This window comes from Panthera onca, chromosome D1, assembly GCF_046562875.1.
Source record: "Panthera onca isolate mPanOnc1 chromosome D1, mPanOnc1 haplotype 2, whole genome shotgun sequence".
NCBI classification, from domain to species: domain Eukaryota; kingdom Metazoa; phylum Chordata; class Mammalia; order Carnivora; family Felidae; genus Panthera; species Panthera onca.
In genome coordinates this window covers 57,949,199-58,019,439 of record NC_138348.1, presented here as the reverse complement: position 1 = coordinate 58,019,439, position 70,241 = coordinate 57,949,199, and the positions used below count along the sequence as shown (strand labels likewise).

The following is a 70,241-nucleotide window of genomic DNA, read 5'->3' as shown; positions in this document are numbered from 1 at the left end:
CTTCCGATTCTGTCTACCTCTCTCTCTGCCCCTTCTCCACTCAGGTTCTGTCTCTCTCTGTCTCTCAAAACTAAAAAAGAAAAGAAAAGAAAAAATCCAAACTCCCTAATATGCCTTAGAAGACTCTCCATGGCCTGACTTCCTTTGACCTCTTCAGCCTTCAATCTTAATACTCCGAGATTCTTTGACTCTCACTTCAGCCACACTGAACTACTTTCTTAACCTATCCAGTCCTTTACATTGCTTTTATCTCTGTATGAAACATTATTCCCATCCTCCACTTGGCTTACCAATTTAGACATCACTTTATTCATTCATTCTTTGTTGATTCATTCATCAAATGTTTATGGGAGACCCATCATGTAGCAGGTACTGGGATACAGCAGTGAACAAGGTGTATACATCTCTGTCCTCATTGAATTTACCCTGTAGCTTTACCATATCCACCAAAGCTAGCCATGGGGGGTGGAGGGGGGCTGCTATATACTTTCATGATGCCCTGTATTTCTCTTCTTATAGCCCTTCTCTTAGTATTTTGTAATTGCTTATAACTTATAGTTAACTGTCACTAGATTGTAAGATCTGTGGAGACATGAACCATGTTGTCCTAATCTTCATTTCCACTGCCTAGCACATTAAATATGTGTTGAATCAACAGTAAAATACTGTTAGCTAAAAACTGAAAACTCAGCTTGGCTCTGAAACATTCCCAGAGCATCTACTCCATGCAAGGCACTGTAGAAGATGAAGATATGGGCCCATCACACCAGCCCAAGTGCGGATAACAACCACCAAGATCTCTCTTAGGCCCGTGTCCCCACTTGCTAAGCTAACAAGCACATACTGATATTCCTTTGATTCTGCTGGCAGTGAGAACTCACCGTTGCTCTCCACACCCCCACCCCCCCACCCCCCCCCCACCCCCCCCCCCCGCCCAGTTTAGCTTCTGCTGGAGAAGAGTTTTCTTTTCTGTGTTAAGGGTTCTTTCAGTTTCAGAGAGCCTACTTAAGTCTGCAGGAACCACACTAAGCTCTGAACAGCAGCAGATGCACACACGAGAGTGCATCCTGTCAGTGAATGAACAGACCCCACATGAGGTACTTTCTGGCTTCCTCCTAGGCCTTTGGGAGTTTCCTGCTTCCCTTGGGTACTGCCATCTCTATAGCTTCATCTTCTTTCCCTAATATTGCCAAAGCCTAGTTGTATTTCCTGTCTCCAAATGAATTAGTATGATTGGGAACTCAGCTTTCCTCAGTTTTGCTTAATAAATTAGATTACCTTGAGGCAGTGAAAAAGTCATTCTCATGTATTGATAATGAGCATCAAAGCTGGTACAATCTCAGGGCAATTGGGCAATATGTGTCAAGACTACCTTAAGACTTTATATCCTTTGACACAGTAATGCTCTTCCTAGGAATCCATCCTAAGGATAAAAAATGCATCACACATTTGGTTGTAGTTACTCAAAATGCAAGCATAACGCTCAGGAGAAATTTGTCTCTATCAGATTTGCTTAAAGGTTGCTTACGAGACATTCAATTTTCAGATGAGAGTTGTTATTACAAAATATTTAGGTCTAAAATTTAGCCATTTGGAGGATTTGAGAGGAAAAAGAAGCTCTCAATTCTGTAAATGTGGCAGAGTATTGAGAGGAGTGAATAAAATTCCAAAGGGTAAGCTCCACCTCTGACTTGCAAGAGCACCGAACCTCCCTTTCTTCATCTACAAAATGGGGTAATAACTGTTCTATCTCCACTGAACAGGCATGTAAGGAGGGAATCCAACTTTCCCTTTTGTATATAATAGTGAGCTCTCCATAATGATAGGAATTGTCTTTACTGGCCCCTCTTTGCCTTTAGAATGACAAAATCCTTACCACAGCCACAAAGTTCCCAATACTCTGGGCCAGCCAACCTCCCTGTTGGTTACTGTTCCAGCCACACTTTTCCCCAGGGCCTTCACATAAGCTCTTCCCTCTGCCTGAAATCCTGTATCCCTTTTCCTGGCCAACTCCTGCTTATCTGTAAAATCTGAGCTTAAATGTCACTTTCATCAGGGTTATCTTCCCAGACTACCCCCAACATGGGTAGGTTCTCCCTATTAATCCTCTCACAGTGCTCTCTGCAGATCCTTTGTAAGGCTCATCACAATGGTCCTTAAATACATGTTTACACCATTATTTATTTGGTTGCCTCTCCCTTTCAAAACTCCATGAGGGCAGGTTCTGTTTCTGACTTGTTCATGACTGTATTTTCAGGGCTTGGCAGAATGCCTAGCACAGAGACCCGAGGTAATTTGTTAAATGAATGAATCCTTATAATCTTAGAGTGCCAGGAACAGAGATCTAATGCCTTCATTTTACAGCCGACAAAACTTAGGCCCAGAGAAGATAAATGACTTTTCCAGGATCATATGGCCAATAAGTGGACAAGGTAGTTTTAGAGTTCATTCATTCATTCAATAAATATTTTCTAAGAGCCTACTATGTTCTAGGCACTGTCCTAGGTGCTGGAGTTAGAATGATGGCCAAGACAGCCCCTGACTTCCTGGAATTTACATCATGGAGGAGGAGATGGCCAATAAGCACATAAACAAATAGCACTTATCACTATCTCATACATTATAAATCTACGAAGAAAGAGGTGCTCTGAAGACAAAATCACATAACCAGTAAGGACTCAAACCCATGTTTTCTGCTTCAAAGTACAGGGCTCTTTCCACTACACCACGCCGCTTGCCCTAAGTAAACAAACAAAACCATAATTTATGAGGCTCTCTCAGCTGCCTGTGTGTGTGCTTGGTGGGGTGAAGCCCTCATGCTGTCCATGAAAAAGGGCCAACATCATCAGAAGCAGCAGCTGACTGGCTTGCCTGCTAAAGCAGGTGTCACAGTGTTAGCCAGCCTGGCCTCTGCTGCCTTGAAACTTCACATCTGGCACCTAAAGAGAGAGGGAGTGTGTTTAAATAAGACAGCTATTGACCAAGTGGCTTGAGGAGGGTTGGAGTTGGCTGGTCTCTGGGAATGATGCAAACCACAAGGGGACAGTACTCAGGAGGTGAACAGAGAAAACAGATGGGCTCAAACTGCAGGCATGACTATTGCCTGAGCACCCCATACATCATTGTGGGAGGTTGGGGGAGGTCTCTTCTCTGCTGGAGGTCTGTTTATCTTTTCATTTATAAAGGCGCCCCCTGATGTCTATACTTGGGGAAACAGAATGCACACTCAGACCACTGGTTTTTCTCTAAATTGCTTCAAGTAGAAACATGGCTGAAACAAGTGTATAGGTTGCACAGCGTGACATGGCAGCTCACCTGAAAGACAGGCATGCTGGGAGATCAAAGGGGAGCTCGGACAGGTGGGCAGAATCACAAGGAAGCCCACCAAAACACTGGGTCCATTAGCATTCCCTCCTTGCTTTATCATAACATCATTTTTGATAGTTTAATGTGTTGTCTATAACATAAAGTAGACATTCTAATAAAGGACAGTTGAAAATAAATGATGATGGGGCGTCTGGGTGGCTCGATGGTTGAGCGTCCAACTTCAGCTCAAGTCATGATCTCATGGCTCTTGAGTTTGAGCCCTGCGTTGGGCTCTGTGCTGATGGCTCAGAGCCTAGAGCCTGCTTTGGATTCTGTCTGTCTGTCTGTCTGTCTCTCTCTCTGCCCCTCCCCCACTCATGCTGTCTCAAAAATATTTAAAAAAAGGAAAGAAAATAAATGATGACAATTCATTTTTTTCCACATAGGTTAAAGCCCAAAGCACTGCTCTGAAAATAATAAGTTATCATTTACTGACCAATCACAATAAACCAGGCACTTTTTTATAATCTCTAGTCCTGACAACAATCTTGAAGTAGATATTACCTTCATTTTACAGATGAGCAAACTGAGGTTCAGAGAAGTTAAATGCCTTTCTAGAAGTCACATGGGTAGTCAACAGGCACCCAGCACCAGTCTATCCAACTTAAAAAAAATTTTTTTAATGTTTATTATTTTTGGGAGACAGAGAGAGAGAGAGAGACAGAGTGTGAGGGGGGTAAGGGATAGAGGGAGAGGGAGACACAGAATCTGAAGCAGGCTCCAGGCTCTGAGCTGTCAGCAGAGCCCAACGCGGAGCTCGAACCCACAAACTGTGAGATCGACCTGAGCCGAAGTCAGACACTTAACCAACTGAGCCACCCAGGTGCCCCCAGTCTGTCCAACTTTAAAATCTGGTACTTTCTACAAACCCAAGAAGTGACAACCACTTACCTACCTGATAGCAAAAAACCAACTGCCTGTAGCTGCTCTGCTGCTCCTATAGGCTGAGAAGCCATGTAACTCATATCGTGAGCTATGCACAATTCTAAGGGGAAGGGGGCTTCATGCAGTTTTATTCAGGTTCGCTGTTATACTTTAGGGGTGAGCTCTGGGGTTTGCAGCAAAAAACTTACTGCTGGGATAAAAGTATTATCACTGAACGGTCCTGGGTATCATGGCTGTTCAGTGAGTGGCTGATACGCACCCTAATGATATGCGGTACTGCTTACTGTGCTCCGTACCCCTGGAAAACAACCCCTGTCAAGAATGGACAACGATAGGACACTCACAGTCAAATCCCAGCTCTATCATGAACTAACGGGGCAGCCTCTCTGATACTCAATTTCCTAATTCACAAAATTGGGCTGATATCTACACCTCACAAAATTATTAGGATTAAATAACAAAGTATATGGAAGCACTTGGTGGGGAATAGGTGTACAATAAATATGACTTTGGATGAATTTAATTGACCATTCTGGGACTATGGGTCATTTTGGCCCAAAGAATTCCAGGGAGATGCAGTAAGTTCCAGATCTAAATCAGAGTTTGTGTTTGTGCGTCAGAGAATGGCCTACATGTATCCTTAGTGGAACTGTGGAACCAATCCCATCTCCATGGTTTAACTAGGACCATAGCTCAGGCAAGAGCCAGAGGATTTCCAAGCTTGAGATGACCCAGCAAAAGGCTAATCATTCTAGATTTGAAGCCACTCCCAATTCTCTCCTGTCATGAGTTTCCAAGGAAATCAAGAAGTCATTTGCCTAAAACTGAACTAAACCTAATTTCATATTATTTTCCTCTGCTTGCTCTATTGCAAGATGCAGGTGCAACTTGGCTCTGACTTATGACCTCCAGGTAATTCTCTCTTCAGTCTACAAAGGGTGATTTTTCTAACATACAATCCATACAAGTTAAAATTCTTCAGTGGTTTCCTATTGTCCATAGAGTGAAGTCTAACTTCACTGTGATCTGGCCCCTGATCACTTATTTGCCCTCATAGCCCACTGTTCCACCTCTCCTCAATCCGCTTATAATCTCTAAGTACTCCAAGCTTTCTCTTGTGCCTGTGCACCCCTTATGCTGCATGCCCTGTCCTTTCTGCCTGGGATGGCTTCACGTTCTCATTTGGCAAACTCCTATTCTCAAAACCTTAATCTCTAAGGCAGTAGCAGACAACCCTTCCCGGGGCCCACAGCAACTCGTGGCCACATACCTCCCTTACACAGAGAAGGAAGGACATGGTACAGTGGAAGGAATAAAGGCTTCAAGTCAGAAGGCCTAGAGTTCAAATTCTGGCCCTCCAGGCCAACCAGAGGAGAGCGAGCCTCAGTCTCTAGCCTAATGCCCACTGGCATGGTTTTCCTTAGGTAAAGATAGATGCAGGGCATCATAGCAAAGAGTCAGTGACTTGAACCACTGGCAAGATCATCCCTATCTGGGATCAACAATTTAAAGGTGTAATTCATTTTATTTCTTTTGTTCCAACTTCCATGTTCACTCACACACCTATCTGACAGGAAGTCAGCTTCCTATACAGGTTTGCTAATCATAACCATTCAAGTATTCCAGTTCTTCCAATTTTCCACTATAAATTTATTATTAAAGACACATCTCAGGGCTCCTGGCCGACTCAGTCAGTGGAGCATGCGACTATTGATCGTGGAGTCATACATTCAAGCCTCACTTTGGGTGTAGTAATCACTTAAAAAGAAAATCTTAAAAAAAAAAAGACACATCTTATTGGGCACTTATTGGGCAAAGCATTTAAACTCTCTGAGCCTCCCCACCTTCATTTGTAAATGAAAGTGTTGTGAGGATTAGAGAAAGTAAATTTAGATATCTTGCATGAATTTTGGCCCTTGGTAAGCACTCAAGTATTATATTAGCATTATAGCACATTATAAGTATTGGTCTACATCTCTCCCTGCACTAGATAGCTAAATTCCTCAAGGGCAAGAAATTCATCTTTGTATCCCCAGCATCTAGCACAACAGTGCTGGGCACATAGTAACCTTTTAACAAAAGTCTGTGAAATGCACAAACATGCACATGTTTGCCTTTCCAATGATGGTCTGTCCCAGGCAAGCAGAGAACTTGTCATGTGCTTTTCTATTTTTCACAGCAGCCATCATGGTTGTTGGGCAAATCAGGAAGCATTTTCAAAGCACACTTATGGGCAGACCAACAGCTTCCTCTTATTAAAGGTTGCTATATAGTGGAAGAGTCACACAATGTGAAATCTGAACCTAGGTTCTAGAACATCTGGTTCACTCCCCCTTACTGTGAGATGTTGGGCACACTAGCTAAACAACCTAGGCTTGTTTTCTACAAAACAGAGAAGAGAAAAACTTTGTAGGTTATCACAAGGATGAAATAAGATAAAGTAAAGCACCATATAAAGGTAGACTATAATTGAGAGTTTCATATCAGGCTTTACGGCAGGAAAATGGTTCTGCTTCCTATACGCCCTATTCCAGGATAGAATAAAACAGAATACCATGATTATGCTATGTTTATATAACCTTCACACATCTCTTAGAAAAACCTGGTTTTGACATTCAAAATGGAAGACACTGCCTTGGCCTAAGCCAGAGCAATCAGTGGGCAACAAATGTTTAGGGGCTACTTCTCTACCTGTGAACCTGCAGTATGGCTTAAATAGGATAAAGAAATACCAAATTTCCTCTTGATTTTCTTACATGGGTAAGTCAAAGGCAAGGCCAAGAACTGGACAATCTGTTTCAAAGAAAAACAGTGTTCTTGATTTAAACTGAAACCAATTAAATGCATTGCTTAGGGAACCAGGCTCTATTTAGACGAGCTTCCTGGTGATCTAAAATTAATCAGAAAACTTTATTTTATTCCAGCCTCTCTTTAAATTCTTCTTAACATTTATTAGTCCACTTATCTAACTTGGTAATTTAGTAAGCACAGTATACTGAGCATAATGGAATCTTTGTTTATAGATTTAAGACCACTTGGCAGGGATGCTGTAGAAAGGACTCAAGCAGCAGATGAGTGGTTGAGTTAGATAAACATTAAGATTGCCTTCACATCTCACAATCTGGGAACCGAACAACTAGTTGTACTTTCACTTATAAAAACGAACATCAATCATCACTGGGCAGTATCGAAGTGTGAACTAATATAGAGCCAAGAGCAAGATCGCATAGTGGCTAAGACTACAGGCACTGAAGCCAAATTGTCAAGATTTATACCTTGGCTCTGTGTCACTTGCTAACTCTGTGATTTTGAACAAGTTACTCAACTTTTCTGCCTCCATTTCCTCATGTGTAAAATGGGAATAAACGTGCCTATCTCATAGAGTTACTATGAGGATTAAGAGTTAATACTTCTTAACGTACTTGAACGGTGCCTGACACACAGTGGGTGCTCAAAAAATGGGAGTTACTCTGTTTTGTGTGAGTTTATTGTATGTCCAAATACTAGGAGCTGCCCATGCAGCATTTCATAAAAGCCTTAAACAACATTTGGGGCACTTGGGTGGCTCAACTGGTTGAACATCTGACTCTTGATTTTGGCTCAGGTCATGATCGCAGGGTTGTGGGATCGTCAAATCCCTGCCTGGGATTCTCTCTCTCTCCCCCTCTCCCCAGTTTGTACTCTTTTTGCAATCAATCAATCAAACAAACAAAAACAACCCTTTAAGGTAGGTGGTAGCTCATCGTAAAGATGAGGAAACAAGTTCTCAGAGGAGGAGTTCCTCACCTAAGGTTAGTGCCCTTAGACAAAGTTTGAATCCAGAGCCGTCTGCCTCCCAAGTTGTGCTGTTTCAAAGCATCCTGCTTCCCCATTGTGCCAAAATTGAGCACACATAAAATGGAGCTGAATTCATGCTAATCCAATATATATCCCACAAAGTACCTTTTGGAATAGTCCTTGGTACCTGCTTCTTTCTTGTCAGTATTCTCATTCTTAAGATAGGACAGAAATAACTCCACTAAAGGTTCACTTAATAGATTACCTATACCATGACTGTATAAATGATGAGTGACATTCAAACAGTTGAATAAAATCCACTAAAATGGTGAACCGTCCCTCAGCCTGTTTTCTTGCATTAAATTCTCTGTTGTTTTTCACAAAGGACTATAAAATGTTGCCCATTATGATTATCCTGGTACTTTTCTGATTATTAAGCTCCTGTCTACCCCTCATCTAAGCATCATCTCCACTGCTACATAATGCTATTTATTTAGGGTGCATGTCCTGCCACTCCAAAATGGTAACCTCTGAGCTCTTGCAGTCTCTAAAGTATCTTATCCAGGAATGAACAGAACTAGCATTCAACAACTGCTTGACACTTTGGATTTGCATGATCCAAAGCAGATATTAAACAACATGGTTTTTCCATTCTTCAAGAGCAGTCTAGTAAAAGATGTGAAAGAAGAACCTTAAGAAAGCCTGAAAGACCAAAAGAAAGAAGTTAAAGTAGGACTAGCAATGAGGAACTTTTAAGTATTTAAAAAAAAAAAGAGAGAGAGGGGTAGAAGCCAAAGTGAAGCCTCAAGAAACAAGGAGTCTGGCAAGAGCAAATGAGAAAAAAGAGAGGGAATGGTGTGGGGGAGCCAGACAATATTTAGAGCTTGAAATGAAAGGGCAATTCTAGAATTAAGGTGGGTTTGGATCAGAAGCCTTACCAAGTTTCTCTGGCTAAAGAGCCTGGGTGGCAATCTGTGGGTGGCCCACACTTAAGAACACACAGAAAAAAACTGGACACAGATACAAGTGGTGAGAAGTGTCATGAAGCAGGGAGTGGCAAGAGTCAATCCTAAATGCAGTCATTTGGGTACAATGTGCCCTTCAGAGAGGGCATGGTGACAGCATGGGCTAATTTACAGAGCCGCCAGGGCAATAACTCAGAGAGCAATACTGCCTTCTCACAACAAAACGAGGCAGCCCCAGAATGTTTCATGGTGGTAAAAAGCTGCATTACAGCATACTAGATCCCGGAACCAATGAAAGGAGACAAGTTTACCAAAACGAGTCTTGACACAGAGTACGTTTCTGGCAAATACATTATTATGCACTCATTCTACTCATGTCCTGGCGAAACTATTTAGTTTCCTTATATGGCCCTTCTCTTCAGCTCTCTCCTGTAAAATAACTAATGTCTTCTTAGAGAAACAAAGATAGAAAAGAAATAGAACTGTTCCACCCGTCCTCCCTCCCCTCCTCAGTTCTTTTCAGGGAGGTGAGTGGAGGCACATATCTTTGAGAGTGTCTGAGAACTACCCCATTTTTGAAATCAATTTCAGAAAACTGAAAAGCCTCTGTAAGAGAAATCTGTGTTGATAGGGGAAGACGAGGGAAATACTGCAACTGTCTATGCTGGCTGCCAGAATGAAGCAGCCTTGTTTTAGCTGTGACATTTTTTAATCCCATTAAAACTTTAATAGCACTAGAAGTAGGATACAATGTACATGCATGGGTAGAAATACTATATGGCACATAAAATTAAAGAATATGCCAGCTGCCCTCTTAAATGAGAATCAACTTCTAATGTTATTATTCTTAAAATTTTTCAGTTGGTCTTCATAGTCTTTACATTAAAATCCAAACTCCTTAGCCAGACCCAACTTCATTTCTCAATACATTTCATCTCTTTTCCCAAAGTCTACTGTCCATTTCCCCCCAAAGCCATGTTCCTCTGCCTGGAAAATCTTTTCCATTTCTCTTTGCTTGGTAAAATCCTACTCACCCTTCAAATACCCACTTAGCTTTCTCTCTTCCAGGAAGAATGCCCACACTCCTATGAGCTCTCAGAGAACCCTGTGCTTACTTGTCACTGCACTCACCATATCATGTTATAATTTCATTTTACTGGCTTGTCTCTTCCATTAGAGCCTGTAGACAAGTGCTAAATTCTAGGATGCTACCTATATCCTCTTGTGTCCAGGTCAGAGGCCTGACACATGAGTAGACACACGTATTTTCATGTATAGTAAATACAGCCATCAATGAACCTCACTTGTTTCAATAGAAAAGTATCTACTCTCTCTAAAATTTTTCATAATATAGAACAAGTATCTTCCACCTTTGATCACATTTCCCGCCAGAATGACGACTTTCAAAGTAGAAATCTGGCTCATATCCTTGAAAACGTTTCAGGAAGTTGGTGGCTGACTGCATTTCTCACACCAGGAAGGAAGCCACCATTTGTAGAGCACCTATGTGCTACAACTGTGCACCAAATTTAGGCTGCATGTATACACTTCTTCAGTCTTGACAATCTGTGGTAACTCGTTTTAGCTCTATTTTGACAAAGAACCTGAGGCTTAGAAATGTGCCCAAGGTCACATGGCTAGCAAGTGATGAAGCCAAACTAACACAATGTGCAAGATCAGGACTACATTTTCTCCTAAATGAACTAAAAAATGATGTTGGCTGAAACTAAGGTTTCCCACTGGGTTGAAAAAATCATGAAGGCAGCAAATGACTTGTTCATCTCAGACTATGGGTGTGCAGTTTTAACAATATGAACTGAAAACCAGCCTTGTTCCTGTTCAGGGTTTGAATAATTGCACACACTGCTGCCGTCCTGTCAAATAACAGACTTATCAGACATTCAGTTTGAAGCACTGTTTTAAAACAACTTCTCAAATTTATTTAACTCATGTGGATAACATGGTAGAGTTTTGTATAAAAAGAAAAAAAAGGCCACCACTCCCTCCCTCCTAAGCCTTGCAGACAGCTGAGTTCAGGCAGCATACTGGGTGTGGTGATCACAGGATTTGCATTATCCTTTCAAAGATGGAACTCCAACTACCACTGGAGTTTTCCAATTCAAAATTCAGTTTCACTAGAGAGCCCAGCAGAATTAAAAAAAAAAAAAAAACACAAAAAACTAGATTGTTGCTTTTTTAATTTTTCCAATTCTTATTTAGAAAAATTACTAGAGGCAATGACAAAAATTACCATTTAAAAGATCACTCTCCAGGGGCGCCTGGGTGGCTCAGTTGGATAAGCATCCGACTTTGGCTCAGGTCATGATCTCACGGTTCGTGGGTTTGAGCCCCATGTTGGGCTCCATGCTGACAGCTCAGAGCCTGGATCCTGCTTCTGATTCTGTGTATCCCTCCCTCTCAAAAATAAATAAACATTAAAAAATTTTTTTAAAGATCATTCTCCAGAGGTTTTTTGTAAAGGTAAGTCCAGGCTTTCCACCCTTTTACATTTTAAAAAGAAAGAGGGCTGTGGAATAGGTCAACCTTTACTCTGCTTATGACACAAAGCGTCTGCCTTCTCAAGTCCTAGACGTAATGCCAGGACTCATCTCCCAAACTTCTGGTCTCAATCAAGTCCATGGGGTGCCTGGCTGGAGAGCCCTGGATGATGGCTGCTAAATATGTTCGTATGAATCCAAGGTCAGTTAGAATCCTAACCTTAAACAGTAGGTTTACTGGATGCTGACTGCATCATGACATACGCAGGCTAAGTCAGACGTCCCTCGTCTGTCAGTTGTGAGTCATGCCAGCAGATGAGCCTGTGTTCTTTCCCTAGAGCTCACTGTACCAGATTACTACCTCACCACTTCGATCCACCAAGGTCACTGTCCAGCCATCATGAAAATCACTTAAAAGTTATCAATAGAATAGATGATTTTCCATAAGCAACAAATGAGAATGTGTTACTTGCTGTTTAGTCCTACTAACAACTCAGTCTCTCCACCTTTCTTGGGCAGCCTATACTTTTAGGCAAATGGGAGGGTTAAAATACAGAGGAGCAACATCTGTATAAAAATGTGTGCTTTATTTCTTCCTTGTTACCTTCCTGGAAAATTGCTGTTTCTGAACATTCAGGTTCCTTGAGAAGGAGAACTTTTTCTTAACTGTTGTACCCTGCATACAGAAAAGGCTTTCTCTTTTAGCCTCCATTTCATTGCCTGGGTTTCACTCTCTAGGTACTAACAGCAGGAAAGGGAGAGAGGAGGAGACAAAAATCACAAAGAGCAGCGTAAAACATGCCCTGTGTCAGCAACATGGCAAGGCCTCTACTATCGTCAATGCTGACACTAAGTAATTTCTGGTGGAGATGAATACATCATTACATTTCTATTTGTGCTCTGCCTGAGGCTTTTCCCTACCTACTAATTGCGAGTGAAGGTCGAGAGAGCTTTTGTGAAAGGGGCAGAACATAAGCAATGTGCTGGTCTGTAGCCAGGTGTCAGTGTACTTTATAACGGAGGAAGAGAGGATTAGAGGATTATAGGGAGATTTTTGTTTCAGCCTTTAGTCCAACAAAGATTTAAAAGACTTACAGAAAATGGCTTCACATAGAAGTATGGTAGTGGGGAAGGGATTATGGGGAGAGTGGTAAACACAGCCAGTAAAATTCAGGGATAAATGAAGACCCACACAAGTCCACAGAATACAAAGGAACAAAGAAGAATACTTCTTGAGCCATAAGTGCTCAGGACACAGGATTGGGTAGGGACCAGTGAATTAGCAACTAAATGGCTTCAGTGATAATTCTGAAACCTGTTCCAATTTATGTTTGGAGTGGATTCTTCTCCAGAACAGGTCAAGATTGTGCTTAAAAAAATGTCCTTAAAACACAACAGCTTCTTAAATATTCTTTTGCCTCTTGCTTCCAGGTGATTTCCCTTTGGTTAAAAACCAGAAACAGTATAAACCTCACAGGATGGAATAAGTCTTTTGATACAGGCAAGGTGAGGCACAGGATGAACTTACACAGTAAGTGAGAGTCTGTCTGTCTTGGTCTTCTCCCTTGACCACTCCACGTCTCTGAACCAACAGAGATGGCAGTTCACTTCCTCTGGAAGAAGCCAGTAATGGATACTTGTCTGTTGGCTTTGCCCAGAGCAGCAGTCCCTTTCTTTGGGCCCTTTCGTTCTTCTTTGGGTTCTTTTTTCACCGTCATGGCGGAGGGTCTATGTACAGAGGAAGTCTTCATCTTAAGCTCCTCTTCACTATCTGTACAGGATTCACTCACATAGACTTTTTCAGTCACTGGCAGAATAAAAAAAAAAAAAAAAAAAAGGGAAAGGAGTGGGTCGAGTCATTTAGAACACTGTTATTAAGAGAACGAGATGTCTTGTTCACTCCAATTCCTTCAGACCCTCTGATCAAGGGAGACCCTCTGATCAGCTCACCTAATACTGGAGCCTTCTCCCACTGGGAGATCGGATCAGGCCACCAATAGGAACTATTTATCTTAAACTCATACAGTCTCTAGTTGGGGCTCAGAGCCAACATTTACCCTTACTGTCTCGCTGCTATGTCCCATGCCTTTTGCCCAAATTCTGCATTTGGGTCCTGGTCAATGCTAGCTAACTTCCTGAACTCTACATTGAACTGTCTGTATCTCAAATACCCACTTCTACCTCCATGCTTTGACTGACTTCTTCAATCTCACTTCCCTGACCCACAGTGCCTGCCTATTTCCTTCCACTGCTGCTTTTCTGGATCTTAATCTCTGCTCTATTCGCCAGTCTTCATCTTGTCTAACCAGGTTCACAGTCAGGGGCCCTCCTGGCTGGCTATATCCTGACATCACCCACTCACTCTCTGCACATCCTAAATACAAGAATTGCAGATTACTCAATTTTTCAGTTCTTAGTTCTAAATGACCCAACACTTACTAGTGGTCTGCATTGTGAAGATAACTGCCCCAAGCAAACTCAATCATATAACAAACTTGATTGTTTTAAGACAATGATAAAATGAGAAACAAAGTTACCAATTCTCTTAATGCCCTATCAGCCAAAGGCATATTTTTGCCTTTTCTTATACCAATAAAATTCACTAACCCCCTCCCCCTTTTAAAGTAATTTTACCAGTGAGCAGTCAGTATAAGGAAGCTGAAAAGGGCATAGGCACAGACAATAACTTCCAACAATGATGTCACAGAACTGATGAGGGTCTCTTCAGTATTACTGCAGCACACAAACCAATCATGAGAAACAGTACAATGCCACCTTCCTGTGACTTTAGAGAGCTGCAGCAGCTGTATAACCAACATCTTCTACATTCTTTCTCAGCTTTCCTGGTTGCAGCAGGAAGATGAAGAGTAAAGGAAAACATCTCCTCTTGGCTGAACACAGTAACCTAATATGCATCATAAATGCTCAAACAATTAAAGAACATTTTTGTCCTATTAAAGAACAATAATAGTTTTAAGCACTTAATTAGCGATTAAGAACAAACTACTCCAGAGGCAGTGGCTTTGGAATCAACTATATCTGCATACTAATATGTAGTCTGCCATTTATAAATTCTCAAACTTTTGATGTGCATCAGGATCACCTGCAGGGCTTATTAAAACAGATTGCCGAACTCTAATTCCAGAGCTTCAAATTCAGTAGGTGAGGGATGGACCTGAGAATTTGCTTTTCTAACATGTTCCCAGGGAATGCTGATGCTGCTGGTCTGGGGACTATACCTTGAGAATCATTGTTCTCTCCTCCCCTGTAAAATGGGAGTAACACTGCCTCACAGAAGGTATGGATGCACCTAGTGATCTTATTAGCAAGTACCCATCAATGCTGGTCTTTCCCTTCACAATGGCAAAGCCATGCTGGAGGTCTGTTGCCGGTAGAGCATTCCTTCACCATACCCATCTAATCCCATTAAGAGTACATAATTAACGGTTCCCTCACTAAGAGTTCCTAGGATTTGTCATTACTTTTAAGGGCCTAGAATTCACTTTGCTGATTCCTATCAACTTAGAGGCTACAAATCACTGAGAAGCTTTAAATATATATATGTAGATATATATATTTACATATATAAAGTGTTCTCTTACTACTCACCTGTGCTCCACAGACCAGAGGCATTAGACTCTCCCATGATTTTATTAGAAATGCAGAATTTCAGGTCCTACCTGAGGGCCTACTGAATCAGAATTTGAATTTTAGCAAGATCTTCAAGTAATGTGAAGTTTGAGAAATGCTGCTCTAAGGTACTTAGGGAATTCCCATGGCATACCTATTAGTTCAGCAATTATGATCCCTGAACACTAGCCCAATCTCATCGGCAACTTGAAACGCATTATGCAACTGGATTATTGGAACAAACTTATGAGCTGCTATTTACTCAATATCTCAAATTAGGGAAGTCTGAAGAGCCATATGCAGACATAGAAAAGAAACAACTTACTACTGGTTGGTGGTATAAAACTTGCTCCTTCATAAGCTATACTTTGTATTCAAATGGCAGCAGGTCTATAATGTAAAACTCCAACATCAATTAGCTCATTATTTCATTACTTATTACTGAAACCACTGGTTGTCTCATTGCCAATTCTGTGCAATGCATTGCTTGGGGGAGTTAAAACCAGTCAGGGCAACACCAACAAAATTTCTTAAGCAGCACACTTAGTATACCTCAAGAGCTAAAAGAAGAATTTCTATATTCAAAGATTTAGTTACTTCAAACTGTAAGACAAAGGAGATTTCAACTTAAAGATACAGAACCTTTATTTTAACTGAGTAACATGCAACTTTTCTGGGCTGCCATTAAAAAAAAAAAAAAAATAGAGCCCAGTTTACATGGATAACATCAGAATTATTCTCCACTCAATGTTTTGTTGTTAGAATTCTAACTTGTCCAAAAGTCGACCCCACACTAATCTCAGGGGCCCAACTCCCCAGTCCCTGAAGCAAAGTCACAGAAAAGGAAAGATCAGTTTTGAAAACCCCCAGACCAGCTCTCATCCAGCACAGGACAGGACAAGCCCCCTGTGCTGGTACACTTGGAACAGTCCAAACAGAAAGGAAAGCACAACTCCTTTGTTGGTAACAGGAGCCAAGATTCATTAGGTTGAGCTTGGACTACAAACCTTAAAAAAAAAAAAAAAAAGTGCTATGTGAGCACGGTTTTCATTGTTGCATCCAAGGCTCTTAATGGTCCTGTCTGGAGACAGGAGTGTAAAAAGTCCACATCCCATACCTGGCCAAAACTTGAGTACTGTGTTTTGAACAAAGCAACAGGTAATTAGCCACAAACTCCCAGTAAATGCTCACAATGATATATCTGACATTTTTCTTTCGGGGTAGAAGGAGGGAAAAACTGGCACTGATGCCTTTGTCCTCTTAAATTTAAAACAAAGAAAAAGTAAGAACTTCAATAGTAAATGCACATATTATCACCACTAAAACCAAAAGGCTTGAAAACACACTATTAGAAGACTGAAAGCAAACAAAACAAAATACAAAAAAACAACCCTAACTCGAAGTCCAGAAATCATAGGCTCACAAAAAATTTGGCACTGAAAAGACCAATTTCCAGTGTAAGGAATTTTATTCCCCGATAATATGCTACAATTAAAATGGCACAGGCCTGAGGTGCCTGGGTGGCTCAGCTGGCTGAGCACTGAACTCTAGCTCAGGTCATGATCTCCTGGTTTCTGGGTTCGGGCCCCACATACGGCTTTGTGCTGGCAGTGCGGAGCCTGCTTTGGATTCTGTGTCTTCCTCTCTCTCTGCCCCTCCCCCACCTGCATGCTCTCTCCTAAAAATAAACATTGAAAAAAAAATCTTTAAAAAAATGGCAGAGGCCTTTTCAGAGGAGTGGAAGGTAGGGAACAATGGGACAGGGTTTGCACTTATTCTAACAACCACACAACCTAGGAAAAGTAGATTCTTCAGAATTGATCAATCTTTTTAAGATGAAAGTTTGAACCAGAAAAGGAGAGTCAAGAAAGGGAAAAGATACTTCTTTAGGAGAGTAGGTGCCACAGGAAGGGAGAAACTACAATTATAGGCTATCCAACTAACAAGAGGTTTCCAAGACTAAGCCCACAAGTCTCTGTAAACACAAAAAGTACCAGGATCAGAGCATCCTATTGGCCTGCAAGTGTGAAAGCCCCACAGAAGTTTGAGTCAACTGTGGAAGGGTAGAACAAGCTTAAACACGGCTGAAGAATTCAACCTATAACTAACTGAAAAGCTAAATTCTAATTCCCCTCTAGGTCACCATAAAAAGCACACGTTTTTATCTAACATGACTTACAAACGGGAAACATGAAGTGATTTGGAAGAGTCAAACCCCTCTGGAGAGATGGGACAAAATACCAAGAAGACTCCTGACACTCTCTTCAGAGTCTAATCATCAGTGGGGGCTTCCTTTCCACTGTTCAAATGTATAAAACAACCATTCTAGAAAAAAAAAGTTTCTCAATGTCTAACAACATTTTATGTTGGTATTATGGTTTCCGTATCGAAAGTGCCTTTAAATGTTACCTCACCTGAATTTTCACAACAATCCCGCATATAGGCAAAATGGATATTTTACCTCCATTCCATACATCAAGAAACTCCCTACCAGAGGTGACAGGACTTTTATCCAAGACCTCAAAGCTTATTTCTACAGGATGTGGTCCAAACAAGAACCCATGTTCTGTCTTTCGTTGTAGTGTTCTCTACTCTGCTACTCAGGGTGTGTGCCATATTTGGTGTGAGTCATGTGCACATTCAAGTTTGAAGCACACTGCTCTGTAAGAGATCACGGAGCCAGAAACTCTTCTTACCTATGCAGCCTTCCTCATCCACAAAGGTCTTAGACTTCAGCACCCGTTTTCGTTTTCTTTTTTCTCCATTTGAACTCTAAAAGATCACAGGAAGATCAGAGGTTACAACATTCAGTTGATCAATGACTCTATAGAGAAAAAGAACAAGAGCTTTTTAATCTACAATAATCACCCTCCAATATTCCATGATGATAAAAAGTTGAATGTGAAACTCTATCCATTTCCTTTTACGGACCAGTCCTACTATACAGACAAGTTACATTCCTATATATGGAAGCTTGATGTTTAATGCTTGTAAGATAACTGTGATCATTCAGGCAACAAACTTTTGGTAAGCAGTGCACCATGGTTAAAAAGACCAATAGGACAAGGACCTTAGCGGATGAGAGAAGCGAGGAAGACAGACCACTGCAATCCACTGTGGTAAGGGCTTTAATGGAGGGCTGTGGCAGACATTATGGAAGCACACAGGAAAGCTAAATCAGATGAGAGGTCTGTGGCATGTACCCTTGCTGTAGATAACTTGCTATTTTAGCCTTGATGCTGCAACATTACCCTTGTCTAATTTAGTCTCACACAGATACTACTAATACCAATTTCCTTTTATGTTCAGTGGTCTTTCATCCCATTTTCTTGTCAGCTAATGAGGAAATTAGTGCAAAATTTAAATGACAGTCTTAATACAATGAATTAAAGGAAAACTAATAGTTGTAAAGGAAAAAAAACCTTGTTAGCACCTTTCTTCTCAACTCTTCATTATCTACACTAATAGACAAAATGCAGCTGAAGACCATTGAAAACTATATTCCCCTATTTATTGCCAGCTTTTCTCACCCTGCCCTTTTCCAGAAGAGTTTCTGAAGAACAACAAATGTGCATAAGTTGTTTGTTCACTCTATTTCCCAAACTTTGCTCTGATGCAGGCAAGACCTTACTTTGCAAAATTCCAACAGGAGTTGGGTAACACAGCAGCCCTGATGCTGGAGGTCATGAAAAACAAAACCACTCCCAGGCCTGACCTCTGCAACCTTCCTGAGATGCGCCCTATAGCTGAGCTCTCACCGCAGGTGAGGAGAGGGAATGTCCATCCTGTAGTACCTACAGAGAGTGGAATGAGAAAAGAGCCATCTACTGGTGTCCCTGGACTATACAGCAGTGGCCGGTTCAGCATAGTTTCAGGTCCTTGGGAGGTCAGACACATGGAAAGGCAACCATCCCAGTAAAGTTTTACCTTGACAGAAGGAGGCTCTGGTTCAGTCTTAGGCACTGGTTCAGGAGGTGGAGAAGCAGGAGGAGGTGGGGATGGTGACTCAGCTTCATAATCCCCAGGAGAGTCTGGTATGACTGAAATAATGAAACAAGCTTAGCTAAGAGAACTGTGGCACTATCTGGTACAACGCCTTCTCTGGTGACTTTTTAAACGTCTGTATCCAGGAAAGGACATTTTGCAAGCAGTAATTCATGACAACCAAGGACTTTGCAGTTATAGATCTTTAAAATATACATTTTACTAATTTTATACAAAGAAAACCAGAGAATTAAGAGTTATTAAAGCTGGAATAAACCTTAGAGATTATCTTAGCTAAACCTTTTATTTTGTAGGAAAGTCTAAAGTTGTTTTATAAATATCCACTGATCATCTAACATGTGTCATGTATTCCACTTACAATTGTTTCATTTATCCTCATAACAACCCTAAGAGACAAATATTATTCACACATTACAGTTGGGTAAAAAGAGGCTCAAAGAGGTTAATTAACTTGCCAAGGTCACAGGGCTTACAAATGAGGCAGGAGGTTTTAAACCCAAGTCAGTCTGATGCCACAGCCTTACCATTCCAACTATTCTGTGCTGCCTTACCATTCAGGGCCAGACATTTTCTTTTAAGATTAAACAAACAGATATAATTCTCAGATTATATCAAATGTTCCATGCCAGAGTCTTCATGACTATGATCCAAGGATTATCTGCAACCACCTGAGATGTTTATTAGACTGAAATATTCCAGCTGATGTTAAGAGCATAAACTTTGGAGGAAAAATCACCTTTGAAACAGTCACAATTATAGCTCTTACAACTAAGACTGGATTACTATTTTGTATGGGAATTATTTCTAGTGATTGCTCACTGATGAGGCTTGTTTTGTTGTAGTGAGAGTAACCGGAAAAAACACTTTTGGGAAAGCAATATTGCTCTGGAAGTGGTATCACCCGAGAAGAGAGCATCTCCAGAGGGATTCCATCATTCCTGAACAGTTCCAGAAATAGTGGTCTTGGTATAAGGCCCATGAGAGGGGGAAGTGAAAATCCTCAGCTAACCTACGGCTTAATCACCACAGAGAAACTGCTGGTAAAAAGACTGGGTAGTTGCTTAGCCTCACCTGCTCCCTGAATCTCCTGGCTGTATTCAAATTCTTAGCACAAGTCTTGGATCTGAAATTCTCCCAACTGATTAGGTCAGTGTTAAAAATTATGACAGTGGAGGGTTCAAGGCCAAATGACCTAAAGAGGTGAAGCAAAACAAGAGCCAGAACGAAACAATAAATTATACACTTCAAGTATGAAACGGGCCCCAAAACTTTATAAGCTCTGGGAAACAAGAGTCAGAAACATATGAGGAAAGTGGTCCAGCTAGTAACGCAGCTCTAGGAGAATAGAACATGATGGGAGCTCAAGTAAGCAAGAGAAAAGTTAAACCACAGAGCCAAGCTCCCATTTCTTTGAAGGTATAGCAATTAGGAAAGCTGTGTCACATGCGTTACAGGGGCAGGAGGAAAGTTTACACAGTGAGGAAGCCAAAGAAAAGGAATTTTGAGTCCTCACAATAAATTTAGGAGTTTTCATTCTATTTCCACTTCTGTAACCATGAAGACACTTAATCCTAGTGGCACCCTCTAAGACCCCTGTCACTGCACTGTATACAAGTGTTTATCTAGATCCTCCTCTGACTCTAGCCTCCATGGAGGCAGAGACACGACAATTTCCCTGGCACTGAACAAACAGTAACGATACTTTTAATAAAGGAAAACAATCATTTTTGGAATTTGGGATGAGGGGCTTCTAGGTCAAGGAAGAATCAGCATATACCTCCCCCTCCCTTCCACATCCACCCAAAGAGACACATTACAGTGATGACTAAGGAATGAAATGCTGTAAACCTGCCTGCCACTCCTATCCCTGCCATAACAGGGAAGAGAGTAGAAGAGGGAGCCAAGAACTTGTAATGAATAAGAATTTTCAACAAATCCCCAGAAGATGGAAGGCAGATGGGAGAAAGGTGATAGGAGAAGCATCAATTACATTGAGTCCAATAGGAGAGCTTACAATCTATCACAAAACTTCTATTTTATCTGATTTTTCAAGTTGTGTATCACTTTAAATTTTTTTAAATAAAGCATTTTGGGGCACCTGGGTGGCTCAGTCGGGTAAGCATCTGACTCTTGACTTCGGCTCAGGTCATGATCTCACAGTTGTGAGATCGAGCCCCACGTCAAGCTCTGAGCTGGGCATGGAGCCTGCTTAAGATTCTCTCTCTCTCCCTCTGCCCCTCCCGTGCATGCACACTCTCTCTCTCTCTCAAAGAAGTTTTTAAAAATTTTTTTTTTTAACGTTTATTTATTTTTGAGAGAGAGAGAGAGAGAGAGAAGAGGAGACGGAGACACAGAATCCGAAGCAGGCTCCAGGCTCCGAGCTGCCAGCATAGAGCCTGACGTGGGGCTTGAACTCACAAACTGCGAGATCATGACCTGAGCCAAAGTCAGTCACTTAACCGACTGAGCCACCCGGACGCCCCACAAAGAAATTTTTTTTAAGAAAGGAAGGATGGAGGTGCGTATCAGGGTGGCCCAGTCAGTTAAGCATCCAGTCCTTGTTTTCAGCTCAGCTTCAATCCACAAACTGTGGGACTGGACCCCACATGGGGCTCTGTGCTGACAGCACAGAGCCTGCTTGGGATTCTCTCTTTCCCTTTCTCTCTACCCTTCCCTTGCTTGTTCTGTCTCAAAATAAATAAACTTTTAAAAGAAAAAAAAGGGAAGGAAGGAAGGATACAGAAAACAACTAGAATTTTCTGGGCTTTACAAACATTAATCATTCATTCACATAATATCCCCCACAAAATCACTGTTACTATTATTTCTGTTTTATATAACTGAGGTTCAAAGAGACTAAAAAAAATTTGGCCACATTCATATGCTAGAATCCGTATGTGTCTGATTTTCCATCAAGGTAAATATATCCTCGACATACTTTTAGTGACATAAGCATAAGGAGGGTTTCATACATTGGTGTATTTTAAATATATTTATAATGAATTTACAGCTTTTCAGATGAAAGGTACTCAAGAAGTGCAATTTAACAATTACCCCAGGACAGCAGAATAAGAACTGTAGCAAAACTAGTTACTAGCAGAGTAACCACTGTTTACCAGAGTGCTATGGCAGAGATGGGTCATTTTGGAAATCACTCATAGCTTCCTAGGAAAATTTATAAACTACCTATCTTAACCTAAAAAGGGTGGGGGGGGGGGGTCATTTGCTTAACATTCTTCATAAGTAATTTGCAAAAACTGAAAATGTTAGCAAAAACTTAATCAGCTAAAACTATTTCTTCCTAGCAATATATATTTTTAAATTCTATCTTAGAGACAGAGCACGAGTGGGGAAGAGGGAGAGAATCTTAAGTAGGCTCCACACTCAGCACAGGGCCCAATGTGGGGCTTGATCCCACTACCCTGGGATCATGACCTGAGCCAAAATCAAGAGCTGGGCATTCAACTGACTGAGCCACCCAGGCGCCCCTCTTCCTAGCAATGAAAACATTACTCTTAATGGGATTTCTATCTGGGTCTGGCTTTTTCTTGCTTTACAAAGAGAGTATGTAGAACTGCTAATGGTGCTTATGACTCTGCCAAGAAGAGAAATAAAGGAAAAGTCTTTTGGGTGGAGAGTTAAAGATATGAAGTTGAAGGGAATTTTCTGAGAGAAGAGACTGCTGTTAAATACTTATGGAACACGTCAATAGAAAAAGTGGGGTGAGTAAGAAGAAAACCTGCTATGTCAAGCAGTGTCCTGGCATTGCTGACGTATCTTATTTGATGTTCATAAAAAGTCTACACAGTGTGATAACATCCCCATTAGAGATGAGGAAACAAGGAATTGAAGAAGTTAAATAATCTGTCTCCAGTTGCACAATAAGTGGCAGAAGTAAGGTTTTTTATTTTTAAAAAGATTTTTTAATTTACATCCAAGTTAGCATATAGTGCAATAATGATTTCAGAAGTAGATTCCTTAATGCCCCTCACCCATTTAGCTCATTCCCCCACCCACAACCCCTCCAGCAACTCTCTGTTGGTTCTCTCTATTTAAGAGTCTCTTGTTTTGTCCCCCTCCCTATTTTTATATTCTTTTTGCTTCCCTTCCCTTATGTTCATCTGTTTTGTATCTTAAAGTCCTCATATGAGTGAAGTCATATATTTGTCTTTCTCTGACTAATTTCACTTAGCATAATACCTTCTAGCTCCATCTGCGTAGTTACAAATGGCAAGATTTCATTCTTTTTTATTGCTGAGTAATACTCCTTTGTACAGATATACCACATCTTCTTTATCCATTCATCCATCGATGGACACTTGGGCTCTTTCCATACTTTGGCTATTGTTGATACTGCTGCTATAAACATTGGGGTGCCATGTACCCAGTTAAGTGGCAGAAGTAAGATTTAAACCCAGGTCTGTTTTACTCCAAAGTCCCTGTCATTTCTTCCACTTTTGCTGCTCATTTGCTAATTTCCAGCTGAAGACAGCATATTGAATAAGCATATATTCAGTGTGACAGGAATAAAATGGTAATAGATTAGAGACTGTGTAAAGGTTTAAAATAAAGGCCCTCTAGCTTTGAGATGAAGAAGAAATTCAGGAATAAAATGGCAAAGGTTTGCAAATTTAGTCAGATGCTAAAAATTATTCTGCCAGATAAAAAAATCTGAGAACCTCTCATTTATATTATCTATTATTATAGGTTGTTCACCTCTATCACATTTCTTCTCACTTCTTTCTAAATAACCCCACTCATATTTCTAATCACCCACAGGTATTATTTTTGTGCACTAATGATCAGAACTCCAGAGAATATTTCAGAAATATGTAATGAGTGTTTAATCAACCACAGTAATTCCCTGACTTAGAGCTGACTCCTTCACTGGAGTATCTAGTTTACCTTTTCAAAGTACATTAGGTTGACGGCTTGAAAGCCTTTTCCAGATTCTTCCCCAAATCCTTTTCCTGGTTGGAAATAGGGAAGACAATTTCAATAGCACAGTAATATTCCTGTTACTTCCTAATTACTTTCCCATGTATCTTCATGGAGTCGCTTCTATTTCCTTAATTCTTAACTTGATGGCTCTTGTTTCAGCCACACACTTGGGTATCTTCCTTTCAGGTGTCTTAGTCAAAGCATTTTGATAAATGACATGGAATGAGTATATAATGACAGCTCCTCTAGGATGCTCACAATGCCCTATCCCTACCTATTCCAAAGAGTCATTAAAAAAAAAAAAAACCACAGCTCTGGTGGGCACAATACCTCTACAGGATATCAGAGCTTATAAACTCCTACATGCAAGCATGACTGGTAGGATCTAAACCTATGGAAGAGTCAAAGATATACCTACATCATAGATTTAACTTCCTTGTACAATTTCTTAGGTCTGTTCATTTCTTTTGTATTACTGTCATCTGTATATATAAATGGCTTTCTCACTCATTTGTACATGTACAGTCACTGAGTTGCTTTCGGGGTGCCTCTGTTGTCATTTTCAATTCTTACAGAAATTTCTGGTAAGAGTAGAGCCTAACAAGTTTATTTTGTCCTTTACCAGCAGAACAGGTTCCTTTTCCTGCATTCATTATTCTTCTTTAATTTCTTTTAGCATCTGTTTGTTTGTTTTGTCATTCTACCTTCATCTGATGCTGAATTCCTTTGGAGTAGATTTGCCTGACCCCTCAAAATGTTTTATACCCATTATGGCATAAATTCATAGAGAATGGATTATAGAAACTCAAGCTTCTCACCACCGTTCTCAAAGCAGGGTAGAAGTCATCTGGCATAGCAGTTTGACCAAGGCATCTTTCTTGTTAGCCTCATCCTCTTTTTTTTTTTTAATGTTTTATATTTATTTTTGAGACAGACAGAGCATGAGCAGGGGAGGGGCAGAGAGAGAGGGAGACACAGAATCGGAAACAGGCTCCAGGCTCTGAGCTGTCAGCCCAGAGCCCGACGCAGGGCTCAAACTCACGGACCTCGAGATCATGACCTAAGCTGAAGTCGGACGCTTAACCAACTGAGCCATCCAGGTGCCCCAGCCTCATCCTCTTTCTATATACCTTCATTTACACAATTTGGGAAGAGATCTTGGCTCTTCGAACACCTGATATTCTTTGAAAAGGCATATGAATTTTCCAGGTAAGAATCTTACCCTTATTCTGTTTATCTTACAATAGAGCCCACAGCATAAAACTAGAAGGGTCCATAGTATCATTCCCTTTCAACAATGATACTACAGATTCTCAAACTTAGCATGTTTTCATTTATGTGGTGTGGAACACCATATCACCAACACCCTTGATACCTACAATATTACCTGTTTTAAAAGATTCACATGAAGGTAGCCAAAGGAATATCTCCATTTCATTTTTTAAAAAGAAAAGCTCTTCAGGGCACCTAGGCAGCTCAGTCAGTTAAGCTTCTGACTTTGGCTCAGTCGTGATCTCATGGTTCATGGGTTTGAGCCCCGTGTCAGGCTCTCTGCTGTCAGTGTGGAGCCTGCTTCAGATCCTCTGCCCTCTCTCTTTCTGCCTCTCCCCCGCTCACACTCTCTCTCTCTCAAAAATAACATTAAAAAATTAAAAAAATTAAAAAAATTAAAAAGTAAAAAATAAATTAGAAAAAGAAAAGCTCTTTGATAATATACATAATAATAATCCTTATTCTGTTTCCTTTTATGTTAGTTACTTTGCTAAATTACCAAAAAACAATGGTTCTGATCAAAAAGCGAAAGCAGACTCTAATGGTGCTATTGTTTATCTCTCAATACTAGAATTACTATTGTCATTGTGACCTGTAATAAATTACTTTTTAACTCCGTGAGCGTCAAAGTAAGAATTGACCCCTGCTATCAACTAAATGTTTGTGTTCCCCCAAAATTCATATTTGAAGCTCTAACCCCTAACGTGATGGTATCTGGAGGTGGGGTCTTTGGGAGGTAATTAATGGAATCAGATTACCACCCTTATAAAAGATGCAAGAGAAACACTTTCTCTCTCTGCCATGTGAAGATATGGCAAGGAGATATCCTACAAACTAGGAAGAGAGCTGAGAGCTCTCACCAGGAACTACAATCAGGCAGTGCCTTGATTTTGGAATTCTCACCCTTTAGAACTGTGAACAGGACAAATTTGTCCTGCTTAAGCCATCCAGTCTATGGTACTTTTGCTATAACCCAAGTAACGGAGACAATGACACTAGCCAAAAATTAATAGCAACCTGTCATAGCCCACCTTCATCTTCACTGCTATCAGACTCAGGAAGTTTGATTCTTCTCCTCTTTTTCTTCATACTTTCAGTTTCTTTTGTCTCATCATCAGATAACTCCATTCGCTTCCCCCTGTTGCCATCCAGGAATAATTTAATCATGTTACACAAAATAAAAATATAAGTATGCATATGCTACTATGGGTCTTGCTTCATAACTCCTGGTCTTAATTCCAGAGGATAGAAGAGTCAAAGTAGACCAATAAGGATTCTTTTTAAGGATACTCTGCTGACCACAACTAAGTCATTTCATGGGGTGACCAGAATGAAACATTTTTCTAGCTCTCTATATAGCTCACTGGAAACTACTTACCAGCTCATCAATTATCATTACAAATTCCTTCTTACTTTTCCTACTGACCTTTCAATCATTCAACAAGCTTTAAATAAGCAGCTACTACATACACAGGCTTTTTGCTAAACACCGAGGATGCAAAGATGAAGAAAATACTGTTATCAAGAAGCTCTGGTGGGAGAAATAGATATAAACACCACCAAATGTAAGACAATGTGATAAATACTACTGGACAAATAAAATGTTATGGGACAAGACTCTTGTACGAAAACTAAAAACTAAGTGGAAATTCATCAGGTAAAAAAAGGGAGACAAATACTTTAAAGAGAAGAAAAAAAATGTGCAAAGGCATAGACATAAGATCTTAAGGTGATTCTAATGACATAATAAAAAAAACCTAGACTCCATCTTAACGTAGTTAGCTCCTCTGGATACTCTATCACACTATTCAGATATGTATAAAATGTGGTTTTTATCTTCAAGTAACTTATTCCTTATGTAACTTTATAACTTATTTTTCTACCTCAAGCTAGTAAAAGACAAACCCCAAATAGGTAAAAACAAACAAACAAACAAACAAAAAACAACAAAAAAAGATAAAGAGCAGAAATTAATGAAATAAAACAGAAAAAAACTAACAAGGTTAAAAATTGTTATTTTGGGGCAAAACATTAATGAAATTGATAAACCCTTCTACAAGACTGATTAAAAAAAAGACAAAACAGGGGTGCCTGGGTGGCTCAATCTGTTAAGTGTCCAACTCCGACTCAGGTCACAATCTCGCGATTCCGTGCTGACCACTCGGAGGCTGGAGCCTGCTTTGGATTCTGTGTCTCCCTCTCTCTCTCAAAAATAAACATTAAAAAGAAAATTTAAAAAAATAAGACAAAACAACATATTACCAACACGAGGAATAAAAGAATAATCTGTAATGATAAGTACAGATTTTACAGATCCTCAAAGAATAAGGCTATAGTAGGAGCTTTATGCCAATGAACTCAACAACTTAGATGAAATAAATTCCTTTAAAAACACAACCAAAACTGACCCAACAAGAACAAGAAAATTTGGATGACTCTATTTAAAGAAATCAAATTAATAAAATAAACTTCCCCACAAAGAAAACTTTGGGCTCAGGTTCACTGAATTTTATCAAACTTTTAAGAAAAAAAATAATACATATCTTGCACAAACTCAGAAAACACAGTTTTCTACTAATTCTATGAAGTTACATAACTTTGGTACTGAAATATAAAGACATTATCAGAAAAGTAAATAACTGGTCTATCAGCCTCACAGATGCAGTGGCAAAATATCCTTACAATATTAGCAAATAAAATCCAACAACTTATAGAAAGGATAATGTATCATGACAAAAAATTAGGTTTATCCCAAGAATGCAAGGTTGGTTTAACACTTAAAAGCCGATCAAGGTAATTCACCACACTAACAGAAATCCCAAAAGATCATCTCAATAAATGCAGAAAAAGCATCAGTCAAGATTCAGCACCCATCCATAAAAAAACAGAAAAGGACAGCCTCCATCTGGTAAAGGGCATCTACTTAAAACATACAGTTAACATCACACTCGGTAATGAAATACTGAACGCATTCCTGACTATAACTGTCAACAATGAGTGTTATGCCCATGGGCTGGGGACATTTTAACATACCAATCTCACATATTCCTAGGAGGTAAGGCCCACTGGACAGAGCCTTGACCCTCTGAAACTTGAGCATTTTGTTGATGTTTTCTACTAGAGTAGCCCCAGCCTTGCTACAAAAGTCAAGTATTTCTGGGCCTATCAGTGCTGACAGTGTCTTTAGAATTTCTTTCAACAGACTAATTCCTACCAACTATGAGGTAGTGTCTCAAATTCCTGGATCCATTTTTAACAGCTTGTGTGCTTTTTATTTTCTTTTCTAATTACGTTTTACCACTTGAAAAATAAACTCATTGATATAAAAAGAAAACAAAGAACTTTTTCTCTTAAATTTGACTGGAAATAGTAACCCCTCACTTGGCAATCTAAAGTGAAAAACAGACACAGACACAATCAGGCACACTTATGCCATGTCCACAAATTTAAAATGAAGTAAAGAAAAAAAAGGATAATCGATTTAGTTCAATGGGGCCCAAAAAACTGGATTTGGGCTCTAAACCATCTACACTGGCTGTTCCACAGTTCTACTTCCCTAGATAAGCTACTGAGCTTCTCTCTTCATTTTGGTTATACAGCTGTATCCCTACGGCATTAAGTAGGATTTAGTACTCAACTGAAAACTGCCCACTGTCAACAAGCCCAAACAGACCTTCTCACCCCCAGCAGAGACACTCTTCCCTCACAGGCAACAAAATTTTCCTACCTTTTTTTTTCCTTCTGCTGCATCGTAACAGGCTCTGCTTTTTTGCCGGGTTTCTTCAGGCCTGTAGGGGCTGCCAGCTTTGGTTCAGTGACAGACACTGGAGGTTGCTCCACTATTTTCTCTTCTTTCACTGCTTGTTCTGAATCCAAATTGACTTTAAGTTTATCTACAAATATAGTATAATAGATGATATATAACCTCATCGTGCAATGTCAATCTATTATTCCTCTGATAGTCGACTAAGTGCCAGGTAATTGGTTAGGAGCAGGGGGCTAAAGGGATAAAAAAAACAGTCCCTGTCCTAACAGAACTCATGGTCTAGTCAGAGAACATTTCTCCTTTCCAACTACCACTCTAGCAGTAACTGTTTTCATTTCTGCCTCTTGCTAATCCTTCATTATATCACAACTCCCAGGCCAAATAATAGTAAAAGCAGGGCTCAGAAAAAGCAAATACAACTATATGAGGTATCATCATTCTCATTTATATATCACTTATTAGATGAGAAAATTAAGAGTCTGAGAGATAAAAGACGTTTCCCGAGTATACAGTTTACAAATAGTGACAACAGAAATTCGTACCAAAATCTTATTTCCTATTCCATTCTATCTTCTTAAACCTGGATACTCTTATCATCTCAGTATTATCTTAATTATATAATTAAAAGACTACTTTGGAATGAGAAAAGTTTGATGTAAACTTTTTCACTCAGGATAAGTTGCCTAAAAGTCAATCTTCTCTGTAAAAACTGAATATTTATGAGATTACTGTAAGGATTAAAAGGGATTAGTATGTGAGGTTGTATGGCTTACCCAAGGTAACACTGACAGAAAAGGTTGAGAGACAGGATTTGAACCTAGGTCAGTTTAACTCCTCAAAATCCCTACCTCTTTCCCTACACCAAGCTGCAACTACTATGCCATGCAGAGGATTAAAAAATGCAAGCAGGATGGGCCTAGCCATCTGAGAAATCATAGAAGAATAGCCTTCGTGCTATATTCAGTGACAGTTTTTTTCAAGAAAAGTCATAAAATACTCTTAGCTGTGAACAGCATGAGGCTCTTCAATAAGTAGCTTTGGTTATATGTAAAATGGCTAAAACCAGCTACAGGGTAGGAAAAAGACCAATTGATAGCTTAGCCTTGGCCATTACACACGGCTTAGTATAATTTATAAACAAAGTATATTCTTTGAAAGAATAGATGATGGATAAAAGTATAACATGCAGCTTGTTTATACTTTATTTTTTGAAGACTTGACTGAGAAATCTGGTGGAATCCACCAGAGAATGGAGGCATTTTCTCTTGCCTTTTCAAAACTGTTGTTCTCAAGTATCAGTACTTCTCAAGTTTTTCCACCAAATAGTACAGAAGAGTAAACATGTATCTCTAGGGGGTCCAGAGTCAGTAACTGATTCCCAAAAAACCAGTTCTCTGAAGCTGCATGTATATCCTTAAAGTTTATGCAAAATTTGCATTGTTACAGAATTTATATCATATTGACAGCAACTGTTTTAAAATTATATAATAGGGGCGCCTGGGTAGTTCACTTGGTTAAGTGTCCAACTCTTGATTTTGACCAGGTCATGATCTCACAGTCATGAGATCTATCCATCGATCGAGCCCCACGTCAGGCTATGCACTGGGTGGGAAGTCTGCTTGAGATGCTCTCTCTCTCTCCCTTTCCCTCTGCCCCTCCCCCACTCTCTCAAAAAAGTAGAATAAAATAAAATAAAATAAAATAAAATAAAATAAGTAAAATAAATAAAATAATTAGGAGGAAAAACCTCCAAGTATTTCCTACCTCACTCTTGGGGTAAGGAAAGCAAGGCGCTATTGCATACAGTCTACCAATTTCAGGAAACTGATCTTAATTAAAATACCAGTGACCAAAGAGATTCAGCATCCAGAGTTTTCACTCTGTCGTGGTTTCACAGTATTTGGGGAACTCCAAATTATTTACATATGCAGCTACAAATGGCCAATTAGCTGGTAAAGAGGCAGCTCATTGCAACACTTTCAGACTACTGTTAAGGAAAATTTAACCACATTTTCTTTTTTTCTGAATGATCAAATCATTTGTATCACTGACTAATTAAAAGCATCTCCTTTTTATACTCAAAATATGAAACACCTTTAGAAGCAAGATACAGATGATGACTTTTTAATTTTGTCACCAATGCTGTAATTTTTTTCACATATGGAGCATTACGGTTCTTGTTAATGAGATAATTCATATGCCAGAAAATTTATCCTTTTAAAGTATAAAATTCAGTGCTTTGTAATTGTGCAAATATCAACACTATCCAATTTTAGAACATTTCCATCACCCCAAAATAAACCCTGTATCCATGAGCAGTCACTCCCCAATCCCAACCTAGCCTGTAACACTAGTCTACTAATCTACATTGTCTCTAGATTTGCCTATTCTAGACATTTTGTATAAATAAATTTATATAACAGGTGGCCTTTTCTGTCCAGCTTTTTTCATTTCACATATTTCAAGATTCATCCATGTTATAGTTCAAGGACTCATTCCTTTTTTGGCTCAATAATATCCTACTGTGTGGTTATATCACATTGTGTTTATCCATTCATCAGACGATGGACCCTTGGGTTGTTTCACCTTTTTGGCTATTATGAATAATGTTGCTATGAACATTTGTGTACAATTTTTTATGTGGACATACAGTTTTAATTCACTCGAGCAGATATGTAGGAGTGGAAGCACTGGATAATTACTTAACTTTTTGAAATACTACTATACTGTTTTTCAGAGCAACCACATTATTTTATATTCCCCACAGCAGTATATGAGGGCTTGACTTCTCCACATCCTTGCCAACACTTGTTATTGCCCAGCATTAAATTTTAAATGTTTCAAGTCTCTTCAACTCTTTTCATCCAACTCTCTTCACTTTTATCACAATGATCTTGTCATGTCTCAAATACAATAAAAATATTTATCATTTTACTTTTTTCTTTAATGTTTATTTTTGAGAGAGAGAAAGAGAGAGGGGGACAGGAGATCTGAAGCAGGCTCAGCACTGATAGCACAGAGCCCCTCGTGGAGCTTGAACCCATAAACCATGAGATCATGACCTGAGCCAAGTCAGACACTTAACCCACTAAACCATCCATCCAATAAAACATTCATCATTTTACTCTAAACATTCATCCTTGAAAAAAATGTTAGATAAATCAACTTTAGAAGCCATTCTTTTTAGTAGGTAAGTATTTAATTCTTTTATTTTATCCAGTTTCCCTACTCCTTCTATCACTGTCTGCCTAGCAATTAAAATAATTAACTGTTTTATTCTTTATTGATTTGTCTGTCTCTCACAGTAGAATATAAGGACCATGAAGGCTGAGACCTTGCTTGTCTACATTTCCTCCACTGTATCACCATGTATAATAGTTGCAAGTACACAGTACTTGCTCAATAAATATTTCTGAAATAAACACATGAATAAATAAGTATATACTTCTGTATAGCTTGATTTTTTTTTACAACTAGCGAATATTCACAGCTTATATATTTTAGAAATAATAAAATTTTTTAAATTCACTGGTTACAAATGCATAAGAAAACAAAACAAAAATAAAAACGTGGACCTAAAAGTCACCAAGGAACCACACACACTCTGATTGGGTTCAGTGGACCAGTACCAGCCATGCAGGCCAGTGACATTAGCACTATCTATTTTCACAGAAGTAGGGAGCCCTCCTTGTGCATTCTGCCTGCAACAATACAACACGCTTCCCAATAACCTGAAGTATCAAATTTTCTACATACTTTCAAAAGACAAAAACCTTCTCTGATGGATTTTATGGCAAATAAACACTATCTACCCCAACGCCTCCTCCAACCACTAATCCGACCATCACAGGAAAGCAGAATTCTGACTAATTTTTCTTGCACAAGCATGTAACAAAACACCTTCCCACAAGATCTTTGTAAAACTGATGCTCCAAGAAAGTGTGCCATAATTGTCCTGTGGCTCCTGAATGCTTTCTGGTATTATGCCACATAACCCTTAGGGGAGGTGTACTTGGTATGAGAAGTATGAAAATACGTGACTACTGGTTCTTTCCATATGAAAGAATTCTAATTAAAACAAAATTTTTAAGGGCATCTGGATGGCTCAGTCTGTTAAGCTTCTGACTTTGGCTCAGGTCATGATCTTGTTCATGAGTTTGAGTCTCACATCAGGCTCTGTGCTGACGGCTTGGAGCCTGGAGCCTGCTGCTGGTTTTCTCTCTCTCGCAAAAATAAAAATACTAAAAAAAATTTTTTAAATAAAGGAAATTTTGCTTTCTCAAAAAGTATTATTTTTAAATGGCTACAATCACCTGTGCCCTTCTAATTCATACTGAGGTCTAGTTCATTAACATGCATAATCTGTAAAAAATAACTATAGAATGTCAAAAAGATTTGTTTTTGCAACCCCTTGGGAGACAGAGGTAATAATTAATAATGGTCACACCAGGCAAACTGACCCCAGCATCTAAGATATTAACCTCAACACTATGCTGTTTAACCAAGCAACCTCCCTTCTATTTTATCACCCATTTTCAAGAGCCCTATGAAACAAAAAATTGTCTTTTCAAGGCAGGAAGTAAAAACAGGAATAGTAAACTACCCCCCAAGGTAAACTGAACTCAGCTCACCCATTAAAATCCACTGTTCCAGTTGGGTTACTTCCATTCAATATATTGGTCAGTAGACTGCAAATTTATGTTAGGATGCAGCAAGTCTACATGGTACACCAGATGGGTAAAAACTGGGTAAGGTGGCTTTCCCCTCAAATATGTTATTATATTACCATTCATGTATTAATCAAAGGAAGGTAAAAACATGCTTACTCATAGCAGCTTTTCCAAAAAAATTGTTCATCACATTCCCTTTCCCTGGTGCCTTGTTGCCTGCAGAAGATACCTAGAAGCAGAAAACACATATTTTTTTTTAGCGTCTAGGCTGTTCTTCAAGTCGGAGTCTCAAACAATCTCTTCAATTGCAGGGCACATTGTCACAATGGCACAGTCCCTATATAATCATGCCAAAATGTGTCAGCGTGAGATTTAAGAACCAATCCACACCAGAGTATCTGATGTTAATCTCCAAAGCTTAGTTACTCATAGTTCTTACAGAATTATTACCCATGAATGTGTCTAAACTTTGAGTATATTGAAAAACTGCTTAGTTTGATAGAATTAAAACAGATCAGAGGCAGTATGATACAACAAGGGAACCTCCAAAATGTTACATTTGTTATTATCAGAAGTGGATTTGAATTCTGGTTGTGCCATGTAATAGCAATCTGATATCCAGGCAATTAGCCCTTAGTTTCACCACCTACAAAATGGAGATCTCTTCCTCACAGAATAGTTAGGAGGATTTAAGCAAAGATCCAAACTACTGGCACACAGTAGTTCTATAAATGTTAGGGGGTTTACCTCCACTCCCCTCTCCTTTTCCAAAGCAGAGGCCAAAAATCACAATGATGGTAATAACAATAATAATGATAATTATGGGGTGCCTGGGTGGCTCAGTTGGTTAAGCGTCTGACTTTAGCTCAGGTCACGATCTCCTGGTTCGTGACTTCGAGCCCCGCATCAGGGTCTCTGCTGAGCCCACTTCTGATCCTCTGTCCCCCTCTCTCTGCCCCTCCCTGACTCATTTTCTCTCTCAAAAATAACTAAACCTTAAAAAATAACAATAATTATGCTTTTCTGGAGTATTTTTTAATAGTTTTTAATGAGACTTTTCTTAAGTCAATGCACTTAAGTTAGTTCAGATGTATGAACAATAAATAAGGGAAGCAAATGAGGAAAAAAACAAGAAAAATTCATAAAACAGAATGAGAATGTTAAATACACTAGGAAGAAAGGCATACATGGCAAAGCTCAGAATATAAGATGTTCCCAAAATGACATATTGCTAATATACAATTCCTGGCACTTTATGGTTTTCAAGTGTTCTCACATGCATGATTTCAATTGGCTTGCAAAACAATCTTGTGATGTGCACAGGACCATTTTACAGAAGAATCCAAAGCTTGGTGAGAAGCATTTTCAAAAGAAAAAGGACAATTTCAGACGAGAATATCAAGAATTAAAGGATTCAGACCACAATGGAAAAACTAGACTATATTATTATATATTGGAACCTTATGTGATTAAACTACAATGCTCTTCTAGTTACCCATTCTGAGCTATAAAGACATCTTTAAACTTATGTTTGTTACCTCTTTAGCCTCTGTTTTGGTTTCCTTGTTGGCTTCTTGGGTTTTAGAAGCAGCTTTAGAGGCAAACATTCCCATTATTCCCTTGGGCTGTTGTAAAATCTGTTTGGAGGTAGGTGGACTATGACCATTGGTTGTCAACTCATTATTGGCTTGTGTCTCACTTGATACTTGAAGATCTGACTGCTCAAACTTTTCGGAAGATGAGGATTCAGCAGGAGCTCTGGGAACTGCAGCTGCACATTGTATGGCACTAAACCTGAAGTTGGAAATGTTACATTAATTTCAAAGTCTTGCTTCTTCCACACAATACTTTCTACCTCTAACACTATTAAATTAGAAAAGTTTAGAACTAAAATGGATTTTAGAAATTATTTTGTGCAGGGGTGGCTGGGTGGCTCGGTCGGTTAAGCGTCTGACTCTTGATTTCGGCTCAGGTCATGATCTCACTGTTCGTGAGTTTGAGCCTGGCCACGGGCTCTGTGCTGGCAGTGTGGAGCCTGCCTGGGATTCTGTCTCCTGTCTCCCTCTCTCTCTGTCCTTCCCTTGCTTGCTCTCTCTCAAAAATAAATAAAAACTCTAATTTAGATAGAGAAAAAAGTATTGGAGAGATGTTGAGAGACTTGTCCTAGATTATACATCTAGTCAGTAACAGAACCAGGACTGGAATCTGAGGTCTTCTACCATACCATATTGAACATCTTACTTTTTTGAAGAAAGCACCCCAATTCAAAACAGTAAGAATATACCAAAAAATAACAAAAGATTAGTAATGTCAACATCCTTGGGAAATCAAATGGTTATCTCTTGTGTTTAAAGACCTTCACCTTACAGAGCTACGTATGCAATAAATACTGACTGAACCAAAATTACGAGCTTTAAATATTAATAAAATTCCTGGCAACTCTCCTGGCCAGAGTGGGTCATGCTTTAAAATAAGGAAGAAGCTGGGAACAGAGCCACTGGCTCCTATGACCTGTGGTCCTTTATTGTCATTTGTTAAAAATTTCTAATAACACCCACTAACAGCACCAGACAAGTATGCCCAAAGCCAAGTGAAGAAATGTGGAACGGTATGCATGGCATATTAAAGGGAGCATTCATCTCTTCTATAATCATCGTAGATGTGCCTTGTTCACACAAATCCCAGTTGTGCTTAAAGCAAAGTTCCTCAACTTTTCTGACAAAGAAAAACATTTTATTTCCCCCAGTCTTTAGCTTACTGGGAGTAGGTGAGAGCTCCTTGGAGGTAGGGAAGGGTACTATTCATCTTTTGTATTTTAGGTACCCAGTACAAGGCCTGGCACATAGAAATACGTGTGAAAGAATGAGAGAACTGAAGTCCCTAGAAGTGAGGCTTCTGGTTTCTCTCCCTTCTTTAATGTATCACCTCCACTTGAGGTGGGAAAAGTTAAGAAAGAAACTATGTGGTAATAGTAATCATTCGAGAGATCAACCAGGCACAACTTCTAGATTAACTGGCCTAAGAAAAAAGTCCCTGATACATCATTTAATTTCAGAAGTAACCTTAGACTGAGCAGCCCTAAAGCTGAGTCTATAGCTCCAAAATCTTCCCCTGATTTATTAGAGTCCACTTCAGAAAACCCCACACTAACACAAATATTTTGTGCATCAGAGTTAAGAACAGACGGAAATCATTTCCTTGTACCCACTAGTCTTCCTCTCTGGCCTTGCAGTGCTTCCATGTACACAGAAAAAAGCAATGGTTTATTTCATTGTCAACATCTGAAGTTGGCCCTGAAACAACTCTTTCTCCATTTGGTCTACATTCCACACCTTAGGGTCAGGACCAGAACTGGCAATAAGGAAGAGACCAAGTTAGGCTGGGAACATGTCCGAAGAGAGAAGAATCTGCTCAGTCCTAAAATTTCAACTTTCTTCCTGTCACAGCACTTCTTAAAACACACGAAACAATGAGTCAGATTTCAGCTGGCCCATAATTCTCAAGGGCAATTACAAACTTCTTTATTGGAGATAAATTCTTCACATTTCTACCCATTATACTTTAAGTATTTAAGTAAGGTTTCATTAAAGTGCTTCCTATTACCACATTTCTACTTTGCCATGTTTACTTTAGTGGTCCCTGAGTAAATATCATTTTGAACTTCTGAGTCCCCTTTACTCCTGTTTGTCTACTCAGATACAATAGAAGAACTGATTTTTAGAGCTTGACATGCCACAACTAGATTTTAATACAGATTATTTTTGAAATCTAATAGTACAATTTACATAAACCTATCAGGATATTCATCTTTTCTTGCAGTCCTTCCCTAAGAAACACCACTTATCAGGGTGCCTGGGTGGCTCAGTTGGTTAAGCATCCAACTTCGGATCATGACTCAGGTCATGATCTCACAATTTGTGGCTTCAGGCCCTGCATCAGGCTCTGTGCTGACAGCTCAGAGCCTGGAGCCTGCTTCGGATTCTGTGTCTCCCTCTCTCTCTGCCCCTCCCCCACTTATGCTCTGTCTCTCTTTCAAAAATAAACACTAAAAAAATTTTAAAAACCCCACCACTTATTACTCTAGCTATAGAATTATATTTATTTATTTATTTAATAAATATTTGTGTGCCTATTAAGGTTTGAGCAGTAGAGTAAAAGAACTAATGTCTATCATCAATTCACTCAACAGTTACTTACTAAATGCTTACCATTTGCCAGGCACCATTTTTTGGTCACAAAATAGACACAATCCCTGTTCTCATGGAACTTACAGAAACTATGTTTGGCAAGTCTCTATTTCTCCTCAAGGACCTGGCTGTATCAGTTACCCCATCTCCCCCAGTAGCTTCAATCATTTCTTCTCTTATGGCTCTTTCTGAATAGTACAAGTTCAGGGCATTCTCAACAATGTATATATTCTCTCTCAGTCTCAAATCCTCTTTAGCTACCTCTCTCTTTCTCCATTTTACAGTCCAATTTCCTGAAAAGACTTGTCCATTTTTGCTGTCCCACTTTATCATGCTCCCATTTACTCAGTTCACCAGATTCTGGCCACTCCATGGAAAAGCCTCTCACCAAGGCCATCACTAAATCCAATGGACACTTTTCAGTTCCTATTCTACTTTGCTTCTCAGTAAGATATGATATTGCCAATCAGTCCCTACCTCTTAATACTCTTTCCTTGCTTTTAGAGCCCCCTATATTCTCGTGATTTTCCTCTCATCTCTGGTTGCTCCCATTTAGGCTCCTCTTCTCTTGCCCATCCCTTGAAAAGTGGCTATCTTTAAATAGCGCTTACTACGTACCAAACACTATTCTAAGTGTTTTATATATATTCATTCATTTACTCCTCAATAACCTGTTGAGCTTTGTACCATTGTTAGCTTCATTTTACTGATGAGGAGACGGAGGCACAGAGAGGTTCAATAATTTGCTTAAGGTTATACAGCTAGTAACCATGGCCTCGAGTTTTACTTTCTGCTCTCCTTCATTCTACGCATTCTCTGTGAATGACTGTATCTACTGCTGTGTCCCAATTAATTACCTATTTTCTCTGATTCCAAAATCTCTATCTTCATGCCAGATTTCTCTCCTTAGCTCTAGACTCATCTGTCTACTGCATGGACATCTTCACTTGGACTCCCCACAGGCTTCTCAAACTCAACATGTCCAAACCCAATTCACCATTTTCCTTCTCCCCACAAGCTTACTCCTCCCCACATATTCCCTTTCTTACTGATAACACCATCACCCAATTCAGCCACCAAGTCAGATATACGGTTATCATCCTTAACATCATGAACACTCCCACCCAGCCACATACACACACCTGGTCTCCAAGCGTAACATCCAGGTTTTGACAGCATGACTCTTTAACCTTCATACCTCTTCACCCTCAATACAACTACTATACTTCAGATAACTGTCATCTCCACCCTGAATCACTGCAATATCTCTCTTCACTGATGGCTTTGTCTCCCAATTATTCCCTTCTGATCGATGTTCACCATCTTATTGCAGCCAAGTGATCTTTTTTTTTTTTTAATATTTATTTTTGAATGAGAGGAAGAAAACAAGCACAAGCAGGAGAGGAACAGAGAGAGAGGGAGAAAGAGAATCCCAAGCAGGCTCTGCGCTTTCAGCACAGAGCCTGATGTGGGGCTTGATCCTACAAACCATGAGATCATGACCTGAGCCAAAATCAAGAGTTGGACACTTAATTGACTGAGCCACCTGGGTGCCCCAAGTGATCTTTCTATAAATGCAGCTCTGATCATTTCACCCATCTGCTTCAAAATCTTCAGTGGCTCCCCAGTGCCCTCAGAATAAAGTCGAAACTCTTTAACCTACTAGTCAAAGTGTACACTGTGAGTCCTACTTTAGTCTTATATTTCATTATTTCCTACCTCTCAGTCTAAGTCCAGCCATAGAAAATGACTTTGGTTCCACACAAGCACCATGTTTCCTCACAGTTCTGTCCTCACTCTTCTACTTCTCCTTTTACTGGCTACTTCTACTTGGGCCTTAAGGCCTTGACTTAAATGTCACACCCTCTAGGAAGCCTTCTCTCTTTTGCCTCATCACTCCACCCCACCCAAAAGTGAGGGATGAGTGTCTGTGGGAAATCAAATAGCTATGTCCTGGGTTAGGCGATTATAAGGAAAGCATGCATTCTCCTAACCCAGGACATAGCTATTTGATTTCCCACCTATCCCCCTTTTTTGTTTGAAGAATCTTCTTGCTCATGGGAGTTGAGGAGGGTAATCAGTCATTGTTCATGACGTCTTGAGGAGGCCACTACGGTGGAGATCACTCAGAGGGCTATGAGAAGAGCAGGCCAGAAAGCAGTGTTCTGCTTTGCAATGCGTTCCCTATAATCTCCTAACACAGGCCCTAGCTATTTGATTTCCCACAAATGCCCCCCAAATAGCCTCCCTCAGTATTACTCCTATTATAGCACTGTCACGCTATAATGTAAGTGTTTACCATAGGACCATTAGTTCCATAAGCAGGTACTGGGCCATATTCACTCTACAGTGTGTGGCATGTCATAGGTACTCATCAGAACTTTGTGGAATGAATTCAAATGATCTCACTTAGTACCTATCAAAGTAGTAGGTGCTTAATATGTCTGGGGAACTGATTTGAACTCTTAATACAACCCCACAAAGTAGGTATTACTATTTAAAAATTTTTAAATGAATTTAATTTAAAAATGAAAAAGCCAAAACTCAAAGAGTTTAAGTAATTGGCCCAAAACCACCAGGCTATTAAGCAGCAAAGCCACAACACAAGCCTGTGCATTATGGTCCATCACCTCACTGAAAACGATATAAAGTACAAAAGCAAACAAGATGTGATCCTGGCTGTGGAAGATCAACTGCTTTTGGATGGAAGGTAGAGGGATAACAAATTAGAAATAGTTTTTGAAGGACGTTTACACTGGTTCCTGAAAAATGGGTAGGATTCAGACAAGCAGAGACTGGGGTAAGGGAGTAATGAGGGGGCACAACAAACATTTCTGGTGGCGGTGACAGGATAAATACATGAGAAATAGATTTATGGGGAGTCCACTGGGGTTTTCAATATGGGTTGTGGCTGCTATTTTTCACCTTATGATGTACTAATAAAACCAGGCATGTGTCTTACTGCAAGATAAATGGGGTTTTACTAGACTTGGCATTCACTCTTAAGAGGCAGCCACTGTGTAAACATCTTACAAAATCAATTCGTAAAGAAGCCCACAAGGAACATTAAGGAGCTCACTTGCTGCAGTTCTGCAAGTTGCTTTTAAGGATGTCATAGTCGGTATTGAACAGAGGCCCACTGTCCTTTAGCATGGCTTTCTGGATGCTGTACACATGGATGCTGGCAGTCACAGCTAGCTTGGACTTCACTGCTACAAGTCAACAGGAAAAGCAGTCTGTTAATACACAAACTTCATAGCATGTGGGGACTTTAACAAGAAACCCTTCTGCATTAAAACCATTTGCAATCTGTGGTGGTCCAAAAAGCCCTAAAAGGCCAAAGAGTCACATACACAGTATAACATCAACTCTTTTTTCTATAACGGGGACATAATGACAAGGTAGGTAGTGGTGAGTCAGTCCTAAGTACCACACCTGTGAGGGTATCACTCATCCAGTGGACATTCGGTAAACATTAATGAATGATTGATGATGACTATGATGTTTTAGGGTTTTTTTTTTTTTCAGTCAGGGAAGAATCTTTAGCATATAACTGAAGAATAATTTCTACCTGAGAAGACTCAATTATGTAATTCAATTTTTGTGCAGACAAAGCAACTCTATAACAAAAATACTAACCAGATAAGTCTGCAGAGGAGAAACACAGAAGAACATCACAAGAACAAATGTTAGATTCCACGAAGAAAGGGAATGTGCTTGAGTCTCCAGCACGTAGCACAGGGCCTGACAGAGTATAAATACTCATGATGTATCTACTGAATGAATAAATCTCACTTTGCCTACCACTGTGGGAATTCACAAAGAAAAAAGTGGACATCTCCACCACCCTAAATACCTCAGAGTTCTTTTGTAAGAAAATGACACCACTGGTGGGAGTCTTTATATAGGAAGTACAACAGTACAAGTTTTGTCTTGAGACAAAGGTCCAGATCATGTGGACCCTGTCATAAAATTCCTTTGAACTGGATTTTTATTTATTTATTTATTTTTTATTTATTTATTTTTTTTCAACTTTTTTTTATTTATTTTTGGGACAGAGAGAGACAGAGCATGAACCGGGGAGGGGCAGAGAGAGAGGGAGACACAGAATCGGAAACAGGCTCCAGGCTCCGAGCCATCAGCCCAGAGCCTGACGCGGGGCTCGAACTCACGGACCGCGAGATCGTGACCTGGCTGAAGTCGGACGCTTAACCGACTGCGCCACCCAGGCGCCCCAGAACTGGATTTTTAAATAGAACCATAGCATTAATAATTTTGAAATGGGAAGATAAATTTAATTTAGAAGTTCTATTAAATCTTTCTGACCTTGGAAAAGCAACCTTTAATTTTCTTCCTAAAAAACTGTCCTGGAACACAAAACAGTATTTAGAGACTACTGTCTTTTTACAGTTGATGAGGTGTTCCACATGTTATTCATGATAGTTTTTTTGCAAGAATCACATGAGCTTTGAAATCCTGTGATAAAAGTGCTTTATAAATGTCAGCAGCTACTGGTCTTAAAAATGGGAAGTTAGGCAGATGTGGTATCCTATTTTAACATGTTTCAGAAACTACTAATAAAAGGAATATTCAGCTCTTCAGTTAAATAGCTAAATATAATTGTATGCAGATGCTAGGGGCAGATTTTTTCTGTACCTACATTGATCCCAAAAGAGGAAAATCTTGCTAAGTTGCTAAAACACTTACCTTCCAATTTATCTTCTCTCACTACTGCAACCTTGTGGCACTGTAAGGAAATAACATCTCATTAGTGTTTAAAGTAGTAGTACAACTTCCAATTTGAAAGTTTCTTTGCTGATAATTCAATTGCACCTTGATGTGAAATTACGAACATTAGGTACCCATAAAAATCTGTATTACAGTTTCATAAAGTCAGGCTTATTTTTTAACTTAAGCTGTTTACTTTAAAACTTCATCAGGTTAAGGAAAGTGATAGAATATACATATCAACAATACAATGAAAAACCAAACAAATGGCAGCCCTCAGCTCACAGTGCTGCCAGCCCACAGGTCCCAAACCACAGAACAGGGTGAGCGTGCAACCAGGCCAAAGCCCCCTTTCTGTGCAGCCCGGGACTCCTGAACGCAGTGATCATGGTGGCACCGAGCTCGGGCAAGGTGTGTCATCGCACATCACAAAATACTTTGAGCTGAAGCCCCTCTCCCACAGGGACCCACTCTGAGACAATGGGCTTGGGACACAAATTGGTTAGCCAAGACTTTCACTAAACAAGGGAAGCTCATTTCAGACAATGTCATGACTCAGCTTGGCTCTTCGTGAGCTGAAAAATCTCACCCAACATAGCTGGGTATTAGATAGTTTTCCAAGGACACTTCCACAAGCAGAAGCCCTGGATCGTTTATCAGATAGACATGGTGATTAATCTGAACATGCCCTTTGAGGTCATTAAACAACACCTCACTCCTTGCTAAATTCATCCACCTAGCCACCGGGTCTACAACATCAAATTCATCCCTCCCAAAACCGTGATGATCTGACTGGAGCACCTATCATCCAGTGTGAGAATAACAGACCAGAAATGGTTCTCAAGAGATGGAAGGCTTACAAAACCCAAATAGAACTGGTCCTGGAATATTACCTACCAGACAAAAGGGGTGTAGGATACATTCTCCACAACAGAAACTGATAAGATCTGGCCCTATGTATATGATTCCCTACAAACAAAAGTTCCACAAATGAACCAGAAAGCATCAGTTACTTCATGAGGAAAATCGCATTTACCTAGTAAGATGAGCAGAAGCTCCTCATCCATGCATTTAGAAGCTCCTTATCCTAAGACTGGCATGTATGAATTCTTTGAGAATTCTATTAGTTTCATTTCTACTGATTTTATCTGGAAATTAAGGATGTGTCAAATGAGTGAAATATGAAGATTCATCTTTTGAAATTATCTAGTGTTTTATCCAGTAATCTGTGGGTGTGCAATTGAAAAACATCAGAAATGTCTAAACTTAAAAAAAAAAAAGTTTTTAATGTTTTTTTAAGTTTATTTATTTTTGAGAGAGAGAGACAAAGCACCCATGCATGAGGTGGGGAAGGGCAGAGAGAGAGGATACCAGGCAGGCTCCACATTGTCAACACGGAGCCAGAAGTGGGGCTTGAACCCACAAACCATGAGATCAAGACCTGAGCCAAAATCAAGAGTCGGATGCTTAACTGATTGAGCCATTGAGGCGGCCCTAAAAAAAATCTTTTAGAGCAAATTAAAAAAGCAATTGGTAGTAACCTAACATTTGTTCAGAAGAATAAGTGGTTGATAAAGTTTCCTTACTTTATGGAAAAGAAACAAAAAAATTCCATGTTATTTGGGGAAAGTATCTTATAAGGGGCTTTTGCATAGACTGATCCAAAAAAGAAAAAGCATCTTCAGCACTGTGGTATATGGCTTTGTGAGATATTATGTCTATAAAATTCCAAGGAAAAAAAAAACTGGATTTACAGATTAGTTGCAGGATGCAAATTCACTGCTACCTATACACTAAGACACTTATAAACTAGTCACACATGCTGTATTTATTTTGTCATTAAACATAGCTTCAGTTTACTCAAATTTTCAATTTACTAAAAAAAGTATTAATTAGCACATAAGAAAGTTCATTTTCCTAAGACTGTTCTTTTGAAAATACATGTGCACTGAGGGATGATTTACATCAGAAACAGACAGAAGTTCTTGCAAAAACACCAAAGCTGAATATTCAACAGAAAATGTAAGTAAAGTCTTATGTTTTCAAATGTTATGGAGTTTAAAAATTTGTGCTTTAGGATCTACTTGCTAGTTTGCTTTGTAATCAAAATGTAAGATCTGTCTTGTAATTAATAAATTAATTACAAAAAGAAGAATAAAAGAAAACCCATGGCACAAGGAAACAGAAAGAGATCATGTATGCTAGAGGAAAATTCCCTTGATATATATAACAATCATAATTAGTAAACAGCTATAGCAATTAAAAGCATTTACATGACAGGCTGAAAAAGACCAAAAAATAACTGAGTTGCTGACTGAGTTCTTTATTCCTAATCAAAGAAGTTGATACCTGCTAGCATTCACTGCCATAGTTATGGCCACTGTTATTTGGCAGGAAGAAACTCTACCGGTGAGTATAATCTGAGTTGCCATATTAAAATGAAAATGATTTGATCCCTTAGTGGGGTAACAAGGATGCTTACGTCCTGTGGGGCATATGAGAGCTAGAGGAGAAACATGACTCTTGAATGGTGTATTTACTCTTAATGTATGTACTTGGTGCTAAATCAAATGAAACAAGTCCTTGTACAAGCTGTTACTAACTGCCTTTGAAAATGTAGCCCATTTTATTCCAGGCACTCAAAATACAAATGCCAGCAAGTGGTTCTTATGTATTTTGTGGAGGAAAAAAACTTACTTTCCTTTCTTCTGATTTTTAAAACTTCAATGTTGATCTTTCAAAATGGACCAAGGCTTTTAAGGATTATAGTAAACATTTCATTCTTCACAAAATTTTCTATAACGCCTTATTTGAATGTTAACATTATGTGCTTTCTAAAAATGTTGTGAACTCTTAAACTTATGAATTATCACTAGGTTATCAGGCATGCATTAGTATTAACGTATTAGAATAAAACTCCATTTTTTTTAAGTATATTTATTTTTGAGATAGAGACAGTACGAACCAGGGAGGGACAGAGACAGGGGAGAGAGAGAATCCCAAGCAGGCTTCATGATGTCAGCACAGAGCCTGATGTGGGGCTCAATCTCATGAACTGTGAGATCATGACCTGAGTCAAAATCAAGAGTTGGACGCTTAACCAACCGAGCCACCCAGGTGCCCCTTTGAATAAAACTAAATTTTAAAACAGTGAAAAATAAACACAAGAAAATGAACACAGCATCTCAAATAGTGTGAGTAAAAGAACCTCTTAGTAAGTTTTGTAAAGAGAATTAATATATAATCATATGGAACCAAATAAAAATTGGATCTGTCTCTCACAGATTAGAACAAATTCTAAACCAAGCAGAGATTTAAGTGTAAAGAATAAAACCATACATACACTAGTAGAAAATATGGGTGAATTCTTCTGTAAACAGATAAATTCTACTATAAAGTGATATGAGAATGAGGAAAGTTTCCTAACTATAAACAATAAGAAGAATTTAAATAATCTATAAAAACTAACAAATGTACAATTTTTAGATGACAAAAATAAACTTTAAGCCAAAGTACGAAGAGAAATGATAAAGTGGGAAAAATACCTGCAACTCATATCACAAAGGGTTAATATATAGCTTCTAAAATAGAGGAAATAAACTCCTTTAGAAAAAATAGGCAAGAGGTATGAAGACAATTCATAGGAAAAGAAACACAAATGACCCCGAAACATATGACAACATGCATTATATAGAAAAGGGACTCTCATACATTACTGGTAGGAATGAAAAATGGAGAAGTATTTGGCAATTACCCAACAAAAGTACATACGCATCCTAACAATCCTAGGAAACGCAACCTTAAAAGTGGCAAAAATATTAAAAAAAAAAAAAAAAATACAGGTTAACTATAGCACAATTTGTAAAGGCCATGTATTGTAAATAACTCCAAAAACTATCAATAAGGGACTGTTGAAAAACCTAAAGTATTATCAATGTAGCATCAGGTGGCTGTAATAAGGAATGAGGAATATTTTGGGGGGCCTGACTGGCTCAGTTGAAAGAGCATGTGACTCTGGGTCTCCAGGTCATGAGTTCAAATGTAAAATAGGGAGTATAGTATGAAAACTTTTATCTAAGAAAGGGAGTAATAAAGGGGCACCTAAGTGACTCAGTCAGTTGAGCATCCAACTCGATTTCAGCTCAGGCTGTGATTCCAAAGTTGTGGGATCAAGCTCCATGTCAGGCTCCGCACTGAACGTGGAGCCTGCTTAAGATTCTCTCTCCCTCTGCCCCTCTCCCCCACACTTGCACTCTCTCTCTTAAAAAAAAGGGAGGGAGGAGTAATAGAATATATATTTGCATATATTAAAAATAGGGGCGCCTGGGTGGCTCAGTCGGTTAAGTGTCCGACTTCAGCTCAGGTCATGATCTCGAGGTCTGCGAGTTCAAGCCCCATGTCGGGCTCTGGGCTGATGGCTCAGAGACTGGAGCCTGCTTCCGATTCTGTGCCTCCCTCTCTCTCTGCCCCTCCCCCGTTCATGCTCTGTCTCTGTCTCAAAAATAAATAAACGTTAAAAAAAATAAAAATAAAAATAAAAATAAAAATAAAAATATATACAACAACAACGGAATAGAAGCAGAATCTATTAAAATAATTACCTGTAAGGAAAAGTAGGGAACCTAAAAATTGAAAGTGGAAAAAAATTTGAATTTAACTAGATACTTAATTGGTGGCTTATCCACAGAGAGGAGTTATTGCAAGTGACTCTAAAACACAGGCTGATTGGGGTGCCTGGGTGGCTCAGCTGGTTAAGCATCTGACTCTTGAGTTTGGCTCAGGTCATAATCTCAGTTTGTGAGATCAAGCCCCACCTCGGGCTCTACACTAAAAGTGCAGAGCCTGCTTTGGATTCTCTCTCTCCACCCCTCCCCTGTTCACACACTCTCTCTCTCAAAACAAATAAGCTTTTAATAAAAATAAAAAATAAAAAAATAAAATACTAGCTGATTGTGCATCCCTAGTAAGATATATCCTACAGACAAAAGGAACTGCAAAGAAATCTTAACCTGTTTTTGGTAATCATATTAAAGATAGTTTTGCTTTACTAAAGCAAATATTTTTCAGTATTTTAACATATTTATGAATGTTAGGAACTACCAAAACTCATATAACATAAGAGAAAAAAGCAGTATAAAATCAACTAAATTTTTTTTCAAAAGTGTGATTTTTATAAACTGGGTATATTAGTATGTTTCCATAATGCATTTTCTCCTTAAAAAAACAAAGGTCAGGGTGCCTGGGTGGCTCAGTTGGTTAAGTGTCCAACTTCGGCTCAGGTCATGATCTTGGGTTCGAGACGCACGTTGGGCTCTGTGCTGACAGCTCAGAGCCTGAAGCCTGCTTCAGATTCTGTGTCTCCCTCTCTCTGCCCCTCCCCAACTTGTTCTCTCACTCACTCTCTCAAAAATAAACAAACATTTAAAAAAAAAAAAAAAAAGTCATTCTGAAAAATGTTAGGTTCTGTAAAACTGTACCAAAAAAATTATAGAGCTAATTAGAAAAGCAGCATTAGGAATTAACCACTCAAACTTATGTAACTTTCTAAGTAAGGCCCTACAAACAAAAATGGGTACCTTCAGGAGAAAATATGGACGGCCTAGAGAGTTCAGTGTGGCTAAATGCTGCCTGAGGGGATACTGGCAGTTGAAATGCCAACTTGCTTATGCTAAACAATGCATACCAGGGTAGAGGTCTGATTCAGTGGGTTCCTCTTAGCAGTCCATCGCCTTAACCACTCGGCCACCTCGTCCCACTCAGTGGGTTCCTCTTAAGATGGACACAGGGGTGGGGTGCCTGGGTGGCTCAGTAGGTTAAGCATCTGACTTCAGCTCAGGTCATGATCTCACTCAAAATTTTATGAATATGTCAACATACATATTTTTCTTTCAGATTCTTAAAGGAATCAGTGATCAAAAAAAAAAGAATAAAAACCACTGCTTTAAAGGAACACAAGGGGTGACTGAGTGGCACAGTCGGTTAAACATCCGACTTCAGCTCAGGTCATGATCTCATGGTCTGTGAGTTTGAGCCCTTCATTGGTGTCTGTGCTGACAGCTCAGAGGCTGGAGCCTGTTTCCGATTCTGTGTCTCCCTCTCTTTCTGCCCCTCCCCTGCTCACACTCTGTCTCTCTCTCACAAATAAATAAACATTAAAATAGTAATAATAAAAAAAAGGAACACAATTATTCTAAGGTAAAGAACTGGTAAGACTAGGGGCACCTGGGTGGCTCAGTCAGTTGAGTATCCGACTCTTTGGCTTACATCATGATCCCAGGGTCATGGGATCTAGCCCCATGTTGGGCTCCGTGCTGGGCATGGAGCCTGCTTAAGATTCTCTCTGCCCTTCTCCCCTGCTCATGCTCCCTAAAATAAATAAATAAATAAATAAATAAATAAATAAAATTGACATGACTAGATTGAAGGCAACAACTAATTAAAGAAAGAGAGGGGGGCAGGGTGCCTGGGTGGCTCAGTCAGTTGAGTGTCTGACTTTGGCTCAGGTCATATTCTTGCAATTCGTGGGTTTGAGCCCCACATCAGACTCTGTGCTGACACCTCAGAGGCTGGAGCCTGCTTCAGATTCTGTGTGCCCCTCCCCTGCTTGCACTCTGTCTCTGTCTCTCTCTCAAAAAATAAACATTTAAAAAAATAATAAATAAATAAAAGGGCTTTGCCTTATAGAAAAAACAAAAGAAAAGAAAGAGGGGGGGTTAGTTAAACCTAGAAAAAAAGGAAAGAAGACATTCAGATGCAAACTTGGGCAGTATTCACTCTAAAGCTATATGTGGAAAGGATTCTGGTGGCAGGTTTATTTCTGAAAGCAAATAAATCAGGTCTGCTTAATTTTGTGTTTCTGATATATAATGGCATCTGATTCTGTTTACACTTATAAATACCTTGTTATCACCTGGCTTGCCAAATAGCTTACCAATGAGGAAAGAATATGCTGGTCACAGAATATAAGGATCTGATCCCACAGCAGTTGTTTCTCCTTATAAATTACTAAATTGCCAATCTAGTTTTAATGTTTGTTTATTTTTGACAGAGAGAGAGAGAGAGAGAGAGAGAGAGAGAGAGAGAGAGCGAGAGCAAGCGAGCATGAGTTGGGGAGAGGCAGAGAGAGAGGGAGACACAGAATTCGAAGCAGGCTCCAGGCTCCGAGCTGTCAGTACAGAGCCCAACACGGGGCTTGAACTCACAGACCGTGAGATCATGACCTAAGCCAAAGTCGGATGTTCAACCGACTGAGCCACCTAGGCGCCCCAAGTTTTAAATTTCACATGCTTGGGACTCTTGCTACAAGATGACCCCAGTCAATATATTGATAAATCAGGCTTTTCTGAGCGGAGGGCTCTAAGGGAAAGTCAAAAGAAAGAGAAAAACTCATACATTAGTGGATATCTGAGCAGGAAATCTAATCCTTGGGCTAAGTTCTATGGAGCTGATGGTGGTGGTGGTGGAAGCAAAAGAACTTTCAGATTAGAGATTTGGGGAAGTGAGAACAGAAAAGGTGTCCCTTACTTTTGGGAGGAAGACAGAGAGGAGAAATTATCAAAGTTCCCAAGGATCAGTCTAGTGAAGAAGAAGGAACGAGTTATCTCAGCAGAGCTTCTGATGCCCTCATCCAGGCATGACAGTAATAGAATGATCCTTGAGCCCTCAAGAGGGACAGGGAAGTAGCTAAGAGAAGTCAGCAGACCTGAAAAAGCTTTGTGCTCTGGATGATAAAAACACAGCAGTAACCTGTGCTGATGAATGACCAGATACCAGATGGGACTATAAATAGATACAGAAGAATAAAGGTGTTCCTGGCCTATGCTTCTGCACTGCATTAGCTCAGTCCCCTACTAACACCTCTGTCCCTCAGCCACTCAGACATAAGCCTACCAAGATGAAATTTTTCAAAATTTTAAATTGAAATCAAACTCAGTTTAAAAATAAATAAAATTGGACTTTCTGAACACCCAAGTTGTGGCTGGACATCTGAACAGGATGAAAATTAACCATCACTGTCCCCAGTATACTTTGAAGAGGAAGAAAAGAATAACAGAGCAGTCTTCTAATCTTGTTGCCTAGGAAAACTGAATAATCATGATACTCTCTCTGCATCACAGCCAAGATATTACCCAAACTTAGAGTTTTAGGTTCAGTCTAAAAATCCAAAATAATCAGCATCTTGAAGTTTCCCTTTAAAATTTCCTTAATACTGAATCCTACTGTTTTCCCTTGTGTTATGTTATGTAACATGGTTTATAACTCAAACATACTCCAGCTCATAAGATTCTGACAACTTACAGAATGTCCATTCTGAATGAGACTGCCAGACACTAAATAGGTGACATGCAGTTGGGCTCCTGAATTCTCCTTTCGCTTCCTTTCAACATAATCATACAGCATCCTGTTCCAAACAAAAGGCACCAGTCATTATTAAGTTTTTACCCCATCAACTCTTAATTCATGACTTAAAATATATAAAATCTGACGGTCCATCAAATTTTTACAGAATATTTTGATCCATCCCATAGACAGAGAGTTAAAAAAAAATGGACTTTAAACAGGACATACAGGTTTGGGTCAACTTGTATGGAGTTGGCACAGTAACAACAACACACAGTGGATACAACAATGAATCAAGAAAAAGTTCAGTCACTAACTATCCTGGATAAGTTAATTTTTCTAGGCCTCTTAACCCTAAGATATAAAACGAGGGGAATCAGTGACTCTTAGCCTGGGATTCTTGTGGCCATCTCTAACCCTCCACTCCCTAAACTGAAAGCAAGATACACATGTGTTTTTGGAAGGAGACAGTTCAGGGTTAATAGATTCTCAAAGGAATTACTCTAAAACAGTAAGAACCACTATGTAGATGATCATAAGTGTCTCATTCTGAAATTCAAATTTTATGTTCGCTCAGACGCAATGCTGTTTCAGAACTGCAGAATGTAACAGCTTACTCACACTGCCCAGTATTCAGAATATTCATCAACCTGAAATTGACACTCAATGTAGAAATAAAATCGCTTTTAATGTTTTTTAATTTTTTTAATGTTTATTTATTTTTTAGAGAGACACAGAGCATGAATGGGGGAGGGGAAGAGAGAAAGCGAGACACAGAATCCTAAGCAGGCTGCAGGCTCTGAGCTGTCAGCACAGAGACTGGTTCGGGGCTCAAACTCACGAACCGTGAAATCATGGCCTGAATTGAAGTCAGATGCTTAACAAACTGAGCCACCCAGACGCCCCAATGTTGCTTTTAGTAGTATCCCTAAACTAATTTTTATGTTTATTCCCAGCAAGTATCCGAAGTTGACTCCCCCTAACTTAGTTTAACAAAATAATTTAACAAAAACAACAATAGAGGCATAGCATTTGTGTCTTTTATTTTAAGAAACATTTACTGTGCCTCTGATATGTCACACTTCTGCCAAAGACAGCTAAATACTCAAAAATTCCAAGGGAAACTCAACCTATACTGTTGACCACTCTTCTTGAAGCATCTGCTCTCTTAGCTTCCATGATCCCATGTCCCATTGAGTCTCCTGCTACCCCTTTAACTGCCTCTGCCCCATTTCCTGCACAGACTTGACCACCTCCTCCTATTCCATGCTGCTGGAGTTCTGTTGTCAGCTATCTTTTCCCTCTAAAAATTAGAGTGACCAATGATCTGGGTGTGCCTGGATCTGAGGGGTTTCCTGAGACATGAACTTTTAGTGTTAAAACAGACAGACAGTCCTGGGCACACCAGGATGGTTGGTCACCTAACTACATATTCTCATTTTGGTCTATTTCATTCACCCCCATGGTTTCATTTATTCCTAACAACATCATCCACTCAAACCACCCAAACCAGAAATCTGGAATCATCATCCTTCACTTCTCCCGGTCTAGTGAGTTACCAGATCTCATTAGGTCTTCCTCCTAAGTAATTCTTGACTCTAGGCCCCAAATCTCTTAACTGGACTATTTCAAGTGTTAATTCTGCCCTGCCCCTTTCCCATTCACTATCCACAAGGCCACCATGGTGAAGCTTTAAAAATGCAAATCATCTGGTCAACAAAATTTTACTTTATGTTCTATTTCTAGAGTATAGAGCAGTGAACAGAGGAGTCCAAATCCCTACCCTTACGCTGTAGAAAAGAAAGACAAACAATAAACTAACAAGTAAATATATGTCAGGCAGTAGTGAATCTATGAAAGAAAAAAAATAAAGGTAAGGAGAATATAACTAGCCTGAGAAGTTCTGTGATTTTATATAAGATGATTAGGGAAGACCTCATAGCAGAAACCTTCGTGAAAGTAAGGGAGCCACCAATGTGGATATCTTGGGGAAAAATGTTCCAGGCAGACAGACTAAAAATGTAAAGGCTCTGAGGCAAGAATATAAGTAAGCAAAGTTCAAGAACAGAAAAGAGGCAAGTGTGGAGGAAGAAGAGTGGTGCCAGACTTGCAGGGCTTTATGACCCTACGTAGGACTTTAAGCACGGAAGTCATTAGAAGCTTTAGAACAGAAATAACAGGATCTCACCTTTTAGAAGGATTCCTCACTGCTGTGTGGAGAATATACTGTTGAGGGGAAAGGGAGGAAGCAGAGAGACTAGTGAGGAGGCTACTGCAGTAATCCCGGCTAGAGGTGATGGTGGGCTCAGACCAGGACGTTAGCAATGGAGGTAGTGATTAATGGGTGAATTCTGGGTACATTTTAAAGGAAGAAACAACAGAATTTGCTGGTGGATTGACTGTGGGGTATGAGAGAAAGGAGTCAAAGATGATTGGACTAAGCAGCTCAAAGAATGAAGTTGTCATTCACTGAGATGGGGAAAAACAGGTGTTGGGGGAGAAATTAGGAGCTGGGTTTAGAGGCATGTTAAATCTGAAATGCCTATTAGTCAATAAGTGATGTTGAAAGGTAATTGGATACTCCTGTCTGAAATCTTACTCCTTGTTCCAAAGTTCTCAGTCTTTTCCTAGCCCCTAAGGATTGACTCCAACACTCTAGCAATGACAGGTAAGACCCTTCTTGTTCTGGCCCCTGTATCTCTCACCATTCTCCCACACTCACTATTTTCAACCTTAGGAAACATTCTGCAGTTCCCCCTTGCTCTTTGGTATGCCCTCCCTCTGCCTAGAATGCTCTTCTCAGACCTCATCTACCTAACTCCTCATCAAGACAGCAGCTCAGGGGCGCCTGGGTGGCTCAGTTGGTTGAGCGGCCAACTTCGGCTCAGGTCACGATCTCGCGGTCCGTGAGTTCGAGCCCCGCGTCGGGCTCTGTGTTGACAGCTCGGAGCCTGGAGCCTGTTTCGGATTCTGTGTCTCCCTCTCTCTGACCCTCCCCCGTTCATGCTCTGTCTCTCTCTGTCTCAAAAATAAACGTTAAAAAAAAAAAAATTAAAAAAAAAAAAAAAGACAGCAGCTCAGTTATCATCTCCTGTATGAAGCCTTCCCTAATACCACCTAGGCTAGCAGGGTATCCCTGCCTTCTAAGTTCTAACAGAACCTATGCCATACCTATTAGAGCACTTATCACACTATATTCTAACTACTTCATTATATATCTGCCATCCCCACTAGACTATAAGCTCCCCGAGGACAAAAATGTGCCCTATTCAGGGGTGCCTGGGTGGCTCAGTCAGTCAAGTGTCTGACTCTTGATGTCGGCTCAGATCAAGATCTCACAGTTCGTGAAATCGAGCCCCAAGTTGGGCTTTGTGCTGACAGCATGGATTCTCTCCCCTTCTCTCTCTGCCTGTCTCCCACTCACACTGTCTCTGTCTCTCTCAAAATAAAAGAAATAAACTTTAAAAAAAATTAAAGAATAATTTCCAGGGGCACCTGGCTGGCTCAGTCACTAGAGCATGTGACTCTTGATCTTGGGGTTGTAAGTTTGAGCCCCAAGTTGGATATAGAGATTACTTAAAAATAAAATCTTTACAAATACAATAATTTCTGCATATCTTTTAAGTCTCTAAGATATGTTTATCTAACTGTATTACACCAAACATTTTACCTTTACTGACAAAATATGCAAAATATTCTTAAATATCCACGATACACTTCCCTACACATGATTAACTATACTTTCCCATTTTAATTTTCCCTAGAATGAATACAGTATATAGTCTATAATGCCTTCCCAAATCTATTTTAATTATTTTTTTTAAATTTAAAACCACTTTTTTCAATGTTTATTTTTGAGAGAGACAGACAGAGCATGAGTGGGGGAGGAGCAGAGCGAGAGGGAGACACAGAATCCAAAGCAGGGTCCAGGCTCTGAGCTGTCAGCACAGAGCCCGATGCGGGGCTCGGACCCACGAACTGTGAGATCATGACCTGAGCTGAAGTTAGACACTTAACTGACTGAGCCACCCAGGTGCCCCTCAAACCTATTTTTATTCTTTACAGCACTTTTACAACTTGAAATTATCTTGTTGTTTTGGTTTTTTTTAATTTGAGAGACAGAGAATCTTAAGCAGGTTCCATGCTCAGCACAGACACCAACATAGGGCTTGAATCCACAACCCTGAGCCAATCATGACTTGAGCTGAAATCAAGAATCAGATGCTCAACCGACTGAGCTACGCAGGTGTCCCCGAAATTATCTTGTTTAAAATCAATGATGAGAAAGAGCTAATCTGTTAGGTTTACGGTTTTATGACACAGCCTAAAATAATGCTAACAATAAGAAATGAAAAAAATACTCCTTTAAGAAATCCGGGGCACCTGGGCAACTCAGTAGGTTAAGCATCCGACTTCAGCTCAGGTCATGATCTCACAGTTCGTGGGTTCCAGGCCTGAGGTAGGCTCTGTGCTGACGGCTCAGAGCCTGGAGCCTGCTTCCGTTTCTGTGTCTTCCTCTCTCTCTGCCCCTCCCCCACTCGTGCTCTGTCTGAGATGAATAAACATCTAAAAAAATTTTTAACAAATCCAAGCAAATCAATAACATCCACGCCTAGTCACTGCCCTTAGTACCACAAATGATACTTTTTAAAAATATTTTATTCATTTTTGAGAGAGAGAGTGAGCACACACACCAAGCAGGGGAGCGGCAGATAGAGGGGGACCAGAGAGAGGATCCAAAGTGGGCTCTGAGCTGTCAGCAAAAAGCCCAATGCAGGGCTAGAACTCACAAACTGTGAGATCATGACCTGAGCGGCAGTCAGATGCTTAACCAACTGAGCCACACAGGGGCCCCTCGCCAATACTTAAAATGCTTCCCCTATAGATAAAATTTTAAAATATGACAGGACACTTAAGTCTCAATTTTTTCAACTGTTATAAGAGGTTGATAACACCCATCACATTGGACTGTGACAACATTATGTGAGATAAATGTATGTGAAAATATCTACCGTAGTGCTTAATACTCACTCAACAAATATTTATTGGCACATATTATGAGCCAGACGCTGAAGAGATGATTGTGGCATCCTATATTTTCCAAAGATGGCTACAACAACATCTCCCACCCCACATGTTCTTCTACACCCTCCCATAGAGAGGTGGAGTCCATCCCCATGCCTTGAATATGAGGGCTAGTGATTCATTTTAACCCAAAGAATAAAGCACACATGACACTGCCTGACTTCTGAGGTTAGTTGGAAAAGGCAATCAGCTTTTGCCTTGTGCTGGAACACTAGCTTTTGGAGTCCTGAGCTGCTATGTAAGAAGCCCAACCACCTGGGCATGCCTGGGTGGCTCAATCCGTTAAGTGCCTGACTTCAGCTCACAACATGATCTCATGGTTTGGGAGTTTGCGCCTAGCACCGGACTCTGTGCTGACAGCTCAGAGTCCGGAGCCTGCTTTGGATTCTGTGTCTCCTCTATCTCTGCTCCTTCCTTGCTCATTCTCTCTCTCCTCTCCCCCTCTCCCTGTCCCCCACTCCACTCCTTCCCTCTCTGTCTCTCAAAAATGAACGTTAAAAAAATTTTTTTTAATTAAAAAAAAAAAAGAAGTCCAGCCACCTGGAGACACTATGCTCTGAGGAAGCCCAGCCCACATAGAAAGACACATGCAATGTCTGATCAACAGCCCCAGCTGAAGTCCCAGCAGATGGCCAACATCAACTGCCACACGTGCATAAAGATGCCCACACATGATAAGGCCCCCACCACTGAGGCTTCCAAGCTGAAACACCAAATGTGATGGAGCAGAGATAAACCATTCTGTGTCCTGCCCAAATTCTAAGCCAAAAGAATCTATGAACATAATAAAATGGTTGTTTCAAGCTGCTAAATTTTGGGATAATTTGTTATACAGCAATAGTAATTGGAAAAGTGATCAACGTGGTAAACAAGTTCTCTACCTTCATGGAGTTCATATGATAGTTGGGGCGAGCACCCTAGAAAATGTCAGATAGTAATAAGAATTGTAAAATTCTGGATCAACTGGACATTCACATGCAAACAAATGAAATTAGACCCTTTCCTTACACCATATACAAAATGATTCCTGGAAGAAAAAGTGCCTATTTACACATTTTAGTGCTTCATTTAAAATTAGCTTGAGCTGGGGCACCTGGGTGGCTCAGCTGGTTAAGCATTTGACTCTTGATTTTGGCTCAGGTCATGACCTCACAGTTCATGAGATCGAGCCCCACGTTGGGCTCCAAGCTGACAGCGTGGAGGCTGCTTGGGATTCTCTCTCTCAAAATAAATAAATAAACATTTTTAAAAAAAGGAATTTAAAATTAGCTTGAGCCAACACCTAATTTGAAAACTACAGTGTATTCGTATTATGAGGACTGAAGCATTTTTAATATGTTAACAAGCATATGTAGAAACCTTGAATATGTGATAATTATTGATGTAAGAGCTAAAATTACAAAACTCTTAGAATACAACATAGAAGTAAATCTTCATGACCTTGGGTTGGGCAAAAAGCACAAGCAATAAAAGATAAAAAAAAAAAAAAAAAAAAGGGTGTTTGGCTGGCTCAGTCAGTAGAACATGGGACTTCTTAAGGGGGAGGCGGGGGGGGGGTCATGAGTTCAAGGCCCACGTTGGGCACAGAACTTTAAAGTAATATTTTTAGGGGCGCCTGGGTGGCGCAGTCGGTTAAGCGTCCGACTTCAGCCAGGTCACGATCTCGCGGTCCGTGAGTTCGAGCCCCGCGTCAGGCTCGGAGCCTGGAGCCTGTTTCCGATTCTGTGTCTCCCTCTCTCTCTGCCCCTCCCCCGTTCATGCTCTGTCTCTCTCTGTCCCAAAAATAAATAAAAAACGTTGAAAAAAAAAAAAAATTTAAAAAAAAGTAATATTTTTAAAAAGATAAAATAAATTGGGCTTCATCAACAACAAAAACTTCTGTGCTTCTAAAAGTACCATCAAAAAAGTGCAAAGACTGCCCACAAAATGAGAGAAAATTTTTGCAAGTCATATATCTGATCAGGGTCTTGTATCCAGAATATATAAAATAATCTTCATAACTCAAAGATTAGAAAACAACCCAGTGAAAAAATGGGGAAAGGATCTTTCTCCTAAGAAGATGCACAAATGGCTAATAAGCACGCAAGAAGATGATCAACATTATTAGTTATTATGGAAATGCAAATCAAACCATGATAATGCCACTTCACACACCCTAGGATGGCTAAAACAAAAAAGACAAATGATAAAAAGAGTTGGCAAGAATGTAGAGAAATTGGGAACTCCCATACCTTGCTGGTGGGATTTTAAATTAGTGTAGCCACTTTAAAAAACAGCTTGTCAGTTCCTCAAAATGTTACACATGACCCAGAAATAGGTATATATATCCAAAAAAACTGAATACACATGTCCACACAAAAATCTGTACACAAATGTTCATAGTAGCATTATTCATAATACTCAAAATATGGAAACAACCCAAATGTCCATCAATTGACGATGACAGATAAAATGTATTATTTAAGTATGTTATGGGTTGGGGCACCTGGGTGGCTCAGTCGGTTAAGAATCTGACTCTTGATTTCGACTCAGGTCATGTGACCCTAGGGTCGTGGGATCAAGTCCCCACATCAGGCTCTGCACTGAGCATGGAGCCTGCTTGAGAGTGTCTCTGTCTCTCCATCTCTCTCTCTCTCTCTCCCTCTGCCCCTCTTCACAGCTCTCAAGCTCATTCTCTCTAAAAATTAAAAAAAAATTTTTTTCAATATTATGGGTTGAATTGTGTCCCCCCTCACCCAAAAAAAGGTATGTTGAAGTCCTAACTACCAGTACCTCAGAATGTGACCTTCTTTGGAAAGAGGATCTTTACAGATGTAATTAGTTAAGATGAGGTCATACTGGAGTAGGGTGGGCTCCCAATTCAGTATGACTGGTATCCTTATACAATGGCCATGTGAAGACATAAACACACAAGAAGTATGCCATGTGACAACAAAGGCAAACACTGGGGTTATGGAGCTATAAGCTAAAGAATGCCAAAGACTGCCAGCAAACCGCCAGAATCTAGGAAGGAATGAAGGATTCTTTACAGATTTCAGAGAGAGCATCTGCTGACACCTTAATTTTGGACTTTTAGCTTCTGCAAGAGAAATTTCTGTTGTTTTAAGCCACCTAGTTCGTAGCATTCTGTTATGTCAGCCTTAGGAAACTAACTTGCCATATAATGAAATATTATTCAGCCCTAAGAAGGACTTAACTAGTGATACATGCAGGGACAAACCTTGAAAACATGGTGCTAAGTGAAAGAAACCAGACACACAAGAATACATATTACAGGATTCCATTCATACGAAATTACCAGAATAAGTAAATCTATAGACAGAGAGTATATTAGTGGTTGCCTAATACTGGGAAGAAGAGGGTGGGGGGATGAGAAAGGAGTGGAGAGGAAGTGGTAAGTGACTGCTAATGGATACAGGGTTTCTTTTTAGGGTGATGAAAATGTTTTAAAATTAATTATAGTGATGGCTGTATAACTTTGTGAATATACTAAAACCTACCGAGTTGTACATTTTCAATGGGTGAATTACATGGTATGTGAATTATATCTCAATAAAGCATATCTCTTTATATCTCTTTCTTCTTTTGAAGAAAAGAACTAACAGATTGATACGACAGGAAGTTAGGAAAGGGTGGGGATACCTGAAATAGAGCATTATAAAGGGTTGTTGCAAAAAGTAACATGTGACATTTGAGCTACAACTTGAAGGATGAGGACAGCTGGGAGAAGAGCATTCCAGATAGAAGGAATGGTGCAAATGTCCAAAGGTGGAAATGAGCCCAGCATATTTGAGGAACAAGTGAGGTAGACAGTAGCATGGGATGAAGTTGTTTGAGAGACAGGGGCTAAACAGTATGCTGATTCTATAAAAATTACAGATCATCAAGGTAACTACAATAAAATGGCAGGCAACTTTATTTCATCCCCAGCTCTCAATATGCACCTTTAAGCCCCAACAGGCTTATATCGTAATAGTTATTTCATAAACATCTGTAGCCATAACAATTACTCTTATATATGTCCATTCTCAAAGTTACCTGAAACTCTTGGGTTTGGGCCTGACTAGCATTAGCAACAGAAATCTCAGAGAGTCAAAATCAATCCAAATCAATCCCTAGGCCAAGAGTTTCAGGTCCTGGAGGCATAAAAATCACAGTCAAAACCAGATTCTAGATCTGTCCAACAGCAGCGCACATAAAGCCAAACTGACCCATTCTATATATCAGGAATTTTCTAAGACTCATGGAATATTCCCTAACTCAAAGAAAGCTTCTATGACTCAAAGAATGGGGAAAAAAATCAGACCATCTTTAGGAATAAACTGAACTAAATGGGCATTTAATTCAATATACGTTTTCTCAGCCTTTTCACCAATTCGTCCCCTTGGGACAGAGACAACATTTTCAAGTTAAGAAATTTTGAAGTTAATTCAAAACCTTGCCTTTTCCCTTTTGGCCTCAAGTTGGACTACAAGTTTCAGCAAGCAAAGGTGATACAGCAAAATTCAAGGACAATGCCCTGTGCCATCCTGAACACTCCCTTTTTACTGTCACTTAAATAGTTCTCCCCAGGCTTATATTGTTACACAGCCTGTATCAAACACCTGTTGACCTCATTGTGAAAGTACTTCAGTAACAGCCAGATGTGGGCCTAAGGAACGCGTGTGAAATGTAACAAAGATATAACAGGCATATAAATTTGAGACATAAACAGAATTGGCTAGCCCATTTAATAAATTTGAAATGACAAAGTGATGTTCATCAGAAGCCAAGACTACAAAAAAATCCAGTAAATGTATCACCACACATTTGTATATAAGTAGGTAAGTCCACCTATCTCCTAAATAATGGGCAAAATTAGTAAAAAGTATAAAAAATAGTTCTCTTTCCCATTTTCCAGGGGAAGAAAAAATTACCTCAAGGCTAACTGTAAAGCTAAAAACAAAGCAAAACAGGGGCACCTGGGTGGCTCAGTCGGCTAGGCAGGTTAGGCATCCGACTTCGGCTCAGGTCATGATCTCATGGTTCATGAGTTTGAGCTCCGTGTCAGGCTCTGTGCTAACAGCTGAGTCTGGAGCCTGCTTTTGGGTTCTGTGTCTCCTTCTCTCTCTGCCCCTCCCCCGCTCATGCTCACTTGCATGAATGCTCTCTCTCTCAAAAACAAACATTAAAAAAAATTTTTTAAATAAAATAAAAGTGAAGCAAAACAAACAAAACAAAAAATTCCAAAGTGAATAGAATTAGTAAATTGGACTTACTGTTTAGCCTGGTTAACATGAACTCCTAGTGTATAGCTCAGCCATTTGTATGTCACCTACAAGAAGAAATTTTTTTTAACATTTTATTAGATAACTCCAGAGTGCAAGTCAGTCACAAGGGCTCCTAGAGATTCCTACTCTTTGATGATTATGCCTTATAAATTACAGTAGCTGCCACCCTAGTTTTGGCAAGAACGATCCATCTGGGCAGGTAGGACTGAGATATTTATCTTACAAATATTAAAAAGTTTGTTTCACAGGCTAATTAATGCAAGAGTCTAAAAAGAAGGGCTGAATATACAAAGAAAAAGCTCTCATTTTCCTTACATTGTTTTACTAGTGCCCTTTATTCACATTCCATCCTTTTGTGTGGCCGCCACTGATAAATATCTAAAACTCATCCAGGAGCTAGATTACTTTGAAGTGTATACCGTAAACTTCTAAGGAAAGTTGCAGCCATACAAACGTTAACAGGCACAGATGGTGTAGGGGTAGGAATGAAAAAAGTGGATGAATACTGTATCTGGGGTTAGACTGGAAACTACAGGCATTAAGCCTTGTTTTTCCTTCCACCCTTCCTCGAACTTCCCGTCATTTGTCACTTCCTTGTATGCTCCTCACCTCTCAAAGTCTTCAATTCTAAATGCTGAGTTTCCAATAATTAAGACATAGACGAAAGCAATAGCAAAAGAGACAGACGTAGGTTGGAAAACTGCCTATCCCTTACTAACTACCAAGAAGTTATTTGGCTCGTCTGCTTCAACTTCCTTTTTTTAGGGTTACTTCCACCGCCCTTTGGGTGGGTCCTGTAAAGATCAAATGCAGTCATGTATATCCCAAGCTCACAGTAGGCACTCAATTATCACGGTTTGCAAAGTCCATTCACATTCATCGGCTCACTTGATCTTTTACTCAAACCCTATGAAGTATTAATACCAAATTTCCTAGAGGAGGAAATCGACTGTTGAAAGGCTAAACAATTCGTCACCTAACCCAATTAAGGCACAATTTCCTCAACAGTAAACTTGGGACTTTAAACGCCAGCCACCTTATCAGACAGGTGAAGAAACGCCTTACAATTATTATCTACCAGTGCCCCTCCCTCCGCGCCTGTCCTCTAAGCCCTGGCTCCTAGCAAAGTCCCCAACACGCCCACCCAAGGGACGCGGACTTGCGCGCGGCAGAGAAATTCCCCTGCGAGTCCTCGCTCGCCCAGGGGCACGAGGCGTGGGGACTTGTCTCCCCTCCGCCAGTCCCCACCAGGCCACGCGCAGAGGGGTCAAGGCCCCCAGCAACCCTGGCCTGGCCCAAGACTCCAATCGCATGCCCACATTCCCCAGTCCTAGCTCCTCACGATCTTGTTCTGGTCCGTGACGAACTCGTCTATATTTTCCAGATAAAGCTGGTCCGCCATGGTGCTGCGGCACTGAGCCCCGCCGCCACAACCGCAGCTCCCGCCGGCGGGAAACGTCTTTCCACCCTCCCAGGTCCCGGGTCGTTTCCCACAGCAACGAATCCGACGCGCTACGGCGGCCGCCCGAGGGTCAAACTAGTCTCCGAGACGGCGCAGGCTCAAGTAGGCGGAGCTAGTAAGTTGGAGCAGGCGGAAGTGTAGAGCTGAGAGCGTGCGCGTGAGGTGGAAGGGCTGTTCTTGGAGCTGTGCTTTCAAATCTCCCATCTGCAGTTTAATGACTAACCCAGGGCAAAATACCTCACCTCTGGGAATCACAGCCTTTCCACTTTGTAAATTGATAAAATAATCCTTGCCTTTTCAAACCTTTATTCAACAGATACTTATCAAGTACCTATTCCAGGCACTTCTTAGGCACTGAGGACACAGGAGTGAATGATAAAGACAGAAATAAACCAGTAATTTTAGTAGAATGATGCCAGCTGGGATAAAGTACTGCTGATTATAATCCCTCAAAATTGAGAAATTAGAGATTTCAAGAAGGGATGGGAAGAGAAATGTTTCAGAAAGAGGCAGGAACATTTGCTGGGAAGAAAAAAAGAGTTTGTTGCAGCTGGAATGTTGGGAGAAGAGGGCAATGAGGAGAGATGAGACTTGGGAAAAGGCAAATCATGCTGCACGTACAAGGCTATGTGAAGGGGCACATGAACTTGATTCTCAGGAAAAGGTTTCAGGTTGGGAGATTTCAACTAAAATTTCTCCTTACATCAGCTAAAGAACCCTTAATAACTGACTTCCACATAAGCCAGTGTAGTTCAAGAGGGCAGCATGGTGGAAAATGGAGCAAGCTCTAGAGTTAGACCCTGGATTTGAATCCTGGTGTTGATAATTGTCGTGTGACCCTAAGTAAGTTATTTAACCACTACAAGCCTTTTACCCCATCTATAATATAGAAATAATAATAGCATCCCCTTCAAAGTTTTGTTGCAACAAGTACTGATTCAAGACATAGCAACAGCCTACTAAGGGCCAGGCACTGTTCTGGGTGCTGGGGTCAGCTGGGGTCAGCAATACACAGAGCCTGTTCACATGTAGCTTACATTCTCATAAAGATATGTGAGGGATGGCAAGGGCTTAAAATAGGATAGTGGGAAATTGAAAGAACTGAATGACTTGGGTTTTCTTTTTAGAGTCAGCAAAACCTGCTGATGAGTAGATGAATAGAGTGTGGGAAAGGCAGGAATGAAGGAAAGTACCTAGATTTGGAATCTAAATATTTAGGTAAATGGTGATGCTTTTGACTACTGGCTGTGGGAGACTGAGAGAAAGGGCAGATGAGAATATCAAAGAATATCAAAGAATTCTATTTAGTCACAGTTATATATACACACATATATATATATACATATATATATATATACACATATATATACATATATATACATATATATATATATACATATAAACATATATATGTGTGTATATATATATCCCTCACACCATACCTACACACAATAAAATCAATGAACAGTGGATTACATTACTATATACTTATACACTATGCCTGGTGTATAGTAATGAGAGTGAGATTTCATTTAATCCCCATAGCAACCCTGCAAATGAATTGTGTCTGTCCATATTTTATAGATTAGATTGCTGAGGTTTAAGAGAGGAGAGATGAATTTTCCAGGTCACAGTATTGAGTAGTAGTACTAGGTTTGGAATTCAAGCTTCTTGTCATTGTTCCACAGGGATGGGAAGTAAGATGATTGACCAGAGTCTTGCCACTACCCCCACACCTAAGGGAGCAGGTGATAATATACCTGAAACAACATGGCCCTAGATATATCAATGTTAAAAGAGTTGTGTGACTTTTAGAAGCCAGATTAGTAGTTAGCCTTGGGAGGCCTATCCAGTTTGAACAATCCTACCTCAGGGGTGAGGGACTGAATGGAATGCATGCAGGCTTTGGTGAAAAAAATTTTTTTTCTTTAAAGCAAGCAAACAAAATCCTGGGCTTGAATCCCAGTTTAACCACTTCCTAGCTGCGTGGACTTAGGCAAATCAACTTAACTTCTCTAGCCCTCCGTTTCCTGATCTTTAAAAGAAGGAGCAATAAACTGGTGTACTAATAAATGTATAACAACCAAATTTAAAAAGCCCTGATTTGGGGCTCCTGGGTGACTCTGTCAGTTAAGCACGCAACTCTTAATTTCAGCTCAAGTCATGATTTCATGGTGGTAAGACTGAACTGTCCATTGGGCTCTGCACTGGGCATGCAACCTGCCTGAGATTCTCTCTCTCCTTCTGCCCCTCTCCTGCTTGTGTGCACACATGCAGCCTCTCTCTCTCTCTCTCTCTCTCTCTGTCTCTCTCTCTCAAAAATAAATAAATAGCCCTGAGTTGAAAACTTATGTGGTGTGAATACTCCCATCGTGGCAGATTTCAAGCTAGTGATATTGATGTCACTGAATGCAAAGTACGTGGAGACACACAAGATCATGAGATCACACCGTTATTTCCTCAATACACATAGAATAAACAAATAACCTCAAGAGCATATATGGCAGTAAGGTAATTAGGAAGTGATGATATTCGAATATATATTGTCTTTGTTTTTACTATTATTTATTTAGTTGTAAATTTATATAATTTAATTTTTAGTAATGGCTCTTGTGAAAAGATAATAAAAGGAAACCTAGTTTAGAATGGAGTTGGGAGGCCAGCAGGGGGAGCTCTCAAGCCCTACCACTCCTTGTCAATTGCAGACCCAACTGGGCAGGTTCTGTGCCTGGGGCGTTTAGCAATGTAAAATTAACTCCTCTTCTTATTCTAGGCATCTGTAACATTTTCCCTATTTGAAATGTAACGGGCAAACCTCCAAAAAGGAAAAGTACCACCATTTCTACCTTAAATGCTGCTTCTTAAAAAAAAAAATATTCAGTCCCTGTTCCTTATAGATGAAGCTTAATAAAAACGTCAAAAACAATAGCAGTTCTCCAGGAATCTGAACAACCAACCAACCAAAGTATTTCTAAACAAATGAGGCCAGACAAAACTTGGGGATGGCAGTGTCAGCTGATACCAGAAGTGGGAGCCATAGGATCAAGACTCTTCAGCCTTCATGTTTCAAAAGAGGTTGATATTAGAAACAGAAGACTAATCCTTCTTTTTCCTCCTTTTCATCCCAGAAATGATTAGCATCAGAGAGGCTAATGATTGTGACGAGGCATGGGATGGTGAATCTAGACTGGACTCAATCAATATCGGGAAGAGAATAAGGAGTGGTCAACCTATATGCAGGCAGGACCCCAGACTCAGAGTAGGGGAGGGACACCAGGCCCCTGACCAGGAAATGGGGCCTGTGGGAGCTTCTCAGGAGTCCCACCAGAGAACTGGGCTACAGGGCTCCTGCAGATTTCTGGGAGATAGCATTCCAGGCAGAAGAACAGGTCAGAACCAAGGAATACAAGATTAAGAGCTATAATTTAGGGGCCACATAACTGTCCAGGGGTTGTTCCAGATCCCAGGGACCCAGAACTTATTAATACCATGCTATTAGCATTAGATCATTCATACATTCATTCATCAAATATTACTCAAGGCCTCCTGTCTACCAGGCCCTGTGTGACTACTGGGAACAGAGTATGGTCTTCCTCTCTGAGAGTTTAGTCTGTGGGGAGTAAATAGCAATACAATGTGGGGAAAGCACAGGGTGCCATGGGAACCTGGCAGAGGCAACTAACCCAGCCTGGAGCTCAGAAGAAATGTGGAGAAAACTGGATTTAGGTATCCAGGACTAGATAGCATGTAATCCCTCCTTTCACTTTAGGTGAAATATATAGGAAATCAGAGTGCTGTCACTGTTATTAACACATACAACAAGCCAATATAATAAAAGGTATTTTATGAGAACATGTGTACCTTGTGCAGGCTGTCTTGTGGAATGTACAGCTATCAAGGCCAGGGCACATCAGCCTTCTTGACAGCTGGTGAGGCAGGAGCCCAGGGAAGGGTAAAATAACATGCTGTTCTAACACACCTTATCAGTTCTATAAAAATCAATGTAAAACCCCTGTTACCAAAACAAAGTGGGTGAGCCAAGAGGGCAATCAGACACTGGTTCCCCTGTTTTATACCCACTGCCACCCCACCATATCCCCAACCCAAACTTACACCTCAGCCTGTTTATTTCTCAACTCAATCACCAACAGTTTCACTTTGCTACCTTTGTTGCCTCAGTCACACAGAAAAAGAGCAGGAAGATCTCACCCCGGTCCCATCTTGCAATTACTTTGTATATTGTTTTCCTTTCTCAATCCCTTTGGAGGCTGGAAGGGTGCTTTGGAGGAGTGTGTGTCCCTATTTTCGCTGTTAGCATTTTTGTTGTAAGCATTTTAGCCACATAATTGTCCAAAAAGCAGTTTTTCCATAAAAGATAAGATCACAAAAAATAAAAGACGGACATTCATTAAAAAGGACATACTGAAGAATGAATAACAAAATTAAAAAGACACTATGGCAAAATACAAAGTATTTGAATGCATTCAAAATATATAGTGTAGATTCATGGCAATACTGTGTAAATAACTGACTTTATTTTGTGGATTGTATCCGAGCACTTGTCTTGAAAATCTTTTGTTCATAATATTATATAATTTTTTTGCTTGTTGATTCATTTCCTCATTGGACATCAGACTTTTTTTGCTAAATTTTTTTCCTTCATTAATAGAGGTATCAGTTTCCAAATAGGAGGATGCATATTTGTAACTGAACTTTGTATTGCGTTGTGACTGCCTTCTACACTGTTGTTTGTTCTTGGCATATGTCCATTGGTAGATGTTACAAAGTTCTAAGGGAAATGTGGGTTCAAAACTCTGCCACTGTATAGACCACTATGAGGGCTAAGACTCACATAATATAAAAATGGGAGTACTGTGTTAATGAAGAAATGAAACCAAACTCAACCAGTTGATGAAACCAACAAACTGTCAAACCAAACTACCAACCAGTTACTTTTCTCTTTTATGGCAAAATTGCCTTAGAGCCAATTAGTTATTTGGCAAAGATGTTTATGGCAAAACTACCTAAAACCAGAAGGGTGATGGTAAAAGTGAAGATAATTGGAAATTGGTGATGAGAAGTTTTGTCTTAAGCACATCATTTATGAATTATTAAATTGGGAGCAGGAAGGTGAGGGAGACTTGGCATCCAGGGCTCGAAAGAAACGTGATCCTTTTCTAGACACCATTGCTGTCTGGCTTCCAGCACTGCTGGTTGGAAAGACTTCCTGAGGAAATGTCATGTGGCCTCACTTTGGTATGGAGTAATGAAGGGGCAAAGGCCATTCTACATACAGTGGATGGAGTGGCTGCTCTCTTTGCCTCATTGTCTCTCTCCTGGCATTACTGCTTCTCTGTCTCTACGACTATTCTGTTTGACTTTGGCTTAATCACAGTTTCTACTTCCTTATAATTTTAGTTTAAACACAACCATAAGTTACCAAGGGTCATCTACACCACTACCTCCAGCTTTTAGCACATCATTACAGATGCTTTTGACAATTCCCCATCCTGTAATTCCTAAATGGTTGAACCTGATTTGCTCAGCTTATCTCAGGGTTTTGGTTTTTTAAAATCTCAGAGTATTGCTATCTTTCTCAGGATACTGACCAGCCATGTACAGGTTCCTCTTGGATAGGTGCTCTTTTACTTAATCCTCAATGGTTCATTGAATTCCTTCTATGAGCCCACTATACACATGAGATACAGTAGAATACATGATGCCCAGATGCAGAGTTAGATTGGGGATCCACAACATTCTGTTTGGGCCATCAGAGGGAGTAGATCACCCAGGGACAGAGCTGAAGAACAGAACTCCAAGGAACATCAGCACAGAAAGGACATGCAAAGAAGGAAAGGCCTAAAAAGGGAACTGAGAGAGAAAAGGAGCACTGGTAGGTTTCCATATGGAAACAAAAAAAAAGTGAGTTTGAAGAAGAGAGTTTGCAACAGTGTAAAATGTGAAATGGTGTTGGGTAGGGGTTGAGAGGAACACATAGGGGTTTGACAGTCAGGAGGCCTCTGATGAAGTACAAAAGGAGTGAGAGACACAAAAGCCAGATGGCAGTGAGTTAGGAGGGAGGAAATGTAAGAAAAGAAACTGAAGATGGAGGGTAAAGGCAACTCTGGCCAATTAAGTATGTGGAAATGGAGAAATAGGAGTGAGGGTGGTCATGAACTTTACAAAATATGTGCCTAAGCGATAGGGGTGGGAGGTGGTGGTGGGTATTTGTCTTAGAAAAAGGTAGGACAGGAATTCTGGGGTCTTTTTCATCTAGAATGTCCTCAGTAGGGTTGCCTCAGAAACTTCAGGCCAGAATCTGCAGGAGGAGGGCATAGGGTAGATCCTCGGTTTCCAAAGAATGGAAATTTCTTAAAGGTCTTTTCATTCCTGGATTCCCAGCACCCAGCGTGGCCATAGATGGCACAGGGCAAATATGTGTCTCTGGCCCTTAGCAAATATGTGTTGACTGGTAACTGAATGGCTGAATGAATCAATGGATGGATAAAACTGAATTAAATATTGTTCTGTTCTATAATCCCTTTGTTGATCTACAGACTATTGTTTGTGGAAGGTGTTGTCTACCTTCCCTTCCACCACTTGAACTATTTCATAGTCTGTTATCAAGGTGAGCATTACTGATAAGCTAACTGGGGAAATTCAGCTTCCTTCAAAGGCCCAGAGATCAGAAATGAGGGCACAGGGTGGGGCGGGGGGAGGCTTTTATGGACAAAAGCTAGGACTAAGCACAGGTCCTAAACAGGCTTGAGAATTGCAGAGAGCACTGTTGCTGGAGACTTCAAAGTGAGGTTTCCTACATTCCTATATATATAAACTTCATACACATACACATTTATCTAGTGAATACTCCATGGATTGAGTAACCTGAAGCATCCTACCTTTCAGTATTTTCTCCCAAGACTCTAGACCAACAACAAAAACAAGGGGGTAAACTTCACCCAAACAAATTCTCGTTTCCCCTTTCTCTGTCCATGAGAAGATGCCTCCATCACACCTTTGATCTCTCTGTACCTGTCCAATTTCAGACTCTCCTTATCATCAGTCAATTTTTCTTAACTTGTTTTTCTGCTTATAAAGGAAAGCATCATCCTCATCTTCTCCAGCTTCATCTCGGTTCCAATCCGCCCCATGGTCCATCTTTAACTCCAGTTCCAGGATGATGTTTCTAAAACACAGATCTGATGATGTTACCCCACCACCACCACCACCACATACAACCACAACTCAATTTTAAAATACTTCCATCACCCCCAAAACATTCCCATGTGCCTTAATTCCCCACTTACACAATCAATCCCTGATCCCACCCCCCAACTCCAGGTAACCACTGATCTGTTCTCTGTCCTCATAATTTTGTCTTTTCATATAGATGA

At 40.0% G+C, this 70,241-nt stretch overlaps 1 protein-coding gene and 1 pseudogene across 1 annotated transcript; one reads left to right on the top strand and one right to left on the bottom strand.

The window, feature by feature from the left end:
* Positions 1–11,319: 11,319 nt before the first annotated feature.
* Positions 11,320–62,904, bottom strand: POLD3 (DNA polymerase delta 3, accessory subunit). The gene is made up of 12 exons (XM_060605635.3): positions 62,728–62,904; positions 61,374–61,429; positions 50,989–51,091; positions 42,670–42,709; positions 41,042–41,174; positions 35,314–35,569; positions 33,932–34,004; positions 29,067–29,232; positions 26,371–26,477; positions 19,049–19,161; positions 17,818–17,893; positions 11,320–13,298 (listed from the first exon to the last, which is right to left on the bottom strand). The coding sequence occupies exons 1-12, from the start codon at positions 62,785–62,787 to the stop codon at positions 13,096–13,098; spliced, it is 1,386 nt and encodes a 461-aa protein (XP_060461618.1). The 5' UTR covers positions 62,788–62,904; the 3' UTR covers positions 11,320–13,095.
* LOC132662226 (GTP:AMP phosphotransferase AK3, mitochondrial pseudogene) lies at positions 42,941–43,710 on the top strand (annotated as a pseudogene).
* Positions 62,905–70,241: the final 7,337 nt, after the last annotated feature.

Bases quoted from the DNA above. Each gene is read 5' to 3' on its own strand.
- POLD3 (XM_060605635.3), bottom strand. From the start codon at position 62,787: ATGGCGGACCAGCTTTATCTGGAAAATATAGACGAGTTCGTCACGGAC. The intron at 51,092-61,373 runs GTAAGTCCAATT...TGTTTGGAACAG, and splicing joins CATGTTAACCAGGCTAAACA to GATGCTGTATGATTATGTTG. The intron at 34,005-35,313 runs GTAACAAACATA...TTCTGCTTCTAG, and splicing joins CCAAAACAGAGGCTAAAGAG to GTATCTTCTGCAGGCAACAA.